This window comes from Lolium rigidum, chromosome 6 (assembly GCF_022539505.1).
Source record: "Lolium rigidum isolate FL_2022 chromosome 6, APGP_CSIRO_Lrig_0.1, whole genome shotgun sequence".
NCBI classification, from domain to species: domain Eukaryota; kingdom Viridiplantae; phylum Streptophyta; class Magnoliopsida; order Poales; family Poaceae; genus Lolium; species Lolium rigidum.
Window position 1 is genome coordinate 98223175 of NC_061513.1, and position 72089 is coordinate 98295263.

Consider the following 72089-nt stretch of genomic DNA (forward strand, 5'->3'; position numbering starts at 1 on the left):
TAGATCAGTCGTCAACTGTTGGTCACTCAGTGTGCATAAACTTTTATGATCTGTCAGTATAAGAAATGGTCCTCGTTGTAAATATTGCCTCCATTTCTCTACGGCCATCATAACTGCCATGAATTCCTTCTCATACACTGACAGCTTACGATTTTGCACACCCAAAGCTTTACTCATATATGCTATTGGATGGTTGTCTTGCATCAATACGGCCCCCACGCCGGTGTCGCATGCGTCTGTTTCAATGACAAAAGGCAGATTGAAATCAGGTAATCTTAAAACTGGTGTGCAAGTCATTGCCTTCTTCAGTTCCAGGAATGCTGACTGTGCTGCATCAGACCATACAAAGCCCTTCTTAGTCAACAGTTGTGTCAAGGGTTTAGAAATCAGGCCATAGTTTTTTACGAATTTTCTGTAATAGCCTGTGAGCCCCAAAAAGCCTCTCAACTCTGTTGCAGTAGTTGGAACTGGCCACTTTCGCATCACTTCTGTTTTATCAGGATCTGTGGCAACTCCAGTGTCGGAAATGATATGTCCAAGATAATGTATACTGGTCTGACCAAAATCACATTTGGATAATTTTGCAAAGAACTGGGCTTCCCGCAATTTCTCCAGCACTTGACGTAGGTGTTGCAGATGCTCTGACCAGGACGAACTATAGACAAGGATGTCGTCGAGAAATACAATGACAAATTTGCGAAGGAATGGTGCAAACAAGGCATTCATCACACACTGAAAGGTCGCTGGGGCATTGGACAACCCAAAGGGCATTACCCGGAACTGAAAGTGTCCGTGGTGAGTCTTGAATGCTGTCTTGGCCTCGTCCTCCGGACGCATCCGAATTTGATGATAGCCTGCACGTAAGTCCAACTTGGAGAAAAATTTAGTGCCTGCTAACTCATCCAAAAGCTCATCCACAATGGGCAATGGGAATTTGTTTTTAATGGTCATAGCATTAAGTTTGCGATAATCGACGCAAAACCTCCAGGAACCGTCTTTTTTCTTCACTAACAGCACTGGGGATGCAAAAGGACTCATGCTTGGTGTTACCAGACCAGCTTTGATCATCTCTGGCCACTTGCTTTTCAATCTCGTCCTTTTGAAGTGGAGAGTATCGATAAGGCCGAGCATTAACAGAGCTGAGCTGTGTTGTCTAGAGAAATGGCATGATCGAGGGTCCGTCGAGGTGGTAGAGTTGCTGGGTCAGCGAAGACATCTTCATATGCTGCTAACACCTCTTGTAAATCAGGTGCTAATACTGTTGTGGATGCAGTGGTCTGATCCAGTAAAGCCATAGCCCAGATTTCATTTGCATTCACCATGTCTTGCAAGTCTGTCACAGAAATTTCAGTTAACTCCATTTGAGGTGAAGGAAAGAGACCACGTAGTGTTACTTGTTCACCATTATGGACAAACTGAAGAATGTTTTGGGACCAGTGACAAAGCATGGATCCACACTTGTCCAACCAATCCTTCCCGAGTATAGCATCATATGCTCCAATATCCAATATCCTCATTGTGTCAAAAAACATATGGCCATCATAACACCATTGCAAATTCTGTACCTGAGAATCTGATGACAGCAGCTGCCCATTTGCCACTTTAACTGAAACAGGTGGTGCAGGTGAAATTTTGCACCCAGCATTTTCAGCAAATTTCTTGTTTACAAATGTTGTGGAGCTGCCTGAATCCACCAGTAACAACATTGTTTTGTCACCCACTGTCGCCGTGATTCTGATAGAGTTGATATTATCTCGTGCTCGCCAATGCAGCCAACGAGATGTGACACAAACCCTCCGCAACCGGTGTTTCCTGCAAGAGTTCTAGCGCGAGCACGACTTCATCCGATAAAACTTCACCAAATTCGCCTATTTCGATGGTGAGTAGCTGACCTGACCTTTGCACTCGGTGTTCCTTGGAATATTTATCTCCACACTTGAAGCACCGATTGTTAGCACGACGAAAATCTCGCAATTGTCTTTCTCTATTGAAATCGTCGTTCCCATGCTTCCGAGGCCACTCCCTCGTGGTGCTGCAGCCGTACTTGTTACGGCAACATTGTGTGGAGGATGTTTAGTTGGCGCCACAGGTTTGACACGAGGGCGATGATGTTCAGCTTCCTCTTCTTGAATTCTAGCTAAGGAAGATGCTCGAGCAATACTGGTTGGCGCTTGAAGACGCACTGCTGCTCGAATATCATCACGGAGACCAAACACAAATTGTGAAACGAACCATCGTGTACTGAGGGATTCATCCACAGCTAAGAGGTGATACATGCAATCCTCAAAAGCTTGACGGTACTCAGAAACTGTACCAGTTTGACGCATCTGCATAAGCTTGGTCATCTGACCATCATACTCATCCTGACCAAACTCTTCGAGCAGTGCCGCCATGAACACCGCCCAACCGACTGCGCCATGTCTGCGCTTGTGCGACTGGTACCATAGAGCTGCATTGCCTTCTAGGTACAGTGAAGACATGCTAACCCATTGGCTTGCCGGTATTTTGAACATCTCAAAGTAAGTCAAGCACTGATCAATCCACAACAGCGGGGTCTCTCCACGGAATCTAGGAAAATCATGACGCGGAGCGCGTACACGTACCTCCTCATGATCGGTTGGTGAGTTGGGGGCAGTATGAAATACCGCTGATGCTGCTGATTTTGCCATCCCAGACTCCTTGTGCGGCATCGCTACCCCCGCGGCTGCAGCAGACGACTCAGGTAAGTCCAGTATTGGAATCTCATTCGGTCGCATCTCTAGACGCGGCGGCAGGGGCTGCCGCGCAGGATCAGCGAGTTTGCGCTTGATGCCATCGAGGTCCGCGCCGTAGTCCTCCATCTGCTTGCGAAAACTTTGGATCTCATCCGTGACGGTACCGACTCTCGCGAGTAACACCTCCATAGACTTCGCATCTCTTCCATCTTGTCAAGCACAAACGAGGTCCGTGCCGAAGGGGCGGTTTGCCGTGCCGGTGCCGTTGCTGCTCGCCCGGATCGATCCCAACCCCGCGCAGATTTTGCGCCGCTTCACCGAAGTGAATCAGCACCTTTTGCGGTGGATTGACGGGTCCAATCTCGGGAATCCGAGCGCACACGAGCTAGATCACGGGCTCGCCATTGCATCGAACAGGTGGTGGGCAGAGTGGGTGGTGAATTTTGTTGGAAAAATTTTCTCGGCTCGGATACCAAATTGTAGTGTCCCGATCTCGAAGGGATCGAACACACAGCAAATCAGCAAGCAAAAGGAGATGGGAAGTAGAATCTAGGATGAGGAGACGAACTAGGGGGAACACGTACGAAGGAGATGGGATTAATTTTCGAAGTCTCATACAAGTCTGCCCACACCCGGGTCGATTCGTCTCTATAAAGCACACACCACGCTTACAGCTAGGACCCACGTCCAGCACATGACACCACACCACACCACACGCCAGCTTCTCTCAGCCACTTGTTCCTCTCATTGACGCTTCGGCCCCACCGACGCTCGCCTGGGCTTGATCTGTTGTACCAGGCGACTCGATGTCCGTCGACAGTGTAGGAGGCGTGACAATCTACTGCTAGAGTTTTGGATCCAGCAAAAGTCATACCGGCCCGATCGCAGCCAGAGACCAACAGACAGTCCACATGCCGGCAAAACCATCAAAATCTCAAATTGCAGAAATCGAGTTTAAGTAGCTATGTAGCTCAGATACAATTAAAGCCTAATCTATCTCTCAACGAAACGCCAGCGACTGATCGATCTCGCCTACAACCACGTCCTCCTCGCGCGTCGTCCTGCCGCGAAATGCGACACGTGAAACGGCCAAAAGCTTATCGTCGGTCGTCGCGAGCCGGTGGAGCTCGCTGTCGTCGCCTCGTCGGTGGGGCTAACCTAATCCAGACGGGCGTACGTGTGTGAAGCTAAGAGACCTGCGATCGAAACGCCGAGGTTCATTAGCCGCACGTGCTAGCGATGTTGTTTGCTACGCCTCCCTTTCGCCATGGCTGTCGATTGGCGATTGGCATGACAGTGAGCCGAGCTTCCGGTGCGCCTCCGTTGGCAATGCTACCTGGTTCTTCCTTTTCGCCATTAGTCGAGCTGATAAAAGGAGATTCTAATCGAGTTTGTTTTTGACCTAACGCCGTTCACCTAAAAGAAACAAAAACGAAAGATCGTCTCCAGAATGATTAGGGAGAGTAAGATTCTCCGGTTAACACGCTGGGACACTGGAGGCTTGAGGAATTCGTAGCCCATATGCTGCCCTTCCATCACGGTGCTTGCTACTAAAGAAGTGAAGTTAGTTTTGAATAGAATAGAATGTTCCAAAGCGCAGGCGATTGTTTATACGCCACCATGGTGAATCACACCACGTAACCCGGCCCATGGGGGAAGAACGGTTGACATTCACCGCCACCTGACCGTCACCCCTGACCAGTTTTCTATCGTCTCGCGACAAGACAAGAGATCGAGTTCGAGGCTGCAACGCATAGGTCATCTCGCGCGCACGCACAGCCAGCATAGTCGTCGCAGACTTCAGTGGCGCAAAAATGGGATGCACGTCGTGAGGGGAGGAGACAGGAGCTCCTCCCCAGTTCCAACCGCTCCACTGAACCTTCTCGATCTTTGTTTTGTAACGATTTCTCTCCTGTTCGGTAGGGAACCTTCCTAAACAATATGAAAACGCAGAAGCGACGGTGTTGCTGTTTCCTCGGCGTTCCGACGACTCCGTGTTAGATCAGCGCACAAACGATTACTAATCATTTCCAGATGCGCTAAGCACATGGCTGGATCCCTCGATTCAGACGGCTGATTGCCCGTTTCCCATGCCTAAATCCTAAAGCAGGCATTTATTCTGCACATCCAATTCACACGATCGGTAGCCGGTAACCGATCAGCACCGGCCGTGATCTCTGGTTCAGTACGAGCAGCAATGGCGGTGAAAGCTCCTGCTTATCTTTCCAAGGGGCCACATAAATTTGACTGAGATTTTCCGAGTTAGCTTATGTGTCCTAGTCAGATAGGAAGTAGGGCCATGTGCGCAGGGTGCAGCGCAGTTGGCGATCGATCCTTTGCTGGGGTTTTGGTAGGATTCAGGAAGTGGGCACTTGCTTGCTTGCACATCAGCAACAGCAAGTGGTGGTGTGTGACAACTCCATTAGTGTAGAAGAAGCAAAAGGATAATGGTATTTCTACAGGAGCAACCTTTTCTATTGGTATCTTTTTGTGCAGTATAGTAGTATATATACCTTTAATTTGATCAGATCATGCCAGGATTACATACAGTAGATTAGAGTTCGGGCTCTTCTGGCATGGACCAGCTAGCAATTTGTGCATGCAAGAGAGCTCAGTCTGGTCAAGGCGCACAGTTCATGTCTGTCTGCTAAACCGTGTCGTTATTCTTAATTAACAGTTTTTCGTAAGTGGAGCTTGATACTGTATCCTGGCTCCTGAGCACAGTGTCAAGGCTCCTGGGGTTTAGTAATGCATCCTACGCCTCCTTTCAGGTTCTTTTGGCATTGCTTTCCCTGTCTAAAATCAGAAGAAACAATCCACTTACAGCAGTTCGGCATGCCTGAGCTAACGATTAAGTGGTCAAGTCTACAGTTCATGTCCGTCTGCTAAACCGTGTCCGTATCTTCAGTTTTTTTTTTTTCGCGAGTACGCCAATAGCGTACCATATCTTTATAGAAGGTAGAAGATTGAATACAAGAAGGCTACAACCCGTAGCGCAAACTCCACACCACTGACAAAACAACAAAGACACGAAAGAACCTATCCTAAGCTAAACAACAAAACCGCGTCTCGACCGACGCTAGAAACCACCAAAGAACAACATCTCCAAAAGAGCTCTCCTAGTCGACGCACCATGAAAAGAGAACATGGCGGAACTCGGTCGGCCCCAAGAAGGCAACGTCTTGGAGTTGCCGCCTATGGCGTACATAGCGCTCCCGCAGCCTAGCCTCAGACAGCGGGGAGCACCGGAGGAAAACACCAAGACCATCACGCCATGTCTCCAAACGCGAAACTCCCAACAGAGGAACGGCGTCGAGGACGCCGCCATCGCGCCGATCCGAAGGACCTAGGCTTTCGCCCGGAGACAACAACCGCAGCAGGCGAAGCGCGGGAGACACCGACACACCCGGCCGACGCCTCCAAAGAGGGACACGACACCCGCGGGCGCCGTCGCCGCCGGCCCAACAAGTCGCAGTGTCTTTCGACCGTAATGTCGCTCGACTCCGCACCTCCGAGCTTTGGGGCAATCCTGTCCATGGAGAAACACACCGCCGCCACCGCAGCCTCCTCGACATCAACGTTGCAAAAAGCCGTGGTCTCCACACACTACCGAGAGAGACGCGGCCACTCCACCTCCAACCATGACGAAGAACAGGAGCCTCCAACCTCCTCCGGCAAGGGCCGGGGCCATCCGCACCGGTGGCACCCACTCCGGGTTCCAGCCCGTGGACGACCCAACCTTGAAGGCCCGGATCGGGCCCGTGCGGCCCGCATCGAGCCTCGCCCGTGTCTCCAACCTCCATGCCGGCGTGACCGAGGTGGCCTCCGGTCGCCCGCGACGAGGAGGTGGCCGGCCGATGCGCCGGGAACTCCTTCCCGGACGGCATCCTCCGCGCCGTCACCTCCAAGCCGAGAGCTTCCTCCTCCGCCACCGAGCCGCGCCGGGCCCGGATCGAGCCCGCCCGGATCTCCCACCTCCGCGCCGGCGTGCTCGAGGGTGGCCTCCGCCGCCCGCGACGAGGAGGCAGCCGGCCGATGCGCCCGAACTCCTTCCGAGACGCGCATCCTCCGCGCCGTCGCCTCCAAGCCGGGAGCAACCTCCTCCGCCACCAGAGCCGCGCCGACGCGCCAACCCGCCTCCGACTCCTCGCTGCCTTCCCCGCCGTGGTCCGGAGCTCCTCCGCGCTCTCCGCCGTGTGTCGGCGAGGCCGACCGAGGTCGGGCGCCGCCCTCCGCTCCACCACTCGCGCCGCCCGAGTGGCGTCTCCCTCCGCGCCGTGGGAACCCGCCGGGGCGCGCCGACCCTGCCCGCCGCCTTTGACGGCCGGCGCGGCCGCCACCGCCGGCGCCGGCGGCGGGCGGCGGCGCGGGAGTGAAAAGGGGGCTTTTTAGCTAGGGTTTTGGGGCTCTCCGGAGCCGCTCGCGCGAGAGCGACCCGGGAGAGAATTGGAAGTTAACAGTCAAACATGTCGATTTTAAGTTCAGGACTAAAAGCAAACCAGGGTAATTTTTAGACCTTATCTTCAGTTTTTCTCTAATCATATTCACAACTTGATGCAGTCAAGGCTCCTGCGATTAGTAGAGCCTGCGCGAGTGCGCCTCCTTTCAGGATTCAGGATCTTTTGGGAGTTGGGACTGCTTCCCCACGTACTACATGAAAGCTGAAGCTTTACCTGGCGGCGTTGTCGTACCGAAAGCTGATGTGGTTCATGCTACCGTTGTTTGGCAGGGAAATACCAGTTCGAAAATACTCTTTAAAAAATGGGCGTGACTAAAAATGCTGCCCTCTCTTTCTCCACATCGAATCAATTCATCCCCACCTGCTGTTGTTGCACTCGTATGCACAGTCTCAATTACGTCTCGGGCAAGTATGATGTATTATGCACATCATTGTCAATTCAATATGAGCTTTATTAGTTCAGCTCGCTCTCAAAAATCTCTTCCTAAATCGTTGTAGATATGTCTGCCTGGAACTAAAACTATCCTTATTTATGTTTACTTTCCTATAGCATCAACCATATCTGTATAGTGTTATAGCTTTCGATCATAAAGATGGCCGGCTAGGCCCTTAAGAAAAATAATCTACCATTGAATCAAGGAGTTTGTTGCAGGAGGTGAACGGCTCGGTTATCGGATATGTATCAATGTTCAATTAGAGGTGACCCACGTGTGTGCGTGAGGCATGTAAAGTGGCTGATAAGGCTGTCTTTTTTTATACATTTCACATCACATATAGATAGCAAAAAACATAAGATTATCTGTTAGCGTTATCTCTAACAATGATTAGTTCAGTGTTCATACAGTTAAGGTGTGATTAAAATTAAACATAAATTTTCAGCATGAGAATAGAAACCATGAAGTGGAGAAAAATATTTTATCTTTCTTATTAAGATATATCTCTTAGCTAAGATAAGACTAAGTTTTTTTTCTATCTTTCAACTCGGAATTCATTCCACCTCGCATCACTAAGACAACACTATTGTATATGAGAGCACCATTGTATACACTCTTAGGTTTACTAGGGCCTTTAGGTATACTAGTGCACTAGTTAGCCAAAAAAATCACACATTTAGAAGTGCAGAACAATTCCCCAAAAATCACGGCATAAAGATAATATATAATATTTGCCATGCCACGAAACTTAACTCCAAAATATAATGAAAAACTTTAGAATAATAAAGAAAATTAGATAGTGAATAGTATCCCATTAGTAAGATTTTTCGATTTTCTTTCATGGGTCGTTTATGGAATTTGTATCTGAAAAGTTTTGCTACATGGTGCACACATAGTTTAGCTAGTTATTTCTAGGAAAACTGAAGATATTAAAAATGCTGAATCCGTGAAGCAAATTTGGTGCACATGAGCACCAATGCTCCCGGTTTTTAAAATATTTGAAAATTATATTTTTATTTTTAAAAATATTATAAAATTTATTTCATGAATACATACACATGTTCTGAATACTCTTGCGAAGTTTCGGTACATATTGCGCTGTATTTTACGCTATAGAAAAAAAACAAATTTGTGGTTGTGTACAGGGGCAGAAATTTGTCTTTTTGTATAGCTCAAAATAGAACATATTTTTCTCCAAAATTTCTATGGCACCTTCTGAATGTTTATATGTATGTACGTATTTAATTTCAAAATTTTAGAGTCCAAAAAATATGATTTTCAAAACCCAAAAGCGTTGGCGTGAAATAGTAGGTTAGTAGTGCACCTAAAAATTCTAGTACATGTTGTACGCTTCTGTGTTTTCATAGATTTTTTTAAAAAAATGGGCGAGTCCTAGGTATCTGGATCGAAACGATGCATATAACTTGCGCCTCCTTTGTGGTTTTCTGGGTTATCTTTTTTTTTTCTTCAAGAAAACACAAAGTTTGTGTCTCAGTGTATTGATAGGAAGAATATTGTTACAAGCCTAGAACAAGGTCGAACAACCGACAATTCAATACAAGACATCGACCAACAGCCACAGGACTACAACTAACGCCACCAATTACCCCGGCCTAGATGCCATGTTCAAAACATTGAAGCAGAAGCATACGCGATTCATGACTACCATTATTGTTCGGCAGACTCAAATTACGCCCTATCTTTGTCAACTTTGTTGGGATTTCATCTTTGAAGCAGACAAGTTGCATCAACTCACTGTCACCGCTGTCACCGCTGTGCGCTAGCGCTATGGTGCTGTTGTTGCATTCGTATGCACAGTCTCAGATACGTATCAGACAAGTTTGATTCATATATTGTGGCTTTGTGCACATCATTATCTCCTTAAGGTCACTTCATCCAAAAGATCTCTTTCTGAATCGTGGTAGACCTACGAGATATTTTCTGCGGGATTAGCTTACGGGATGGCGTGGCTGCTTTTAGTTTGTTGTATGTAAATCAGTTAGCCCCGTGATTTTAGGCCCATGATGGATCCACACAACTCCACTTGAGCCCGTAAGAAATTTATGTAAGAAGTTTTAAGTAAGTGTAGCTTTATTGTGGTAAATATGTCTGCATTGAACTAGAAGTTTACAGCCATCCTTATGTATGTTCGGCTTTGTTACATCACCAATCGGTCAACATGTACAGAGAAAAGAAACATGGAGTTCGTTGCAGGATCTGAATCATTTGGTCACCTAATATAGCAGAACTGGTGCGTAAATATATGTCTCCGTTGAACTAGAAGTCTACAACCATCCTTACTTATGTTTTGACTTTGTTACATCACCACACGGTCAACATGTAAGGGAAACAGGGAGTTCGTTGCATGATCTGAATCATTTGACCATCTGATATATAGCAGAACAGTTGCGTAAGCAATGACATGTCGGTCCCCTTAATAGCATCTAGCAGTCCTGGTTATCCCTCTGTTCCTACATCCTACACAATTGCCATTTGTCAGCTAGTAATCGGACTGACATTTCGTACACATAATTAAGGAAGGGGTGCGCATGTGATAATCTGCATGTAGCTCCACTATCTGCCTATTTTGAGGCCTACACGGAAGAAAGATTGCCGTCTCTTCACTCTGCAGTAAACCTGCGAAATATCAAAGATTAACCCTTACTGTTTCAGGTAAAAACATGACCTTAACTTGAAAAGACGCCCTAACTGCACCTGTCAACACCGCTGCGCGCGTCAAGATCGCCTGTATACCACCCAATTCTTATCTGGTCAGCATCTCTCTCACTGTCGCACAAACAGCTCCGACAAGATTATAATACCAAATGCGCTCATTACAGTGACCCGTGAGAGCACATGAATCACATTCTCACCAGAGTTAGGGTAGGAATGTAGTGCGGCTCGAAAATCGCCATCTACTCTGCTGCTAGTGACTCACCGCGCACTGTTCCTTCACTTCTGGTCTGATCTGCTTGGATTTATCCACTGATCGCCATCTTGATCGATCGGGTGTTTATTCAGGGATTCTTTCATTTCCTCCTGCTCCAGCCGAACAAGGAGTTACTAATATGAGAAATGCACTTCGTTTGATAGCTGTAACTGTACCATTTGTCAGAGTAAACTGAACCTTGTTTGGCATATGCACTTTGAGTAGTGCACATTGGAAACAAGTTGCAAATCTATTTATTCTGCCTTTTCCTGTGGCATTCGTGTGGCACCTTTTGTGTATGTAGTGGAATGGGACTGTGTTTTGGTGTGGGAATTTCCCACGTAAGCAGCTTTACGACGATATGATCCTGTGACGATGGCTCCTTAACGAGATTATTTATCGCGCATCTCGATTCCGCTTTGAACACGATCTTTCAATTGATTGTATGGCCCCTCTCTTGGCATCAGAATAACGAGAGTGCACCGGTTTGATAAGACCCCTCCGCTAACAGAATGATGTGGAGGTAGCAAGGATCTCGATCCATTTGTTAGGCAAAGAAAAGCTCTGATTTGGACGTCGATTCGATCCTTCATTTTCCTGAAGGAAAAAACTAACTGAATTGGGTCCAATCCTTGCAATGCGCGAGGCGTGATTGATTATGCATTGCTGGTTCACTGAGCTCATGAAAGACACGCACAATGAATACAGTTTATAGCTTTAGCTCCTTTGTAGATGGTGGAGGGCTTTTGTATGTCAAATCTGGCTGTCCTTTTGGTATTTTACATGATCCGAAATGTGCCATGGGGATCCCTTCTCAGGGTCACTCCTTTTTGTAAGACAATCTTCGACCTCATTTCTTGCGACGAGAAGATGAATACGTCAATACGATACGCCTGAATCATTTGGCCACCATTCACACTTCAGTATTTTATCGATAATTACAAGTCTATCATTGCAAGAGCAGCATTCCGTCGTAGTCTAGGTGGTTAGGATACTCGGCTCTCACCCGAGAGACCCGGGTTCAAGTCCCGGCGACGGAATAAACTTTTTATTTCTCTCACAGCATTTTATGCCGGATGTCAATCTGCTTTTACTCTTTTTTTTTTAGGGTAGTGCTTCAACTACATAAGTAAGGATCTCAAAACCGCTAGCTCGACACTATTGCGAACTTGGGCCAGCCCCAATAACAGATTAGTTTCTTTAAGTCGTGAGTGATCATTGGGCCTGGAACTTTGAGATATCAGGAACTTTGGGCATGTTTGGTAGGTTCCCTGCGTTGTTGCGCACAAAACGGTTCTTAAAGCACCTTTGGGCCGCCCGGGAGGAACGCCCTAATCGGCCGTGTCAAACGAGCCACCCACATCTCGCGTCGAGCTGATGTAAAAGTGAATCTTTCGCTGCATGAGTGGGGACGAGGAGGGAGATGGCGCGAGTTGCGGCGAAAAGCGAAAAGGGGGCGGATAGGATTCTGTCACCTCCTGCCGCGCTCCCTCCTCTATTTCTACCCCTTTTTCACCACCTGGTTCAAATTGTCAACACCCGGATTTTTAAGTTCAGATGCCTATTATGTCATTCATCGCAATCCCAGGATAATGTTGTTGCGAGGCATAATAGTCGAATATCACAGCCGTTATTTATTACAAGCCATAGTGTCATACAATCTTGAATCACATGATTCATATTACACAAATATTTGATCTCACAATCAACAACATACACAAGTTCATACATAGCGGAAGCGTAATAGTAACGGAACTCTCTAGTCCACAGGCCAACATTTGACGTCAGAAAATCCCTAGTTGTCGTAGGCGTCCTGCTGGTCATCCTCGTGATAGTTCTGTTCCTCCTCGTACTCTGGCCATTTGAATAGCCAGGGACAAAGCCGTAAGTACTTCAAGTACTTGCAAACTAATACTATTGTAAAATGCCCATTAAAGAAACTAAGCTCTAACTTAACTTGCATAAGCCAAATTTTAGTTCACAAGCTTGGATCATGTACTAACTAACTTAAGTGGGAACATTAGTGTCATTCCCACATCATTGGTTCAATACCCAAAGAGTCACCAAGTCACCATTCATATTTACTAAAGCTTTCAAAAATCTGATACCGGAAACTGTATGGCCCTTCCAACCGTCCGTAACCGTGGACACGGCTATTCGAATAGATTTACACTCGCAGAGGTTGCACACTTGTGCCACAACATTTGATTTCATCCGTCGGAATAACTCCGAGTCACCGTAACACACGTACGCGGATCATCAACCATAACCTTTCACTTACACATCCTAGTATGAGCACCTCTCCCCATGAGCTTGGCCTCCCAGATGAAAACCAACTCGTTAACCCGGGAACCGCACAGGGCTTGGCCGTACAATTTCACCTCAATTCACATCCTTTCTCAACAACGGAGGCAGCCTCAGCGATAACCCCTATGATGTGTGTTCGTAGGGAACTCATACTAAAATCTATAAACTTCCAGTTAAGCCCTACCCATAATCGGGTATTGTGGGGGTACTCAAAAATTGGAAAGGTATCGCATTCAAACCAATATCAGGTTTTTATCAAAAATCACCATCTTCTCTTGTTCACATTCAACTTCAAACTCTTCAATGGAATGCTTCATCATTCCAAGGTTTCAAAATTCAACCCTTCACATGCTCCCATCTAATATAGTCAAATTTTAGTATTTCAGCACTAGCTCTAATCATGAGGGGTGCTACTTTGCTTTGCTATCTCTATTCATCTAGTAATCTTGTTCTCTATACCAATTTTAGTTCATCCTTGGAAAACACAACAAGTAGAACTTGTATGGTGTACACATAAGATAGGCTGGTATAAAGAAAGGTAAGAATCATGTGCCTTGCTCAAGGAGAGCTTTGCACTTTGCAAGAGTATTATCTTGCCTTGGTAGTTCTCTAGGTTTTCTCCTTCTTCTTCAGGGTAGAATTCTCCTTCCTCTTGATAATCTCCGGTGCTAGCGTCTAAATGTGAATACGAAGTATAATCACCAAACAAGCTCAAAGGATATTCTACACACATTATTACTTCACACAAACTATACTAAGCACACACATAAAATAAGTAAGTGTATTGGTGGGGGACTTAAGGAAAATGATTTCCTCTTATTCATATGTGATAAGTAATGTTCATATAGTGTTTGGGGAATAAATTCCTCTCATTGAATCTTCTTAAGGTTTAATTTCTCCACAGCAATACATGAATCCTATGTTGACCCCAAGTCAACCATTCATCATCATTATTGGAGAAAATGATTTAAATGAGGTAGACCACCTCATACTATTTAAATAACACTACATTTGATTTAAATCTCAAGTAATTCATATAAGAGAGTTGAGACCAGAGGTCCAAACATCACATGAATTCATTTGAGACAAAGATTTAAATGAAGTAAAAATACTTCATAAGATTTACATAATAGTTTTGGACAATATCACTTACTAAACTAGCCATATGGTCCATTAATTAAACTAGGGTATGATCATGCAAAGTGACCACACCATTTTCTTGCAGAAACAATTAGTGTAAGTCAAATGTGAGTTATAGGAGTTGGAATTATCTGCATATCGATTTTGGTTGATTTTTAAGAATTATTTGAATATGTAAAAGTCCCTGTTTTGTTATTTTTATCACATTTATTCTACCAAGAATCTGACCATGGGGCCAGTGGCATTAGTTAGATCTTTTTCTTAGCTTTCCAACAACATAAAGTTCATCAAATTTGGTTTAGCCAAATTCAATCTATTGAATTTCAAAGTTGGAACCAAGTATTGAAATTAAATGGATTTGGATAAATCGAATTTGAATTACCGGGCTACGCGGGAAAGCTAAGTGGGCCGAAACGTTTAAAAACGGCCCAAGGCCAGCCCACCACGCATCCGTGCACGCGCGGGCCGCCCTGACAATGGGCTCCACCCGTCGGCCGACTCATAATAGCCGAAACAAGATGTTTTAAAGTGGATCGTTGGATTAGAATGAGATCGGACCAGCACCGGGCCATCGTCGTCTCCGGCGAGATGGGTTCACCGGCACGGCGGCGGTAGGGGTCGGAGGCTCACCGCGGCTCCAGCTAGGGTTGGGCAGTGTGCTCGACGAGGTTGTAGACGACGGCGAGCAGCCTCGTAGCGCCGGCGTCGTCGGGGCGGCCTCCTTCTCCGGCGATTGCTGCGAGCTTCCGCGGCAGTGAGGCGTCGATTGGCCTTGCTCCGGCGACGATTGGAGTGGCTACCGGTGCTAGACGAAGCGGTGGTGAGAGGTGGTCATGGTGGTGTGCTTGGATCATCAAGGGAGGTCTCCTTTTATAGGGCGGGAGGGGTGCCGTGGGTGCCGCGGCAAGTCGACAAGGGCGCGGCGTCTCCGGTGAGCTAGAGGGCTAAGCGACGACGGGGTCGTGTTCACCACGTCAAGGCGGTACTGCGAGCGTCAACGGCGCGGCAAATGGGGGCGTACGACGGTCGGGCGCGTCCGTGTACTGCCGCGACCGTGGCGGAAGGAAGCTTCCTCTCCGGCGGCGGTAGACGCTAGGGGGTGACGCGAGCGTGTCCGGCGAGCTCCGCGTGGCGAGAGAAGTACTACGGCGCGCGGATATGGGCGGGTACGGCGAGATCTGGCGAGCGCCGCGTGGACGTGTCCGTGCACTGGGTGACGTCGCCATGCCGTTGGCGGCGTACCTGGGGCGTCCTGGGCGCGCGTCGTCCGGGGCTTGTCGGTGTCTCCTCGACCAACGGCGGGTACAGGCGATCTCCTGGGATCATGGGCGACGCGTTGGACACGGTGGCCGTGGCGATGGTGAAGAGAACGAGAGGGAGGCGTGTCGTGGGCGACGTGGCCGGCATGGCCATGGCTAGGCCATGTTTGGGTCGTGTCCAGGGGGTGCCAAGGCATGGGCTTGGTGTAGGAGGGTCTTGTGGTCAATGCTAGGTCAAGTAGTGAGCAAGTGGTGGCCTGGTTTGATCACATTTCAAAAAATGGAGATTGTTACATCTGTTTCAAAGTCTCATCTTGGCATGCTTCTATCTCTTGATCCATGATGAATTTGAGGTGATGATCTTTACAGAAGTGGTTCACCTTGTTGAGTACTTGGATGACATGCCAAGAGTTGAATTGGTTTGGTTTGGAAAAATTGAAATAGAGAGGCTCAAAGTAGGTACCAGACTATAAAAGTCAGAAATGACCATTATCATATGTGGTCATGTTTTCAAATTTGAAATTGGTTTAAAAGCTATAACCTTGATTCTCCAAGTTGTAATTACTCATTAATATCATAACACAACTATTGGTGAAAATCAAATGGGTCTAGGATCAAATTTACAAAAATGATATAAACCATATGTTAGGGTTTTTAGGGTTTTTCTAATATTTGATTTCTTTCTCTTTTTGGTGAATTTGGTTTATGATGATCACTTGATCACTTTAGGGTTTTGGAGCTCATCACATACTCTAAGTAACAAACATCATGGCATAACACTCAAAATGCACAAGTCCTATGCAGGGTACTATATGCAAAGTAAAAGTTTTTGTTGACTCTAAATTTTGGATAATTGAAATTGTTCTTCTTCCTTTATTTGAAATTTGGGATGTTACAAACCCTTCCCCCTTACAAAAGATCTCGTCCCGAGATCTTAAAGAAAACTTAGGTACTAAAGAGATCTCGGGTACTCCTTCTTCATATCTTCCTCTCGCTCCCAAGTGGCTTCATCTTCGGTATGATTGCTCCACCGTATCTTCGGAAACTTGATGCTTCGGGTGCGGGTGGTTCTCGTATGCTTCTTCCAAGATGCGAATCGGCACTTCGCGGTATGTCAGATCTTGGTTGATATCCACCGAACGGTGATCGATGTTCTTGAACACTTCCGTCTTCTCGGGGACTTCTAGGCACTTCCGAAGGAGTGAGATGTGAAAAACGTCGTGCACGACCGACATTTCTTCGTGTAACTCCAATTGATAGGATACTTCGCCTCGGCGACTCGGAACTTTGAAGGGTCCGACATATCGGGGTGCAAGCTTTCCTTTCAGCTGAAATCGCCGCATTCCTTTCGAGGGGATACCTTGAGATAGACAAAATCTCCGATCTCGAAGGTCATCTCTCGGCGTCTCTTGTCGAGCATAACTCTTCCGTCTTGATCGCGCCGTCTTGAGGTACTCTCGGATCTTATGCATCTTCTCTTCGGCTTCACGAAGAACATCAGGTCCAAAGACTTGGCTTTCTCCGACTTCCGACCGCTTCAGGGGGGTACGGCACTTCCTTCCGTACAAAGCTTCAAAGGGGGCCATCTGTAGGCTGGCTTGGTAACTGTTGTTGTAAGAGAATTCTGCGTAAGGCAGGCAATCTTCCCACTTGGATCCGTACTCCAGTACGCATGCTCTCAACATATCCTCTAGAATCTGATTGACTCTCTCGGTTTGTCCATCGGTCTGCGGGTGATAGGCGGTGCTGAAATTCAGACGGGTTCCTAGTCCTTCATGCACTTTCTGCCAGAATCTTGAGGTGAACTGTGATCCTCTATCTGACACTATCGACTTCGGGGTTCCGTGCAGGGCGACTATTCTGGAGATGTACAACTCGGCTAACTTTGGTCCTTGGTAGGTGGTCTTGACGGCGATGAAATGGGCTACTTTGGTCAATCTATCCACCACTACCCATATAGAATCGTTGCCTTTGCTGGATTTGGGCAAACCTGTGATAAAGTCCATCCCTACCGAGTCCCACTTCCATTCCGGAATCTGCAAGGGTTGCAGCAGTCCTGCGGGTCGCTGATGTTCCGCCTTGACTCGCCGACGTATATCACACTTGGCGATGTAGCTTCCGATCTCCTCTTCATTCCATGCCACCAAAATTGTTCCTTCAAATCTTGGTACATCTTGGTACCTCCGGGGTGAATAGAGTATAGGGTGTCATGGGCTTCCTTCAGTAATGACTTGCTTCAGTGTCCGAGTCCGATGGTACGCAGAGACGTCCTTTGTACCAAAGAACTCCGGCTTCATCTACCGTGAATCCCGGTGCTTTTCCCCGCGATTATCCGGGTCTTGATCCCGTCAATGCCGGCATTTCCTCTCGAGCTTCCTTGATCTGACCCATCAAGGTAGGTTGTAGCTCCATGCTGGCTAGGAATCCTTCACTGACTAGCTCCATTCTAAACTGTTCAAACTCCTGGTACAAGCTGGGTTGTTCTTCTGCTATCATTGAGTTCAACTGACACTCAACGCATCCGCTACCACATTGGCCTTGCCAGGGTGATAGTGGATCTCCATATCATAATCCTTAATCAGTTCTAACCATCGTCTTTGCCTCATGTTCAGCTCCTTCTGGGTAAAGATATACTTCAGGCTCTTGTGATCCGAATAGATCTCGCAGCCGATTACCCATGAGGTAATGACGCCACACCTTCGGTGCTAAAACCACAGCTGCGAGCTCGAGGTCATGGGTGGGGTAGTTCTCGCTCATGCTGCTTCGCTTGCCGGGACAAATAAGAGATCACCTTGCCTTCTTGCATAAGCACACATCCGAGACCAATCTTGGATGCATCGCAAGTAAACATCAAAGGGTTTGGTGATGTCCGGCATGATCGAATTGGGGCCGAGGTCGGCCTAAGCTTGAGTTGTTGGAAACTCTCCTCACATTTGTCCGTCCATTCGAACTTTTTATCTTTCTTCGCAATTGGGTCATTGGTCGAGCGATACTTGAAAAGCCTTCTACAAATCTGCGGTAATATCCGGCTAATCCAAGAAAAGCGCGGACCTCGGTCTGGGTGGTTGGGGCTTTCCATTCGGCAACAGTCTTGATCTTGGCGGGATCTACAAGCAATTCCTCCCTGCGTACAAGATATGTCCCAGGAATCCAACTTCTTTTAACCAAAACTCACATTTGCTGAACTTAGCATACAGCTTATGCTCTCTCAGGGTCTCTAGGACAGCTTCTAGGTGTTGCTCATGTTCTTCCTCGGATTTGGAATAGATTAGGATGTCATCGATGAAAACGACAACAAACTTATCCAAAAAGTTCATGAAGATTTTATTCATGAGATTCATGAAATAAGCGGGGGCATTGGTCAATCCAAATGACATGACATTGTACTCATACAATCCATATCTAGTGGTAAAGGCAGTTTTGGGAATGTCCGATGCACGAATCTTCAGCTGGTGATATCCAGTCCTGAGGTCAATCTTTGAGAAAACTATGGCACCGGTCAGCTGGTCAAACAAATCTTCTATCTTTGGCAAGGGGTATTTGTTCTTGATGGTGACATCGTTAAGTTTACGATAGTCCGTACATAAACGACTGGCACCATCCTTCTTATCCACAAACAAAACAGGTGATCTCCAAGGTGACGCACTTGGTCTAATCAGCCCCTTAGCTAACAGTTCATCCAGGCTGCTTCTTCAGCTCCACAAGCTCGCCGGGTTCATGCTCGTAGGCTCTCCGGGCTATAGGTCCGGTTCCGGGAATTAACTCGATGATAAACTCGATATCCCGGTCTGGGGGCATACCGGGTAAACCATCCGGAAACACATCAGGATATCGACAAACGACCCTGATTTGATCCAGAGTTGGCTTGGCTACGCTCTGGTTGCAGGTAAATTTTCTAGGTAGCAGTTCGGAGACATGTTCTACCATGATACCGGTGCTACTGGTCATGGTGATGGCTTTCTTGGCACAGTCAATCATTCCATGATGTTTCGCCATCCAATCCATTCCCAGCACTACTTCCAAACCTTTGGTTCCCAAAATTATCAAATTTGCATAGAACTCTACTTCATGAATTCTGATGGGTACATTTTTACAAAATTTTCTGGCTTTAGTGGTTGATCCGGGATTTGAACTATCATGACATGTTTCAAACCGAGAGGTTGAATTTTACTTGTTGATGCAAAGTCTTCGGTGACAAAAGAATGAGATGCTCCGGAATCAAACAACACTGCGGCAGTACCGAGTTGACAGAAACATACCCGGTACAACATCTGGTGCTTCCTGGGCTTCTTCGGCATTCATGTGGAAGAGACGGCCGTTGCGGTTATTGGGGTTGTTGGGGGCGAACTTCTTTCCAGTGGAAACGCGGCGTTGCTGCTGAGCAGGTGCAGCGGTGTTGCCGGCGAGCTTGGCGAGTCTCTTGGGGCACTCGTTGGAGTAGTGCCCCACCACTCCGCACTCATAGCAGGTGATAGTGGACTTGTCCTTGGTTGCGACCGGAATGGCGTTGCTTCCAGTCCTTGGAGCGGTGTTGGTGTTGTTGTTGTTGTTGTTGTTGTGAGCCTCCTGGCCTGGAGTTTCCTCCACTCCGGTTCTGATAACCGGGGCGCGAGTTCTGCATAGGGGCTTGTTGTTGTTCCTCGGAGTGAAACCTCCGCTTGAGCCGGGGCGATACTTCGGGGCATTGCTAGGCCCACTCGGTGCATCATGCGACGTTTGCGGTTCTCGTTGGCTTGGTTTAGCTTGCCTTCCATCCGGATGGCGGAGTCAACAAGGGCTTCGAGGTCGGTGAAGGGGATGTTGACGAGAACGAGCTCGCATCTCATCATGCGATCCGTTCGAGAATCTCTCCCGCCTTTTCTCGGTGGTGTCGGTCTCATCGGGGCGTACCTTGACAGGGTAAGGAACCCGTCGCGGTATTCTACCACCGTCATGCGACCTTGCTTCAGCTCACGGAACTCATCCCTCATCTTCTTGATAAGACCCGGGGTACATGGTACTTGCCGAACTTGAGCTTGAAGTCCGCCCAAGTCATGAACCGACCTCCATTCATGGCACGTGTGCTAATCCACCAGGCTCGGGCAGGTCCGGCGAGGTAATGAGTGGCAAACAGGACCATCTCGTTGGGTTCCACTCCCGCTACCTCCGCATTGTTTTCCATGGTTTGAAGCCGCTCATCGGCATCGAGGGGTTCCTCCGTCTTGCCGAACACCGGAGGGTTGGTATTCTGAAAGTTCTTGAGCTTGGATCCGGGATGATCATGGTTTCCATGGCCTTGGTTTGCAAGGTTTTGCGAAGTGCGGTGATGTTGGCTTGACGTTCAGCTCTTTCGGTCTCCCCGTCTCGCCACAGGGTTTGCGAGCAGTTGCATCATAGCATCGTTGTTGTTGCGATTGGGAGGGGCCATCTGAATGTACATAAGATTATAAGATAAGAGGGAAATTCTATGGTTTATTTTGAATAAATTCAGAAACTTGTAAAAACTTGAATGCTTTGGATGACACACACAAACATTCATTCATTCATACCACATCACATATTACAATCTAACACTCCAATGGTTTTAAGAACCATTTCACATATTACAATCTAACACTCCAATGGTTTTAAGAACCATTTCACATGCTACGATACAAAGGTCGGGATACAACTCATGCCTACATCAGTGCTCAAGTGCAGCTACCCTCGTCCTCCACATCGATAGGAACGACGTCATCAGGACCCGGCTCCAGAAAAGCGTAGTCCTCCTCCTCAGTGAACTCGTCCTCCTCGAAATCGTCATCGTCACTCAGGAAAGCTCCTCCTCCCTGAATATCGATACCGGCTTCATCTTCTTCCATCTCTTGGATCTGCTCCTCCTGAGCCTTCACCGTGGCCTCAAGTGACGCTATCTGAGCGCGAAGGCGTGTGATGGTGGCATCCTTCTTCGCGCACCTTAGGCGAAGCTTGTTGCGGTCTCTGGACAGCATCTTGATAGCATCTCCATGGGTGGCGAGGGCGATGTGCGTCTGGTTCGCGTACACCCGAGCGTTGTCTAGATCCCGCCGTGTATGATACAACGATAAAGTCTAGGTGCTCGGCGTGGTGTCGCAGCTCCGGGTGGGACCGCGAGTCATGGGTGCTCCCGAGGCATCACGCCTCACTAGGTGAGCGAAGCGGGACGCAAGCGAGCGTACCACATTCCGTCCGCAGAGGCGTGCCAATGCCTCCCGAAGAGCTCTCGCTAGTCCGTCGAGCCAGTTGCTCTCGCGGAATGAGAACAGAATCCTCTCCTGGTTAGGTGACTCCATCGTGCCTCGCACATCTGCAGTAATGATCCACTGGAGTTCTCCACCGGGCTGATCGTTTACCTGAATTCCGTGGAACTCAGGGGGAAGTCGACCAAGGAAAGCAGCGACAGCGGTGAGGTCATGTTCGAACACGAGGCTCCCACCGTTCCCGAGCTGATAGAACTTCGCGTTGATGGGTTCATTGGGCTCCATCTGAAAGCGAAAAGGTTGAGTAAGTTCGAGAGTGAACAAGTGTGGCAAAATTTTAAGTAGATTCAATTAAGAAGAGCACATTATTCATCAAATTTCGAAATAGTCTCAAAGGCAAGAATGCTAGTAAATTTTCATAAATAGTCAATTCATTTGATTTCAAAGTTAGTTTTCATGAACGTCCATTCTAACTAGGGTCTTCTAAGGTCAAACAATGGCTCTGATACCAACTTGTCAACACCCGGATTTTTAAGTCCAGATGCCTATTATGTCATTCATCGCAATCCCAGGATAATGTTGTTGCGAGGCATAATAGTCGAATATCACAGTCATTATTTATTACAAGCCATAGTGTCATACAATCTTGAATCACATGATTCATATTACACAAATAGTTGATCTCACAATCAACAACATACACAAGTTCATACATAGCGGAAGCGTAATAGTAACGGAACTCTCTAGTCCACAGCCAACATTTGACGTCGAAAATCCCTAGTTGTCGTAGGCGTCCCGCCGGTCATCCTCGTGATAGTTCTGTTCCTCCTCGTACTCTGGCCATTTGAATAGCCAGGGACAAAGCCGTAAGTACTTCAAGTACTTGCAAACTAATACTATTGTAAAATGCCCATTAAAGAAACTAAGCTCTAACTTAACTTGCATAAGCCAAATTTTAGTTCACAAGCTTGGATCATGTACTAACTAACTTAAGTGGGAACATTAGTGTCATTCCCACATCATTGGTTCAATACCCAAAGAGTCACCAAGTCACCATTCATATTTACTAAAGCTTTCAAAAATCTGATACCGGAAACTGTATGGCCCTTCCAACCGTCCGTAACCGTGGACACGGCTATTCGAATAGATTTACACTCGCAGAGGTTGCACACTTGTGCCACAACATTTGATTTCATCCGTCGGAATAACTCCGAGTCACCGTAACACGAAGACGCGGATCATCAACCATAACCTTTCACTTACACATCCTAGTATGAGCACCTCTCCCCATGAGCTTGGCCTCCCAAATGAAAACCAACTCGTTAACCCGGGAACCGCACAGGGCTTGGCCGTACAATTTCACCTCAATTCACATCCTTTCTCAACAACGGAGGCAGCCTCAAGATAACCCCTATGATGTGTGTTCGGAGGGAACTCATACTAAAATCTATAAACTTCCAGCTAAGCCCTACCCATAATCAGGTATTGTGGGGGTACTCAAAAATTGGAAAGGTATCGCATTCAAACCAATATCAGGTTTTTATCAAAAATCACCATCTTCTCTTGTTCACATTCAACTTCAAACTCTTCAATGGAATGCTTCATCATTCCAAGGTTTCAAAATTCAACCATTCACATGCTCCCATCTAATATAGTCAAATTTTAGTATTTCAGCACTAGCTCTAATCATGAGGGGTGCTACTTTGCTTTGCTATCTCTATTCATCTAGTAATCTTGTTCTCTATACCAATTTTAGTTCATCCTTGGAAAACACAAAAAGTAGAACTTGTATGGTGTACACATAAGATAGGCTGGTATAAAGAAAGGTAAGAATCATGTGCCTTGCTCAAGGAGAGCTTTGCACTTTGCAAGAGTATTATCTTGCCTTGGTAGTTCTCTAGGTTTTCTCCTTCTTCTTCGGGTAGAATTCTCCTTCCTCTTGATAATCTCCGGTGCTAGCGTCTAAATGTGAATACGAAGTATAATCACCAAACAAGCTCAAAGGCTATTCTACACACATTATTACTTCACACAAACTATACTAAGCACACACATAAAATAAGTAAGTGTATTGGTGGGTGACTTGAGGAAAATGATTTCCTCTTATTCATATGTGATAAGTAATGTTCATATAGTGTTTGGGGAATAAATTCCTCTCATTGAATCTTCTTAAGGTTTAATTTCTCCACAGCAATACATGAATCCTATGTTGACCCAAGTCAACCATTCATCATCATTATTGGAGAAAATGATTTAAATGAGGTAGACCACCTCATACTATTTAAATAACACTACATTTGATTTAAATCTCAAGTAATTCATATAAGAGAGTTGAGACCAGGGGTCCAAACATCACATGAATTCATTTGAGACAAAGATTTAAATGAAGTAAAAATACTTCATAAGATTTACATAATAGTTTTGGACAATATCACTTACTAAACTAGCCATATTGTCCATTAATTAAACTAGGGTATGATCATGCAAAGTGACCACACCATTTTCTTGCAGAAACAATTAGTGTAAGTCAAATGTGAGTTATAGGAGTTGGAATTATCTGCATATCTATTTTGGTTGATTTTTAAGAATTATTTGAATATGTAAAAGTCCCTGTTTTGTTATTTTTATCACATTTATTCTACCAAGAATCTGACCATGGGGCCAGTGGCATTAGTTAGATCTTTTTCTTAGCTTTCCAACAACATAAAGTTCATCAAATTTGGTTTAGCCAAATTCAATCTATTGAATTTCAAAGTTGGAACCAGTATTGAAATTAAATGGATTTGGATAAATCGAATTTGAATTACTGGGCTACGCGGGAAAGCTAAGTGGGCCGAAACGTTTAAAAACGGCCCAAGGCCAGCCCACCACGCATCTGTGCACGCGCGGGCCGCCTGGACAATGGGCTCCACCCGTCAGCGACTCATAATAGCCGAAACGGTATGTTTTAAAGTGGATCGTTGGATTAGAATGAGATCGGACGGCACTGGGCCATCGTCGTCTCCGGCGAGATGGGTTCACTGGCACGGCGGCGGTAGGGGGTCGGAGGCTCACCGCGGCTCCAGCCTAGGGTTGGGCGGTGTGCTCGACGAGGTTGTAGACGACGGCGAAGCAGCCCCGCAGCGGCGGCGTCGTCGGGGCGGCCTCCTTCTCCGGCGATTGCCGCAGGGCTTCCGCGGCGGTGAGGCGTCGATTGGCCTTGCTCCGGCGACGATTGGAGTGGCTACTCGGTGCTAGACGAAGCGGTGGTGAGAGGTGGTCATGGTGGTGTGCTTGGATCATCAAGGGAGGTCTCCTTTTATAGGGCGTGAGGGGTGCCGTGGGTGCTGCGGCAAGTCGACAAGGGCGCGGCGTCTCCGGTGAGCTAGAGGGCTAAGCGACGACGGGGTCGTGTTCACCACGTCAAGGCGGTACTGCGAGCGTCAACGGCGCGGCAAATGGGGGCGTACGACGGTCGGGCGCGTCCGTGTACGGCCGCGACCGTGGCGGAAGGAAGCTTCCTCTCCGGCGGCGGTAGACGCTAGGGGGTGACGCGAGCGTGTCCGGCGAAGCTCCGCGTGGCGAGAGAAGTACTACGGCGCGCGGATATGGTCGGGTACGGCGAGATCTGGCGAGCGCCGCGTGGACGTGTCCGTGCACCGGGTGACGTCGCCATGCCGTTGGCGGCGTACCTGGGGCGTCCTGGGCGCGCGTCGTCCGGGGCTTGTCGGCGTCTCCTCGACCAACGGCGGGTACATGCGATCTCCTGGGATCATGGGCGACGCGTTGGACACGGTGGCCGTGGCGATGGTGAAGAGAACGAGAGGGAGGCGTGTCGTGGGCGACGTGGCCGGCATGGCCATGGCTAGGCCATGTTTGGTCGTGTCCAGGGGGTGCCAAGGCATGGGCTTGGTGTAGGAGGGTCTTGTGGTCAATGCTAGGTCAAGTAGTGAGCAAGTGGTGGCCTGGTTTGATCACATTTCAAAAATGGAGATTGTTACATCTGTTTCAAAGTCTCATCTTGGCATGCTTCTATCTCTTGATCCATGATGAATTTGAGGTGATGATCTTTACAGAAGTTGTTCACCTTGTTGAGTACTTGGATGACATGCCAAGAGTTGAATTGGTTTGGTTTGGAAAAATTGAAATAGAGAGGCTCAAAGTAGGTACCGGACTATAAAAGTCGAAATGACCATTATCATATGTGGTCATGTTTTCAAATTTGAAATTGGTTTAAAAGCTATAACCTTGATTCTCCAAGTTGTAATTACTCATTAATATCATAACACAACTATTGGTGAAAATCAAATGGGTCTAGGATCAAATTTACAAAAATGATATAAACCATATGTTAGGGTTTTTAGGGTTTTTCTAATATTTGATTTCTTTCTCTTTTTGGTGAATTTGGTTTATGATGATCACTTGATCACTTTAGGGTTTTGGAGCTCATCACATACTCTAAGTAACAAACATCATGGCATAACACTCAAAATGCACAAGTCCAATGCAGGGTACTATATGCAAAGTAAAAGTTTTTGTTGACTCTAAATTTTGGATAATTGAAATTGTTCTTCTTCCTTTATTTGAAATTTGGGATGTTACAAACCCTTCCCCCTTACAAAAGATCTCGTCCCGAGATCTTAAAGAAAACTTAGGTACTAAAGAGATCTGGGTACTCCTTCTTCATATCTTCCTCTCGCTCCCAAGTGGCTTCATCTTCGGTATGATTGCTCCACTGTATCTTCAGAAACTTGATGCTTCGGGTGCGAGTGGTTCTGTATGCTTCTTCCAAGATGCGAATCGGTACTTCGCGGTAAGTCAGATCTTGGTTGATATCCACCGAACGGTGATCGATGTTCTTGAACACTTCCGTCTTCTCGGGGACTTCTAGGCACTTCCGAAGGAGTGAGATGTGAAAAACGTCGTGCACAGCCGACATTTCTTCAGGTAACTCCAATTGATAGGATACTTCGCCTCGGCGACTCAGAACTTTGAAGGGTCCGACATATCGGGGTGCAAGCTTTCCTTTCAGCTGAAATCGCTGCATTCCTTTCAGGGGGGATACCTTGAGATAGACAAAATCTCCGATTTCGAAGGTCATCTCTCGGCGTCTCTTGTCGGCGTAACTCTTCCGTCTTGATTGCGCCGTCTTGAGGTACTCTCGGATCTTATGCATCTTCTCTTCGGCTTCACGAAGAACATCAGGTCCAAAGACTTGGCTTTCTCCGACTTCCGACCAGCTTCGTGGGGTACGGCACTTCCTTCCGTACAAAGCTTCAAAGGGGGCCATCCGTAGGCTGGCTTGGTAACCGTTGTTGTAAGAGAATTCTCGCGTAAGGCGTGGCAATCTTCCCACTTGGATCCGTACTCCGGTACGCATGCTCTCAACATATCCTCTAGAATCTGATTGACTCTCTCGGTTTGTCCATCGGTGTCACGGGTGATAGGCGGTGCTGAAATTCAGACGGGTTCCTAGTCCTTCATGCACTTTCTGCCAGAATCTTGAGGTGAACTGTGATCCTCTAGGAGTTGTCAGATCTAACTAGGGTTTGATCTTGTTGGTAGGGTTAGTCCTAAATAGGGTGATTTATCATGATCTTGCTAGTGGTTTATGGCCACATTTGACATTCCTTGTTTGTCCCAAATAGGCTAAGTTAGCATAATCTTGAAAGGGTTTGTGATGTCCACATTTGTCATGTATAGTTTGTCTGATTTAGCATGATTTTTCTATGATTTGTATTGTCCATATTAGCCATATCTTTGTTCCCAACTAGATTCATGCTCTCTGTACTACAATCTATGTATGATTCCTTCTGTGATGACTTTAGCCAAGCCCGTATCTGCGTTGGGGACTCCCAGATCCTGTTGCAAGTTCCCGATTCACAGCCCATCTATGAGGCCAAGGTGTCAGTCACCCCTTTGTCGGCCGGTAAGGGGCTCGTGGCTGATCTCGTGGCTTAGGTAGCATGGCGGCGAGGACGACCGTCACAGAGAGGGGCAAGGCCAAGAACCGCACTGACGCGGAGAAGGCACTGAAGGCCGCACAGAAGAGGACCGGGACCATGAAATGGCTCCTCTTCATGTCCAACTTTATCTTAGAGAAGATGTGCGACGTTGATCAAAACCAGAGTGACAACTGACAGAGGATTCAAGGAAGTCCATATGACTGATGTGGCCAAGGCCCTATTTGAACAGTGCAGTGTAGACGTTAGCTCCACTCAGGTGTACAACCACCTGAGGAAGTGGCGGCAGAGGTGGCTCATCATTAGCAGGCTCCACGATCTAAGCTGAGCTCAGTGGTGCGACAAGAGCCAATGCATCATTCTTGAGGTTGAGCACTACCACAGGGACGTCGCGGTGAGCAAGCTCTGTCCACCGTACCTCACTAACTCTTTTCATCACAAACCTGCACAACTAACATTGTATATTCAAATCGTAGGATCACCCAACGGACGCAGAGTTTCTGAACGTGCCCATTGCGAACTACGATGAGATGCATGCAATATTTTCCTTCGGCCTCGCCACCGGCAAGTTCGCCATGGGATAAAGTGAGCCCTTGGGCACGCCTCCAGCTGCACTTTCAACTGAGTATGATGACACTCGGGAGTCTAACATCGTCATCCTTGATGGGACACCTGAGAAGCCTGCCGACGCGCCTGAAAAGGTGAATGTCGGCAAGGGGAAGAGAGGTGCCTTCGTCGACGACGAGTTGGCGGCCTTCACCAACATGAATGTTGTTGTGAAGGACGTCGTACATGCCATCCGGGACAACAAGCCCACACACATGCTCCCTGACCTGTACCAGGCAGTCATGGACATTATTGGCTTCACCGAGTAGGATCTCATGGCGGCGCTGAGCCACCTCCTCGACCACAAGGCTCAGGGTTCCAACTTTGTGCGCATGAACGAGCACACCGCATCCTCTGTCTGAGGAACTACCTTGGCAAGTACCATTACAACATGTAGTGGTACCGTTGATGGCATGGGTGAGGGGATGCATGCATGGAGGTGATGGAGTTGTCTTATGACTTGATGATGATGAGGATGATGTACATTTTGGTTGTAGCTAGGGATGAAAGACTTCTGATGGCCCCTTCTTGGAAGTATGATGAGGTGGTATATACTAACCCCTCATGTGATGAACTTGCGGTGTGAGGATGACACCCACTTTTGTTGTGGTGGTAGGATGACACCATAGTAGTGTAGGATAAACTCGTGATCCACTTTTGCAATGATCATGCATGCCCCTGTTAGTTTATCATTTTGTCACATTTATGTTGTTCTCTTATGACTTGGTTTCTAATTATGTTGCTTTGTTATGACTTGTTTCATGCTTGTGATAGATCAACAACCTTACTTGTTCTTCTTTTGCCGTTCTAGTGGTATGTGGTGTTCCGAGGAAGGGTTCCAAGGTATCTACAGCTCATGGAGGATCTACCAAGATCAAGTTAGTGGCTACTCCAAAAACAGCTACAGAGGGTATGAAACATTGGAGGAGACACAACAATAGTATCAGAGCTTCTTGGATGATGAGGCCATCGATCAGCCATTGCTGTCAGCACAACTACCGCCGAAGGTAGTACCGGAAGAAGCACCGAAGGTACGTGAGAGAAGGGTCAAAGATTTCATCATCGTCTTCTTGATCACCGTTATCGTGAGGATCTTGTGCTTCTGAATAGTGTGTGATCGAATGTAACATGCATGATATTCTCACCCAATTTGAAATGCGGTAAGACTAATGGAATTGGCATCTGGGCAACCAAACAACTGAACTATATTTCGGTGCGTTCAAATTGAGCTGCAAGCAGGCAACCAAACAATGGGAATTATCTTCCCTCTCCGATACAGAAAATAGCTTCACGAGAAACCAAATAACATGCCTTTTATAGCACGTGGCCCGTATGCAACGTGGCACTCCCTTCTCTGTGGCGCAGTCTTCTCCAAATCGAGCCTAGGCAACCAAACATGCTCTTTGAGAAACCAAACATGCTCTTTGAGACGAAGTGGCGTATGGAAGCATATTGTAAGTTTTGTGTGTCCACTAGCTTCCCTTCGAACGGGCGGAGGCGCCTGTCGTGCTTTATTTATTTATTATTGTTATTTTTATAAAACTGGAGCTTATATAATACTTTAACTCATTTCTGAAGAGCTATTTCTTTAAACAAAAAAAAGACCTGAGGAGCATTATTTAGACCATCGATTAGGTTTGTTAAAGTAGTAGCATCAGTTATAAATGTGTCTTGTCTTGTCACACTTGTGAAGAACTCCGCAAACCTCAAGGGAAGGGCGGAGTCATCGATATGTTGAGAGCATCCAGAACAAGTGATCACAATAACAAGATTTCTCATCTATTTTGCAAGGAAGAAAGTGACACATTTTAGCCCTGGGAGTTTGGAAGAAGCTCCTGTCTGGTGATATTTACTACTGCATGAGTTAATTGTTTAGTCGGTGCTAAGATTCCAAATACCAAGCTCCAGATATAAGATATGAATTTTGCAAAAGCTCTCATGACATCATGGAACAAACATAAGCAGGAATCATGGAAGATAACCAAATGCACACGCACAGACTAAAATGCAAACAATATTAATTAGAAGGTCTCGCAACTCCATGCTTGCTTTAAAAATGAAGACAGAATATATGAATCATGAGATAAGAACTACTAATTGGAGCAAGTTCAGCGTGCTTTCAACCTTCTTGCCTGTTGACAAATGTCTGCGGATATTACATTATGGGAGTTCGGAAATTAAGCGATCCAAATCCACTTCATACCTGACCAGTTCATGCTACATAGAGGATCAATCTCTGCTCAAACATACAAAGTGGAAGAACCTACACCCAACAAGCCATTCTGCATTTGAGCCACCACAACTCTCGATACCTGCTGGGCAGGCAACATCATCAGTCAAACAAAAATGTACTATTCAAAATGTGTCAAAAGCTCAAAAGGTTGAACCATATTAGACAAAACCAACATCTTAAACAGAAAATAACAATAGCCAGTAGGTATTATAGTGTAGTGGCACACCTTCAACTTCTACTCTACAACATCACTGGGCATATTAGGGGCACATGTAGTAAGATAGCAACTTTCTTACACATAAACATCTGATTTCTAGCTCATGGCCATAAGCACGCTTCTTAGAAATGTACGAGTTAGTTAGTCACTGCTAAATCAAATTTATGCAGTAGAATCCTCAAGCAAGAGATCATGCATCATCTTATAAATTGCCTTTGTTATGAAATGACCGTAACTTTTTTTTACCTTGGACAGCAGCAAGCAACACTTTCACTATTATTTCTAATGTAATATGGCAGCAAAAATAAAAAATGGCTGGTGATAAAAACAGATTTTATGGTGAAGTAGTCATATCACTCTCATCCTATGCTCCATAGGAAGTACAAAATATCCATGATAGCAAAATTGCGAAAATTAGACTACACACAGAGCATATATATTCATAAAGTTATGGACCAGCAAATTATGGCTGCCCGACTTCATATATATACAAGTTTGGCGCACAAAGAGCAACATCCTGAGAAAATGTTTAACCAGCCATCCTAAAACATGAATCATCTCTGAGTAATAAAGGGTTAGTACTTCATTTGCCAGTACTTAGCATGTCAACATTCTCATCTCTGAGCAGACACAGACTTATGCACAAATAGGGAATGGGGAAGGGTCCTACTCATCAGTCCATGGAAGGGCTAGAGAGAGAAGTGCCAACATGACCAGAAGGAACTTAAGGAGTACTAAGCAAGAAGTAGAACCAAACCAATAAGACGGGTGAAAGGGAGGGCAAAGAAAAGAGCTAATCCAGAGTATCTTACCTGCTCAATCAGTAGATCAAGTAGCATATCTAACTGGACAATCATCTTACATATTGAGCAAAAGATCAGCCTCATCAAGTCCACCACCAACACATGCTCCTACAAGCATAAGAAGTCAAACAATATGTCATGTGGCCATGTGGGGCACAGTATATGGCTGGCGCAGCAAGGATAAGATGAAGGAGCTCAAGGTTTGATCCTCAAGTTAGCACCCCTAATTTCTAAAACACATATATTAGTTTTCAGAGTAGTGTTTGCCCTATCCTTATGATGCATTTGCCCTACGTTGTAACCCTATCAATAAACAAGAAAAAGGGATATTAGGCTCCGAATCCGAAGCACACAACACAATTTTCCAACGAAAGACATCAACTAGGTAACTTTTCAATAAATACAGAGTGCAATTCGTAAAAGATAAGTCAGATTTGATGCAACAATAGTAATAAATAAACATAACAGACCTACTGCCAAATTTACTGAATATTTACAAACCAACATATACTCATCGATATCTTAAAAATAAAAAAACTTGCACCCCCATACTATTAGCTGGTGAGAACAGAGAAGTTATCTGCAGCTATTCTGTAGCTCATTACACGCAATATTTGGAAAAAAAATGCATACTAACAAATCCTAACGACATAAGTGATCAAGATTTAAAATATCTTTAAATAAATTTAGTATGGAAAGATGAAATTGAACTAAAAATTTACTATCGTTCCTTGTAAAAATGGACTAGCCACATGCAGGACAGTCCTAAAATTGATAAAAACAACTTTCGTAAATTTCAAACCAAGTGATTATTATGGATTTAAGCCTATTAGCAATATCAGCAGAAAACAGTACAGAACAGAGCGGAAGACATATAACTAGGCTTAATCTTCCAAAGGGTTAAGGCCAGTTTTCATGTAGTCAACTTTCAACTGTTGTGTATCTCATCTTGATAAAAAAATGTCACTGCACATATGCACTAACACTACCATTAGACCATTTTTCCCTATGTCAATAGGCAGGCAATAATGAAATTAGTTCAATTATTCTACATAGATTTGCCAATCTTGTATATATTTTCTATTGTATAATCCTAAAATACAATGATAACAACAGTTACTAGCTCTGACGTAACCACAAAAAATGAGAGAAATAAAGCTAATAGTAGGCCAACTGCAGCCCACCGCCTAGCTACAGAACATAAAGAAAATTAGATAGCACTAACATATTTTTTCTAGATCATAATCACTTAATCATTACATTAAAAGCCACCATACAGAGATCAGAACAGAACACTGCAAAATATCATCACTACAAGCTGAAGAGGTCATGAAGAAGCAAAAGAAACAAATGATATGACATTACTTGAAATTGCACGCATAACACAAAATGATGAGAACACAATTTCATCACCCAATTATCGAACAATAACTTGGTTATGTTGTACAAGAAATATAAGTTGTGTTATTTACCTGCATTGTAGACACTTTCAAATGGATGACAAGAAATGTTGGTTTTAAAAAGCTTCTTGAACTTCAATGACTCAAAATGGATCATGAAGAGGCTGATCCCTGTCCACAGAAACAGCACATTATTCTCCTCCGCAATCCCTTGTACGATTAAATCCCCTTTTTCCTAGGATTTAAGGCAAAGTACCATGTTCAATTCAATAGTTCTTGCAAGACCCCATGAAGCAACGCCATCACAGTCGGTCTTCCTCTTCCATAACTGGGCGCTGTAGTCCTTTGACAGTACGAGGCAACCCAACCCACCACTCTCGGCCCTCATCACATTCAAGCATTTTCCCTTGCCGCACATATCCACCGGCACCCGTATCACAGCTAGGCTCTGGTTCACCAAATCAAATTCTAGAATTCCAACTAAATTCCCAGAAAGCCTCCAGTAAAGGGAATCTCCAGCCATCACAGCGTCATGCGTATAAACCGTGGTGGGAATGCGGCTCCCATTAGCCTGGTATGGAAGCGGTGTGAAGATGAGATTTCCCCACATGCTTGTCTTTGACGAGTAAACGCGAGCGAGCGCTTGTTGTTTGTCGTCTGCCCCTGCCAAAACCACCTGGAAGTGTTGGCCCTCTCCAACAGAGCAAAGCACCGCCCCACTGGCCAGGCCCACGGTTTTCTTTGCATGGAACGCCGCGGGAATGGCAATGCGGTGCTTGTCGCCGGTGATGGGGGTCCCACAATAGGTGTTGGATAATTAGGCACAATTTCCATGATTAATTCCAGAATATAAAGCATGACGAAAGTAACTACTAACATGTGAAACTCGAACATACTAGATGCAGTGATCAACATGAACAGTAGCAGAGCAAATGGTACAACATCCATCGCTAAACAGATCGAGATATGTCGCACGTACCGATCTGGTGGAGGTGGCGGTGGAGGTGTAGCAGACGATGTCACAGCAGTAACGTTGTTGATGACAACGTTGTTGACGACGGGGACGATGGGTCGAAGTAGACGGCGTTGAAGACGACGGTAGGCAGCACCGCCCGACTTAGACGGAAGGCGACCCGTGATGAAGAGATTGAGCAGTCGCGCAGAGCGCTTCCCAAAAACCTAATTCGCCCTCTCCCGTACAGGATCGCAAGGACGAGTGGTTCCGGAGACCTGCTCTCCCGTTCGCCGATGCACGTCGGCGCGCGGGATGGAGTAGACTACGATGGCGGCGCAAGCAGAGAGAGGTGGAAACCCTAACTCGTGTATTCAGTATGGTTCTGCGGTAGCCGGGCAAGAGATTATATAGGCTCGGGAAACCCTAGGCAACGTGGACCACGCCCACGTCGCACGAACGTTTCGAGTCGGTTACAGATAGCCCACGATCCGGGAGCGACCCGAACCGACTAACTGTGACGCGTCCGTCTAGGACTCTGTTCGTTTTCCTGAGGTGCAAAAAGTAAGGAAAGTCTCGGCTCGAGGCTCAATCCACTCAACACGAGCGCGGCGCACGTCACGAGGAGGAGGAGCGCGCGTGTAGCACTCCTATTCTCACTCACTTACTAGTGGTGGAACAACCCACCTTATAAGGTGGTCTAACTTCCTCCCAACTTTCCATGTGGGACTAAACTTCCCACCTCTTGCCACTCCCTAGTAAGCTGCCACCAACTTGGGCTCAAACTCACAAGGCTGCCACTAAGTGGGCTTTGAGATTTATAGGGAAAATCTGAAATCTATTATGGGCCACTAAGTGTAGGCCCAATATTTCAACAATAGGACCTGGTGGAACTTCAAAAGGAAGATGAGGAAGAGACCATGGCGACATCCAAGGGACCTGGAGAGGTCGAAGTCGTCGTCACGCTGCAAGTAGAAGCGCCCGGGAGGAATACAATTGGGGGCCTCCAGAGTAGGTTGGAAGGACCGATCGTAATATCTGTCGAAGAAACCGAGGAGAGGCGGACTGCGGCGGTGATGGAGGCGGAAGCGACGGAAGAAGCCAGGGTTGGAGACAAGGCGGCGCCAGCGCTTGCATACGGCGGATGCTCGCGGGAGGGAGGAGGGCTGCGGAGGAAGGCGGAGGAGGATCTCGTAGAGAAGGTCGTCGTCTTCCATTGGCGTCACCGCCGGCGAGCGGGCGTGGCGGCGGCGGCGGCTGCTGCTGCTCATCTTGATGTAGACCTTGCTCCTTTATTTTTTATGGCTCGTGTGGCGACTTTTTTTTTTTTTTTGAGAATTCGACCGCTCTTTATTGATTAATCCCAATGTTTAAAGGAATACAAAAACCTTCAGGGGGTTGTAATAACCAGACCTGACGACCGATTTCACGATCAGTATAACTACGAGCAAGTCGATGAGCTTCTCCGTTGGATGCTCTACTTTCATGCCTGAACGATGCCATCTCGATCAAGGCCGCCATTTCCTTTATTTCTTGGATGATCATACTATATTCCCCAGAGTATGGCCGCTGCATATTACAGATCACCTCCAAGCAGTCTGATGCTACGCATACCTTGTTCAGATTCAAGTCTTGGACAAGTGCGAGCGCCTCGCGACAGGCCAGTGCCTCCAAGATTGCAGGACTGCCAATATCGCTAATGGCTAGAGCCGAGGCTCCCAGGAACACTCCACTATCACTTCTACACACGGCTGAGACGGAACCTCCATTCCCGGTCTTTGAAGTAGCCGCGTCCACATTTACCTTGGCATATCCCCTTGGAGGAGGCAACCATTTTGGTACACCTCCAGATGGTATCCTCGGCTGTGCTCCCGCTGTAGATGACGGTGCTATGGCGAGATCATCTAGGAAACGCCGCACAAACATGAACGTGGATAGTGGACTCTGATGCTCACCATCATGAATTAATCTCCTTCTTGCGTACCATATTGCCCACATCGTTACTGCCATCTCCACAAAGTCCTCTTGCTTGAGTGAATTCATCATGGTGAAGAGCCACTGTTTGGCTGATGGTTCAGTAGTTTGCGACTGGGGACCGTGAAGTGGAGTGATACTGCCTGGGCTCTTCCTGGGCTCTTCGGTTCGGTTGGATGGTTCGTGTGCCCAGCCCATGGCTCAATTTCTTTTGGGAGTGAAGTAGGAGAATCTTTTGTATTATCCCCTCAAAAAAATTCTCTGTATTACAGCGCACGTGTATGTACACTTTCTCATACAGCTAGCACAGTGGCGCGAGGGGGACATTTTAGTTTTTTAAAGTGATCGAGAACTGATTTTGTTATTTATGAATATTCACATTTTGAATTCAGCGGTAGGAAATAATGCGTCTTTAATGGAAAATTTCGGTATGATCTTTGCTAAAAATAAGACGAATCAATATTAATTAACATTTCGGCAAAACATTAGCAAATCATATCAATACACACCACGTAATCATCAACACCAGTATCTATCAATCATCAACACAACAACATAATCGCACCAGCATTTTATCGAGCAGGTTAAGGGCGCACATTTCATACCGGGAGGTGCTGGGGTGCCGCGGGGGCGGTTGGCCGTCGAGCGCAGGCAAGGTCGAATGCGGAGTGGGCGGCATCTCAATAGCTGGGCGCGATCGGCGGCGAGGTCGAGCGTGCGGCGCGGTGGAGAGATTGGGGAAACTGTGTGTCGACGTGGGGAAACTACCTCGACGCATCGATTGAAATTTGCTTAAGGTAAAATAATAGCAGTGTGTCTGACAGACCTACGCTACCACTATTTGGCGTCCCACTATATTGTGATCCAAATTCATATACTAAAGGGAGGCTAACTTCTGACGAGCGGAGCGAGACCTGTCGCCGGGTAGGCTTGGACCGAGGACTAGAAAATTGTACCGTAAAAGACCTTATTACAAAACAAGTACAATCCCAACATGGAACATAACAATTCATCGGCGTAACTCCTCGGCGAAGGTCCGCCTCGGCAGAGACACGTGGGCCATCGGTGTAGAAGCGACCCTCGGCGTAGCCCTGTACGTATAGGCCCTCGGTGCAGGCCACGCCGTCCCGTCCGTTAACTTCAAATTTTTTGATTTTTTTCAATTTTTTTAATGTGTCATATGCATCATTTTAATTCTAAGTACACTTAATTTTAGGTTAAATTACCCCTCATAGTCGAACTTTTCACCCGGGTCACCCATCTTCCACCCCTAGCATGCTTAACATCTTGGTTCCTTCTAGTTGAGCTTCCATCTTCTTCACAAAACATTGTTTATAATACTACCATATCAATCCTATTAACCATTAGACCGTGATATCACAACTCTTTATTATTTGAATTTTAAAAATTATTTAAACAAACAACAATGGTTAAGTAATAATTATCTCTACGCAAGATGCAATTATTTTTTAAAAATATAAATATAAAATTCCGAATTTCTGGTAAAAACTAAAATCTTCACGCTTTTATTTTTCCATTTGGAATTTTGAGAATTTGGGTAAATCATGGTGAATTCGGATGTAATTTCTTCCCACGATCATTTTGATATATTATACATTTTTCCCTACCTCGTATGCAAAAGTTAATGCCATTTTACGTTTTTATAAACTTTTTTTGCAAAAAAAATTGAAATTCAAATTTGCTAATTTTTCCTAATAATAGGTTGTGTAACATACATGAATCTCGAAAGATTTTATTTTTGAATTTTTTTTATCGTTTTCTGTCATTGAGTTGAAACTTAAAAAGTCGATCCAAGTGCGTGGAGGGAAAAGAAGTTCAACCTCTACGCGTTGAGACACAGAAGGCGTAACCTTGACGCCGTTACGGCCTAACTTTGATTGGCTGCATGCATAGGCCTACGCCGACAACCCGCGATGTGCTGAGGATGGCCGTCGACGTATCGTTTCCTACACCGAAGGCCCTTTTGGCGGGCTGGTCTGATGGCCCATACGTCGACGGTGGCCGTTGACGTAGCGCGCCATTCCAGTAGTGCTTATATTGTGACCTCAAACATATCATGCTTCGTGAATCGCGACATATGTTCTCACTAGACTCCTTTCATGGCTGCTATTGGGTTCATATGATGCAGGAGCTGTGCTGTTGTTTGTAATGGCATTTTCCTTTTCTTTGCTTTTACAGACAACCCCCGAAAGATCTCTTGGAGAGAAAAAAAAAATGAAAAAACCGAGACAACATCTGAGAAATGGGCCTTGCACTACTAGGAAAAGGCTTATTGCCGGCGCACCAAAATGGGCTATTGCCGGCGCACCAAGAGCCCGCCGGTGCGAACGCGCCGGTGATAATAGCTTATTGCCGGCGCACCAGTCGGTGCGCCGGCGGTATCTCGCGTTATCCCCGGCGCACCTGTCTAGTTCGCCGACGGTAAGTTATACAAGAAAACAAAAAAAATTCAAATCTAGATCCAGATCTAGATCTAGATCTAGATCTAGATCTAGCTAGTCAACCGTGGTTGTCGTCTATGCGCCAGTGTAGGAGGTGCATGAGGTGCATGAGGATGCTGGAAGCTCCCAAGATTGGCGGGCCGGTGTAGGAGGAGGAGGAGTAGGCCGGAGGAGGAGGAGTAGGCCGGAGGTGGAGGAGCCCGGAGGAGGTGGAGGATGCCGAAGGATGCCGGAGGTGGTGGAGGTGGCCGACGGTGATGGGGGAGGCCGGAGATGTTGGAGGAGGCCGGAGGACGTCGAGGAGGCTGGAGGTGGTGGAGGAGGTCGGAGGACGTCGTGGCCGTCGGTGGAGGAGGAGGATGAGTAGGTCGCCGGAGTAGCTCGCCGCCGCGAAGCTCGGTATAGAGAAGGAGGAGCGAGGAGATGGAGGAGGAGGAGGAGGAGGAGGAGGAGGAGGAGGAGGAGGAAAAGAGAAGGGGAAAGTGAGCACCGCGGGTTGGGTTGTGCCTATATAGCACTCCTTACCGCCGGCGCACCAAGTAGGGTGGTGCGCCGGGGCTATTTTTTTCTTTTTTTTCACCCAAATCTTAAATGCTGAAAAAGTCCTGTTTCTGTTTTGAAATTGACGAATCCATTTTTTCTCCAAACGGCCGTAGGCGGTTGAATTCGAGTAGGAAATTTCGAGTAGATCGATTTTGATATAAAAAAGTTTTTCATCGGAGGTCGTATGCAACCGAAATCCCGTTTTACCGAAAGATGATGCCATTTTGCATAATACATCGAAATTCAAATTTTCAAATTTTCCCTAAAACTAGATCACATATTACATGGGCATTTCAAAGGATTTTATTTTTTGAATTTTCTATCATTTTCTATTATTTTTCGAAAACTGAAAAGGCGATTCCCGGGGGGGGTGGAGAGAAAAATCTAGGCAACTTACCCCCGGCGCACCTCTATGGTGGTGCGCTGGTGGTAAATTGTCTACCACCGGCGCACCACCATAGAGGTGCGCCGGGGGTAAGGTGCCCGAGAATTTTTGGGGCGGCCGGATCTCTTCGAATTTTATCCCCGGCGCACTAATTTTTTTTGTGCGCCGGCAGTATAGCTCCATCGCCGGCGCGGCGGAAAAGGGGTGCGCCGGCAACACTTTCCACCGGCGCACGTGCAAGGTGGTGCGCCGGCACATATTGCCTCCACCTATAGGCGTTTTCCTAGTAGTGTTGTGGGCGGAAACAAATGCAGAAAACGTTCACGTTGTCGCACACTTTAATAGTTACGTAGTATGTTAATTGGTGTTGGTGGGCTAAAAACAGAGAGAATCCAGTGGCACATGAAGTCCATCTCGCGAGCTGCCGCGCCCTATATATCTCAGCTACAGAAACCAAAAGCTACTACTCCTAGTCTCCTACTACAATGCATGCTCCAGCCGCAACACAGACGAACAAAAGCAAAGAATTCATCAGTCTTAAAACGAGTCAGCTGACAGGAGAAAAACAAATGTTAAACCAGAGTGCCTAGACGTGGACTGGAGACTGGCGGAATAGCCGTATAATGTAGTATGGTCACCACCGGTAAAACGGCGCCGGCGCCGGCACCTCCATCCAGCTTTTCTCCCTAGCAAGCAAGTAGGTAGAACTTGTGGCATTCTTACTCGATGATGAAGCCTCTGCCTCGCTCTCCCTCCCCGTACGTAGACTGCAGCATGGCGATGGTGCTGCAGAAGCGAGATCGGGATTAAGCATGCCTCGGGTCGGGCATGGCCCATGCATGCATGGTTGCCAGCAGTCTGCAGAATCGATCAGCAAGCACTCGCGGCGGCGCCGGCAACTGAAGTACTGAACTGCCAGTGACGCAGGTCTTGGGAGAAGCCGCTGCGTTCCAATGAATGATGTCCCAAGAAAGCTGGGATCGATGATCGACAGAGTCGCTGGACGAGAGACTCGGTCGGACGGACTGCGTGGCCCGCGCGCGCTAGGAGACTTGGGGTGTGTTTGGTGGCCTGAGTCAACTCAGAAAATCTGTACTCATCCCACTTCTACCACCTGAGATAGTGTTTGTTAGGTCGGGTCGTCGCACAGAGCTTAGCCCACCTCATACAAATATAGGCTCTCAGCCTGGCCGGGTTGTGAAGCTCAAATCGAGCTTCACAACCCAGCTTGGCCGAGTTCGTCCCGCAACTCTCTCCCGTGGCCCGCAACGCACCCCCCAGACCCCAGCCCGACTTGTCATTTCCCCCCCAAATCCCTCCCGCACCCGCTCCCTCCGCTGCGCCTCTCCTCTGGCCGCCGGCCGCCTCTGCCCCACCATGGTTGTCGGGCGCCGCCGTCCCTCCCCATGGCCGTCGGCTGGCTGCGACCCCCGCATGGCCGCCTCTCCCCTGGCGCGCGGCCTCTCCCTGGTCGCCCTTTGCCCCGTGCGGGCCAACGCCTCTCCCTGGACGCCCCTTTCCCCGAGCGGGCTGCTGCCTCTCCTCGGATGCTCGCCGGCGACCGACGGCCGGGAACCGGACATCCTCGACGAGGCCGACCGCCCACCATCGTGCAGTGCCTCCAATGGTCGCCGCCCCTCCCCACTTCGCCGCCGGTAGAGAAGCCCCAATGGCAATGGACCTGATTGCTTTTCTCTTTCTATGTTTGAGGGCCTTTTGCCAAAAAAACAGGACTAATTTGTAAAACTTCTATGATACATGCTCACCTCAGCAGGAATGGCACCAAACAACATCTCATATGAGCATAGCTCAACACATCCGTGGGTGCCAAACATGTGATGTATCTCAACTCAACTTAGCTAGGATCAACATGTATGATAAGAGAGATACATTCTGAGTTGCCCCGGGCTACCAAACACACCCTTGGTCTTTGGACTGCGTCCATTCTCGTGCTGCTACGTGTCCCTATGTACATGCGGTTCAGACAGACGCACCGTCACCGGCCGGCGATTATGTTCCATCCTCGCCCCTTGCCGGATAGATATACTGCTGCCCGAGCTAGCACCATGTACTTCTTGTTTTCATTTCCTTGATGATAGGCTCATTAGAGCTGCGTTACTGATAAATAACTTCAGAAAATTGAACACGAAATCCGTCGTAGTCTAGGTGGTTAGGATACTCGGCTCTCACCCGAGAGACCCGGGTTCAAGTCCCGGCGACGGAATCCATTTTTTTGTTCTTTGTTTCGTCGTGCTTTTAGTTTCGTTTTCTGCCTGATGCTCTGCGTCCGCTGCTCCGGTCACCTCGTCCGATCCGTTTCCTCCATGCGGACGCCTCCCTCTCCCGCCGCCGGCATCTCGGCACGGGCGATGTTGGCTTCCGGTGGACGCGCACGTGACCATGACCGACTGTTCCGGCCCGGCACACACGACCGGCAAAATCCATGCCGCTGGCCAAACCACGTCGTGCAGATGCACGAGGTTACCGAAATCAAGCGAGCCGATCGTACTCAAGTGCCAAGCCCGCCGCTCTTGCTGCCGTTGCGGGCGATTTACACAAAAATAACCCAAAAGTGGAAGAAAAGCACAGACTAACCCTCCGGCGAAACTATTTCACCAATCTAACCCTTTTGTGTGGCGCTCCTACCACGGGCGCCACACATGCCCATGTGGCTCCCCTGCTGCCGGCGCTACACACCCAGCCGACGTGCCCCCCTCGACGCTGAGCTGGTGCGCCCGTCCGACGTGGCGGCATGTGTGGCGCCCTCCCAACGGCGCCACACATGCACTTGTAACCCCCAAAACATACCGTGAGACGGTTCCTCGCGGGACTTAGCCGTTTTGCGAGGCTCGATGTGTGGCGCCGATGACACGGGCGCCACACTAGCATGTGTGGCGCCGATGCCACGGCGCCACACATAGAGGCTCGCGAAAGCGGCTAAGGACTTATCGTCCGAGCCCCGGATGTTTTCGACCCAATGGTTCATATAAGTTGGCATGTGTGGCGCCGATGCCACGGGCGCCACACTAGCACTTGTGGCGCCGGTGGGAAGGGCGCCACACATGGACTTGTGTTGAAAACATGAAAAATCCTACCAAACTCCAACGATTACGAGTACAACATTGGACACAAGAAGTAGCAATTTCATGACATACACATATAACACTTCATAGGTCACATTGTAGCACGTAGATTCAAACAACAAGTAGCATTACGGACCATGGTTCGAAATGACATAGGGTTCACAAATCGATACTTATGAATATAGAGTTCACAACAACACGTAGCACATCCTAGTAGCGTCCTCGACGTGCCGTCCTCGTGGGGCTGCTTCCGGACGGCCATCCTCTTCGTCCGCTGCCTTGGCTGCTCCTGCTGCTTGCTTGCTCCTGTCTGCTCCTCCTCCTCCTCCTCCTCCTCCTCCTCCTCCTCCTCCTCCTCCTCGAAGAGAACGGCTCGTCGTTCCTCATCCTCGACATAGGCCGATCTCCGCGGCGGCCCGTCATCCTCCTCGGTGACAACCTTCTTTCCTCGGTTGACATAATCTTCCGGAGTGTACTCGGTTTGGAGCCTTGCCCCTTGGCTTCAACTGGTAAGGCGACCGTTGCTTGGAGGTACGCTTCGGAAGTACGCCTTGACTCGAGATTAGGTCGTCCTCGGGAGGAATCTGCACAAACATGAACACATGAGATTACAAAAGTTGAAATTAGTAAGAACATGTTTCACGAGCAACAAAATAGTCCATACATGTTCTTCAGAAGAGGAGGATGTAGGGATTTCGCCTTCGCGGCAACCTAGCAAGTTCGCTAACCGCCGCATCTTTCGTGCAGTGTTCTGCGTCATGGAACTCACGGTTACAAAGCCACCAGAACATAATAGTGTACATCATCACCTGCCGGTAGAGGTATGCAAGTGCCGCTGTTCCCCAACTCCACCGGTCGTCCAACACCGTAAGCGCCTTCAGCCAACACCAATGGGCCAGCTTACCCCCACTGTCAGGAAAGAGAGTCCCGGAAATCATGTACCATAAGTACACGCGGGCGTACGTCCTCCGAGTGTCCTCGTCGGCCTCTATGGGGCATTCCGCAAAGTTAGTTCCGATCCAAGAGAAAGACGCGCCGGCGGGAACTCTCCCCTTTGGATTTTACGGCGGCGGAGGAGCCCCGCCAATAAGCCCCCGCATCTGCCGGCGCCACCCATCGAAGGCCGTGTTCATACACGAGTGGCTCGCCACCGAATAGGTAGTGCAAGGATCATGGAAACATCCTGCAGAGTAGGGGCCATCTCGCCGGCCCTCAAGTGGAAGGTGTGAGTCTCCGGCCTCCACCGGTCGACAAGGGCGGTGAGTGCCGAGGGGTTCATGTGTGGCCCCCACGGCTTACAAGGGATATGAACGGCATAAGACCGGTAGGCCGGATGAACTCCGTGTACCTCTCGTCATAAGGTATATCCGGTGTGCCATGGTAACGAATCTTCAAAGGGTGAAGATCCGTTCCCCTCTCCGTCATATGAACGGCCCGGTGCTCCTCGTCGTACTCTTCATCCGGAAGAGAAAGAAGAAAGAGAGGGTCGAGGCTGGGGCGCGGCGCGCGGCGCCACACTTAAGTGGATGTGTGGCGCCCGTGGCATCGGCGCCACACATGCTAGTGTGGCGCCCGTGTCATCGGCGCCACACATCGAGCCTCGCAAAACGGCTAAGTCCCAGAGGAACTGTCTCACAGTATGTTTTGGGGGATTACAAGTGCATGTGTGGCGCCGTTGGGAGGGGCGCCACACATGCTGCCACGTCGGACGGGCGCACCAGCTCAGCGTCGGGGGGGCCACGTCGGCTGGGTGTGTGGCGCCGGCAGCAGGGGAGCCACATGGGCATGTGTGGCGCCCGTGGGAGGGGCGCCACACAAAAGTGTTAGATTGGTGAAATAGTTTCGCCAGAGGGTCAGTCTGTGCTTTTCTTCCACTTTTGGGTTATTTTTGTGTAAATCCCGCCGTTGCGGCCCGGCGCCGACATCTCACGAGGGGACCGCCCAGGACGGGGCTACTTCATAGGTATCCGACGAGGAAACCGGCCGGACCCACCTCACGAGGCGAGGACGGACAGTCCTTGTTGGAAGCATTCAACACTGGCGTACGTACTACGGTGTACGGTGTACCTGCGCGCGCGTACATCGTGTGCGCACACAAATGGAACAGGTGGTACGCCATACCAAGAACGAGTAGCTCAAATCTGCACTCGGAGCATATTGACGGTTTAAATGATGCACAGAAATAACCACGAGTGCATGAGATTCTGTATGCTACATACTGGACTGTCCCTGTGTGATGAACCGCATCGGTAGGCCATTCTTTTCGCTCAACGAACAGCGGTATACTCCTAGGCTGGTCATAGTGCATAGTAACTTCAACTAGTAACATGCGTATGACACTAGTTTATGTTACTACCCTCGTAGTGCATAGTAACATCAAGTTAGTACTCCATTAATTGGCTTGTAGACTCATTGTGTCTTGAAATGTGTGATGTTACAGTAAGAGCAAGTACAATAGAGTCCAGTCAGCTGACTATAAGACATTAAATAATATATTTTAGATGAGTTGGAGGAGAGAGAAGAGGAGAGAGAAGGGAGGTGGTGCTACTATCGCAATAGCCAGCTCTTGCACGTGCTCCTAGGCACCTTGTGAGAGTGAAATGTGGACCATATATTAGTAAAGTACTACATTCTTATAGCCAACTATTGTACATGTTAGCTATATGATGACTAAAAATGATATGACATCTTGTTAATAGTCAACAGTTGGCTATACTATTGGAATTGCTCTAACTAGCTATGTTATTCTATCCCCCTCTCTCTTTATTAACTCAGTGCCACATAAGCAATTTTGCTGAGTTGGCTCCTAAGTTACTACTGAAGTTACTTGCACTATGAGTAGTCGTATAGAATAGAAGTAGCTTTGTACTAGTACCTCCGCTTCAAAAAGCAAGGTGTGTATTTTTAGTCAAACAGTCAAAGCATATTAAGTTTGTCTAAAACTTTATACTAAAATAACACTATTTGAAATAGTGAATGAATACCCTACGAAAATACAACTTGTATTGGACCTATTTATATAGATCTGGTATTCCACATGCTCCTACTTTTTTTCTCTGTACGTAGCTAAACTTAAACAATATTAACTTTTGACTTAATTTATACGCATTGTTTCGTGAAATGGAGGTACTACGGTGTACCATGATATGTGAGAGCATCTCCGGTGGCCTATAGTAAATGGACGCAAATTGACCATTTGCGTTTGCACGGTCAAAATTTGGGTCTGAGCCTAGTAATCCGACATAAACTGACCGGGCTATCCGCTGAGACGTATTCCTGGTCCAAATTTGGGCCACGAACGCCCGCGCGGCCATAGCGTGATCAGCTCGCGTGACCTATCTTGCCCCGCCAGCCAGGGACAATGACCAACATACCAAAATCGTGCCCCTCCTCTTCTTTCCAGCCCTAGGGCGACACCGCCACCCCGCCGCCACCCCGCTGCCACCTGCTACGCCTAGCCGTAGTATCCAAGTTCTGTTCGGGCCACGACTCGCCGAAGTAGACGCTCGGTGTCGGGGCAGGGGAGAGCCCTTGCCCGCATTGCTTGCATTCTTGTTGGCCGGCCATAAGGTCGGAGCCTCCACCGGCCGAGACCTATTCGATAAAGTTCGTAGTATGATACCGACGAACTGTCCAACCATTTGTGTTAACTATGCTGGCCATCTATCCATTGTTTTTGCTCTGCAGATGGACCTCATGCAGTCACTCAAGATGCTCCGCAGGGAAGTGGTGGACACCTCGTCTCATCTCATTTTATTAATTTATTATAAACGATGCTCTTTTATTTTTCATGCATGGCAATGCAGGTAAACTTTATTATTTGTATTGATGTAATAAATTTTATTAAACATCACACTGAAACATTTATTGTTTACATATCTATGTGCCAATTTGGTGAGAATAGGGTGAGAAAAAAAATGTAAAAATGCCCATGGCGGGGGAAAATGTGTCGGGCCGCTGGGCTACGCGACACAAACGGTCAACTGTGGCCGGGCAAGCAATTTGCTATCCATGACCGATTCCAAACGAATGTAGATGTACAGAGATGCCCTGAAGTCTGAGATTTCAATCGCGTCATCTTTTCCTGAACAATATCCAGCCCTTGCCGTAAACAAACTGGTGCCGGGTGAACTGACTGCCCAAAAGCACGAATGAATGACTGATGCTATACCTAACCCCATACGTACGAATCTAGGCTGCAGTAGGCTGGACACCACCGGCGTGCCTACACTGGTGCTCACTTTCTCGGCAGGACGGCCGCAGGTCCACTGCCCCCTGTCTGCTGGACGGCCTCCCACCCGGCTCTGCCCAATCATCTTCCATTATTCGTGTTTCCTCGTCGGTCGCCTCGCACTAGCCACCTGATCGTTTTATATTGGGACGTGAATCGCAAGTCGTGAGATAAGTTCTACTAGGAGTGGCGTACGGTTGACTCAGATGTCGCATCTGTTTAAGGAGTACGACAGCACTGGTCGACAGATACAGTTGGTTCCGCGACATTTTGACGCCTCGTGCCATTCTGGATATGGGCAACGCGTCACTTCTGCGAAGTGGGCAGTTCGGACGTGATGAACAACACCTACGCAGAGAGAGGCACGGGAGAAAGTTTAAGCAGAGAAGCCGGCGTACAAAAGGACGAACGCAAGGAGCATGCAGCGATCGACATTCTTCTTTGAGGTCCACATACAAACAAAAAACGGTTTTGCTATGTCTCAGTCACTTTTCTTTGAACTACAATTGCACTTTTCTAAGTTGACTGAGACTTAAGAAAATCTCAGTTAACTAAGACATAGACACACCCAACAAAAAAAAAGGGAAGATTGCAGCGCTCACCAACGAAATCTCCGGCAACCACCCAGCTGAATCGTCGTGTGAACAAACTCGTCATATAATAGGTCTGATGTGCGTATATACCTGAGAAAAAAATATTTGGGTGCAATGCAACGTCAGCCTGCAGGGATAATCAATCAGTCCTAGCAGTAGACAGCTGCAAGCCTGCAATGCTGCGGAAAGCTGGACTGCAAAGCTAGTTGCGCTGTAGATGTCACGCTCCTGGGACACCGATCGTGGGCGTGGCCCCACTCTCTCAGTATGCGGGTGGCACGCACGCATCATTTCATTTTACTCCCTCGATGGCAGGCTCCACTCTTGTCAGGTTGCAACACACCTTTCCCGTAGGTAGAGAGAGACTGGCTCGTCGGTCAGACATTTTTTTATGCTCAGGTGTATTTTTTTAGTGGGATCTGAGATTGCTGACCACATTTTCACGTGATCGAATTGCTTAGTCGGTGGTCAAAGTGCACATCGTAAAAAAATGCCAATGTTACAGCTCATCATCTGCGATTATTTTTTCCCTGATTGTCAAACACGAAAATGCAGGCGATTTGCACAAAAATAACCCAAAACTGAAAGAAAAGCACAGACTGACCCTCCGGCGAAACTATTTCACGGATCTAACCCTTTTGTGTGGCGCCCCTCTCATGGGCGCCACACATGCCCATGTGGCGCCCTGGCGCTGGCGCCACAGACCCATCCGACGTGGCCAGTCGACGCTAAGCTGGTGACCCCGATCCGACGTGGCAGCACGTGTGGCGCCTTTCCCGCCGGCGCCACACTTTGAAAGTGTGGCGCCCCTGGCAAGGGCGCCACACATCCACTTAAGTTTCGGCCGCGCGCCCAGCCCAGCTCGACCCTTCTTCTTTCTTTCTTCCCTTCGCTCCAAGAACAGGCGGCCGGCTCTCTCTCTCTCCCTCTCCCCCCACCAAATCCACCACCAAACCTTCAGATCTGTGCGTGGAGATCGTTCCCAACTCGTTCCTTGAGGTAATCTCCTCCGTTCCCCCTCTTTTCATCCATTGATTTTGTGTATTTGCTCCAATCTATATGTGAAACCCTAGATGTGGATTTGATTGATTTGAGGGTGGAGATGGATTTGGTTGGATGTTAGGGTTGTTGAAGTAGGAGAAATGGTAGTGTGCTAGTTTGTATGGGTAGATTATGTTGATTATGGTAACTAATGAACACATGTGTGTATGTGTTGTTCCCATTATGCTAGGGGATGGAAAGAATTGTTCATGTTCATCATGTGGAGAAGGATGCTTTCTTGAAGGGAAACATAGAGCCGGACCCGGAAGAGGTTGACTTGGTGTTTGACGTTAGCCCTAGCTTTGAGGAGGTGGTAGCACAAGTTAGGGTTGAGTTGAATTGGAATGAGCCAAATGATGGTGTTGAGCTAGAGGGAAGGCATAATGTGGGATTTGGAATGCACACCCGTTGGAAGATAATGCGTATCAACTCCGAGCAACGTTGGTCCATTTACAAGGAGACGGTGGCCGGGTCACAAGATAAGGCTTTGGAGTTGTTTGCAACCAAGACGGTTGATGCTCGTATCGAGCTTGACCTTAACCGGCCCTCCTCCACCGTTCGAGAGAGGACTCCTCCACCCATGAGCCAAGAAGAGGCCACCCAATCTCCCATTGTCCAATCTCCCATTGCCCAACAACCTCCGTTGGATAATGAGTATGACGAGCATGACGATGGTGATGATGGTTTCGAGATGAATGGCAACAATATCGGTGATTTGGATAAATATTGGACGCAAGAGGAGATGGACCACTCCATTCCTTATTCCCGATGCTATGCGTCGGACTCGGATGATGATGGACCCGAAGAGGAGGTTGACGAGGATGGCTTCACGGCTAAGGAAGCCGAAAGAGCCGAGATCTTCAAGAAGGTAACCGGACGGGATATCCGGGCACCATTGTTCCGTGATGTTAGTCTTGCGGATGGAGCCGTGGTTGATGGTGGCAAAATTTACTTCTTGGAGCTAGGCCACTATCCAAGAGAGATGTGGATGGTAGGACGGCTATGATCTCTAAAGGGCTAACGTTTGATACCTTCTTGGAATTGAAGATATGGTTGAAGGAGTTCTCCATTAAGCATCATCGCCCTTACCTCGTTGTTCACTCGGACTTGAAGAAGCGGTACACGCTAAAATGTGTGAATAAAAGGTGCCCATGGGTTGTCCGTGCACGACCTTTCAAAAAGGGCCCTCTTGGCACATAACAAGTTGTGTAGCCACTCACATGTGCCGGGGGCCGAAGCTTGATGGCAAGGATGCGCAGCCGGACCACCGTCAACTCACATCCGAGTTCATTGCATACAAGCTCTCGGCGGAGATCTCATCACTTCCTATAATGAGCATTAGGTCCGTGCAAGATACGGTTAAATCCCGGTTTGCCTACAACGTCAAGTACGGGAAGGCATGGAAGGCCAAACAAGCCGCATTCAAGATGTTGTACGGTGATTGAGAGGAAGCATACAACCGTGTCCCTAGGTTGTTGTTAGCGATGGCCGCAACTAACCCGGGCATGGTGCATGTGGTGGAGCCTTCCGCAACCAAAATGACATTGCATGATGGTAAAAGAGTGAGGGTATTTCACCGTGCATTTTGGTCATTCGAGCACTGCACGAGCTGCCAACTTGAGCAAATTGCGAGGGAGAGGGCCAATAGGATGCACCTAGAGGAGGTGGCTAGGGAGGCTGAACGCATCAAGGAGGAGAGAGCTCAAGCGGAAGCTGCAAAGACGGAGGAGCGCCACCACTTCTTCGATTCGGTCGTTCAGTTGGCTCGTGACTTAAGGGAGAAGGAAGAATTGGCTGAAGAATCTAAGAAGAAGAAGGCAAGGGGGGAGGGAGCCTTTGCCACGCGGTGATGTCCCTTTGGCTATGTTCTTGTTGTCGAACCTTTATGTTGTGTGAACCTTGATCTTCTCGAACCTTCGTGTCGTTGAACCTTATTGTAATTGAAACCTTGATGTCGTCGAACCTTATTTGTCATTTGAACCATTATGCTTGTGTCAATGTGTCGTACATATTCGGTGCAATGTTCTTGTTGTCAAAACTGTTGGAATATGGTAGGATTTTTCATGGTTTTAACACAAGTCAATGTGTGGCGCCCTTCCCACTGGCGCCACACATGCTAGTGTGGCGCCCGTGGCATCGGCGCCACACATGCCAACTTATATGAACTATTGGGTCGAAAACATCCAGGGGCTCCGGACGATAAGTCCTTAGCCGTTTTGGCGAGGCTCTTTGTGTGGCGCCCGCGGCATCGGCGCCACACATGCTTGTGTGGCGCCCGTGGCATCGGCGCCACACAAAGGGCCTCGCCAAAACGGCTAAGTCCCAGACGATTTGTCTTACAATATGTTTTGGGCAATTACATATCGATGTGTGGCGCCCGCGGCTTCGGCGCCACACATTGCAGTGTGGCGCCAATGGGAAGGGCGCCACACATTGAGCCTCGCCAAAACGGCTAAGTCCCAGACGATTTGTCTTACAGTATGTGTTGGGCAATTACATATCGATGTGTGGCGCCGATGGGAGGGGCGCCACACATTGCAGTGTGGCGCCAGTGGGAAGGGCGCCACACATTGACTTGTGTTAAAACATGAAAAATCCTACTATATTCCAACAAAAATGCCATCATGTCAAAAGCTATGTCATACACACATCATATCAACAGCCATTTCGTACACACATCATAGACATAACATCATCATACCTAACATCGTAGCACATAGTTTCATACAATTTAAGATAGAATTCAAACAACACGAAGCAACGAAGATAGAGTTGGCAACACTATAAGTTCTAACTATCGGTGTCCGAGCCGGATTCGCCGGTGTGGTAGTGCACGCGGCAGGCGGTGTCGTCGAACACCTTGACGATCATCTCGCCGTCCCCTTCGTACAGGAAGGTGAGCTGGCAGCCGGGCTCGAGGTGGAGGTCACGGGCGAACTTGTCCCACCCCGTGTGCAGGTACATCTTGCCCTGCCCGTCGAACAGGACCTCCACGGACCAGCGGCGAGAGTTGCATCTAGCCTCCCGTAGCCGCAAGTGCGCGGGCTCGACGCCGTCGACGAACTCGGCGAACTTGTCTGGTAGCCGCTTGATGCCGAGTGGGTCGTCGTCGATGCGGAGGAGGAACTCGAAGCAGCGTTCCTCATGCGAAGACGAGGAGGATGCAGGTGACGGTGACCGTGGGGCCCTTGCTGCTCCACCGCGGCGGCCCCTTCCCCGGCCCCGGGGGCGCCCAGGACCACGGCCTCGACCGCCTCGCCGGCCACCAGGACCGGCCATCCTACGTGTTTACATGTTTGAACCATATTATGACCCATTCCACTAACAAATATGAGTTACTCCATCACAAATACTAGACATACATGTGGGTTCATACACATACATACACATACATACATAGAGTTCATACACATACATGTGAAATTTCATATGTAGGTTTCTACAAATCTATGGTTCAAACACATGCATACATGAGGCTACCATCTCCAACACAAACAATACAATATAGAGTGCACAAAAGAAAAAAAACATGTCTAGGGTTCATGTCCAAATCTAGCCCGATCTATGAAATTAGTGGATGAATGGAGAAGATTCGAAGGAGATTACCTTGAGAAATGGATGGGGAACGATCTCCACGGACAGATCTGCTGATTTGGTGGTGGAATTGGTGGGGGAGAGGGAGGAGAGAGAGAACCGGGCGCCACAGGGGAGAGAAGAGGAGAAGAGGAAGAAAGAAAGAAGAAGGGTTGGGCTGGGCTGGGCGCGCGGCCGAAACTTAAGTGGATGTGTGGCGCCCTTGCTAGGGGCGCCAAAGTGTGGCGCCTCGCCACACGTGCTGCCACGTCGGATCGGGGTCACTAGCTCAGCGTCGACTGGCCACGTCGGATGGGTCTGTGGCGCCAGCGTCAGGGGCGCCACATGGGCATGTGTGGCGCCCATGAGAGGGGCGCCACACAAAAGGGTTAGATCCGTGAAATAGTTTCGCCGAAGGGTCAGTCTGTGCTTTTCTTTCAGTTTTGGGTTATTTTTGTGCAAATCGCCCGAAAATGCATCTTACAATGACGTGTCGTGTCGGGTTGTTCGTAAACCCCTTTCTTGGCTCCACTGAGTTAAAAAATTATTCGTTTGGTTTTTCGCGATTTATGCTTGTATAACTTTAAAGAAGCGTCGGGATCAGGAGGAACGTCCAAATCCAGTGTTTTCACTTGAACCGGCTCTCGAGAGCGAAAAGAGGAGCAACGTACGCAGTGCGCAAGTGCGATGATGGCGGTAGGCGATAAATTGGCTCAACGATTCGGCACAAGATGTAGCCTCATCGTCTCTTTACTGAGTCACCCCCAGTGAAGAACAAATCCATCTCACTTTTCCTCTCGGGCCACCACGGCAACGGTGATTTATACCTACAACAACAGCTACTTCAACTCCGAATATCTTCGACACCAGTTATTCCAACTTCACATATCCAGCTACGCCGACTTGACATCTCTCCAGCATCGGCTCAATCAACCAACTATTGTACTAAGGTGCATGCTACACCCTTATATTCAACAACATTGTTGAAGATCTTACACTTGTCTCCCACCGGTGCATTGAGGACGTCAAGCTCTGGGAAAATTAAAACCCGCTTGTAATGCTCTATAAACCTTGCCCGGATGATTTATAAAGTTGTTCAGGTAGCCTAGGTAAAAGATAAAAGGTAAAATGCATCTTCTAACACGTCAACCCACCCCAGATCATATTTTAGAGCGAAGGAACCCCGTACAGCCCCCGTAGACACGCCCAACTCCCACACGTCGATACGAGAAGAAGAAGGCAGGAGCCCGAGCACGAGGGCGCGGAGTCATTCCCAAGCTAGTCCCCATCTCCCCGATCTCCAGGCCACTATACACGACCAATACCCCAAAAAAGCCCCGAAACAAAAAGGAGAAAATCGAACTCAGAGTTAAAGGCGCTCCTCCTCCTCCGTTTTCCCAACTCCCCAATTGTCTTGTCACCCGGCCTCGCCTCACAGTTTTCGCACTCTTCCACGCAGATCAAATCTCAGCAGCAGCACCAGTAGCAGGAGTAGCTACCACTCCAATACTATAATCCGATCGGATCACCAGTTCCCTAACCACCCATAGCGCTGCTGAATCGCGCTCCACTTCACTCCGCTCTCTCCCTCCCCGTACCACTGCAGCGCCACCGACATCGCCGCCGGCGAGCTAGAGCAGCACGAGGAGTGGCGGCGCTGGACCACCGACGCCGCGGCGGGAGATGAAGGCCAAGAGCCTCCCCTTCATCGCCTTCGAGCACAAGCGGTTCGTGACTCCTCTTTCTGCTCCCGCTCCTGCTGCCGCGGAGGCTGCTCCGGAGTTTACGATGTTTCTGCTAGCTGCGCGAGACTTCCGGACGCGTGTTGTTTGCTCGGCCTTTTTCTTCGTTTGCTGTTATGCCCGGGGATCTCGATTCGTTGCGAGACATCGGGGCCGAATTCGGGCAATGCGGCCGCTAGATCTCCGCATTTCCAGACGGGACGAGCTAATTTGATATATTTATTATCTGAAAAAAATTGCTTGAATTGTGTATGCTTGCCTGTCCAAGGATCTGGGTTCGCGCACGCACAGCACACGGTAGACGGTACCCTGCGCTGCTGCAGTTAGAGCTACACCTGGCATTTTAGCATTGTGGCCAAGTCCAGTTAATTGATGCAACTAGTATCTGGGATTGCTAGTATATTAATTATGCCAAACTTTATTTGTGCGCACATGACGCGATTTAGTAGCAAAATCAAGTGCCTGATACATCGTCGATCAGATAAACATGGTTTGGTTCGGTCAGGTGCTTTTTGGCACAAAATTACTTTATTGCTGAAGCGCCCGCTAGTTCGCCTTTCAGTGGCGTAGCCCCTTTTCTGTTTCTGATGCCTTTGGGGATTGGAGCAGGGACGCCTATGGTTTCGCTGTGCGGCCACAGCACTTGCAACGCTACAGAGAGTATGCCAACATCTACAAGGTACAAGAGCTACACTCCTAGCAATGCCTCCATTTTCTGCACCATGCCGTATGGTCTCACTGAGTTGCATATGTTGTGGCACCCGATTTGCAGGAGGAGGAAGAGGAGCGGTCTGATAGATGGAAGAACTTTATTGAGAGGCAGGCCGAGGACGACGAATCATCTGGAGAAGATGCTAAGATTGTGCCGTCCATCGAGGACGAAGGAGCTACGGGAGATGCCGGCACGCCCGACCTGTCCGACGAGAAGACACCCAAACAGCAGAGGCCACATAAGATCCAAATATGGTCTGAGATCAGGCCCTCATTGGGCCACATCGGGGAAATGATGAGCTTGCGTATCAAGAAGAAGAAGCAATCTTCCGCTGGCGAAGAGGCCGCAACGGATGGGCTCCACCCTGTAAACGCTGAAGACGGCAAGCCCTCGGAGGACTCGGACGATGAGTTCTACGATGTAGAGAAGGTTGATCCTGGCCAAGAAGGGACTGCTGCTGACAGTTCCAATGCTGATTCAGGCATTAATAAAGCTGCGAGTCAAGAAGGGTATTTTCCTTGGAAAGAAGAATTGGAGTGCTTAGTCCGTGGTGGGCTGCCAATGGCTCTGAGAGGAGAGGTAAGAATTGCTTCTCTATTAAATGACATTTTTGTTATCTTAAACTGATGGCATGTTTGCTATGTGAGAACAGCTATGGCAAGCTTTTGTTGGTATTGGAGCTCGCCGAGTGAAAGGGTACTATGAGAGCCTCCTTGCGGTGGATGGTGGAAGCGGAGACAGCAAAGATTCCGATCCTCCAACTATGGAGTCTGGTGACGAAAAACCGAAAGCATCTCAAACACCTTCTTCTGAAAAGTGGAGAGGGCAAATAGAGAAGGTAGATAGCGAAAAAAAAAATCATTACTTTGTTTCAATATTTTCTTATATTCATAAATTTTGTATATCTAAGAATATTGTGCTAAACCGTCATCTGTTGCATTGGCCCTTTTAGGATTTGCCTAGAACATTTCCAGGCCATCCAGCTCTAGATGAGGATGGCAGAAATGCTTTGAGACGATTGCTCACAGCTTATGCTAGACATAATCCATCAGTTGGTTACTGCCAGGTACATCTTTCCCTTAATGTTGATTTGTTTTCATGGCACTGCCAGGTACATCTTTCCTTCTTGGGAGGCCTTGCACACAGAATACTGTGTTGCACCTTCAAAATTTAACTTAAGTTGAATATTAATATTTTAAAAAACAAGACCATTGCCCAATACCCCAATACATCCTTTCAAGCTCCTAAAAGTGAAGTTAATGATAGTCCTAGCGTGCTATACTTTCCTTTGAGGAGGTTATTTTTTTGTTGACTCTAGCTAAAAGCAGTTGATGAATTTATGGAGGTTCTGTTCAGTAATCGATTTTATATGGATGTTGACAGATATAAGCTTCAGATAACACTGAAATGTGTCCTTCAAAGTTGCTTCTATTGTTGATATATTTTACGTAGTTTTCATGTACAGCAGCTGTCAATGAATGGTCATAGGGCAGTATATGGGTCATTAATTCTTTTCCAAAGTGTGGCGTACGTACTTGAAGATTCTGTTTATTACCCACTTGAAGATTTTTTTTCATATGTTGTAGTAGCATGTAACCTAGCATTTTGTGCTTCTCTATTTAGAAGGATAAAGGTGAACAGTCATTTATCTAGCAAATTGTTTCAGATGCAGAAAAATAAAGTTTCATCAGATTGTTAGTGTGTGGAGTTATTTCAGTTAGTGTAAGCTGCGTATTTGTTCTCAAATTTTGACACATTATTCTTTATCAATATTTTGAGAAAACGTAAAAAGCTTTGTCTCAATGCATTGGTAGAAGAGAAAGTTATGTGCAAGCCTGAGACCGGGCCAAGGCCCCACTTTACAAAGCAACTAGCTGAAGAGCTAGACACTTGTAGGGAGAACCACGTTAAGAGATGTCGGCCCTCTCTCGGTCCTGATCGTGTTGAGTAGGCTGGCAGTTTCGCCTGAGCTTTAACAATGCTGTTGTGCTTTTATTTCTCTGTCCTCTCTTTGTCTTCTCAAATTCTGAATATCTTCGAAAAATTATGTAAATGGGCTAGGGGCCAATAATACAGTAAAAGCCAAATAGAGCACGATAGGACACAAGATGTTCTTTTAGCTCATTCCTGTCTTTTTCATGCGGACTAGAAATAAACAAATTTGCTCATAAGAAGATACATAGTTATTTCTAATATCTACATGTGAGTTTTTTTTTTGAAATCGAAAAGTGAACTATCTTTAATACTCTAAACCCACTTTTTATTTTTTGGAAAATAATGGGATCACATAAGCTTGGGTGCTATAAACCTATGTCCGCAAACATTTTTCAAGTTTGTAAAATGTGAAAAAAAATTGGACAAAGAAAATAACCTCTTTGGTATTCCACCATTATGATTCTGCTGTGCATACTGCACAGCATCATTGTTTTCGAACATCCCAATTTGCATGTTCGAAGATTCCCTCTGCTAAGATAGAAATGTGATTAATGCAGGCAATGAACTTCTTTGCTGGTTTGTTACTTCTGTTGATGTCCGAGGAGAACGCATTTTGGTAGGTTTTGCAGCACAGTATCAATTGCCTACATTCGTTAAAATCACTTTAGTTGATTCCATAGTAGAAGAGTTGAACTAAATAATGCAATGAATGTGTTATGGGTCCACAGGGCATTGACAGGCATTATGGATGACTATTTTGAGGGTTATTTCTCTGAAGAAATGATCGAGTCTCAGGTATTCTTCATTTTATTGTCATTTTCATAATTTTATGCATGTTGATTGTTGATTACTTGGAGCTCCAAGCTGATATGTTTGTTATTAAAAGATCTGCGTTTTGGTTATGTCTTAGGTGGATCAGCTTGTTTTAGAGGAGTTGGTCAGAGAGAAATTCCCCAAGCTAGGTTTGTGACTCAGAATCACATGATTCTATCAGGCATGTTTAACACCTAAAGTTTGACAGGGATTGCAATTTTCCTGCGCAGTAAATCACCTGGACTACCTTGGTGTACAAGTTGCATGGGTTGCTGGACCATGGTTCCTATCTATATACATGAACATGCTTCCCTGGGAAACTGGTCAGTCTAGTGACAGTTATTTGAAATAGCATACTATTGTTTGTGAAATACATTTTCACAATCCTATCTTTGCTTATTTATTTTATAAGGCAACAACAATTTTAGGATAAATTGCTAAAGCCAGGACTCGAGTCGAGCTCGAGACCCTGGGCTCTGATACCAGTGTTTTTCTCTAAATCAAAAAAATTATGGTAGCTTACAATTTAAATATCGTATGGCATCTTTGTGTGGAAAATGTATGATATTTCCTTTTACTAATAAAAGGGGAGATTAGCAATATGACGGGAGGTGATGCTAAAGCAAGTGCAAGTGAAGTGAGTAGCAGAAAAATTCAATTACTTATTGTCAGGATTGCAAGACACTAAATGAAAATGATTTCCTGTTAGTGTTCCCTCTCTCTCTCTCTTCTCAGAAAATGAAGGACTAAGAACTACAGAGGAGAACACTCGATAGTTTTAGGCAACAGATGCTTTCTTCTTTTATTAGCTTTTGTAGCAACGGATGCTACACTACTCAGCAACAGAGCTTACAGCTTAGCAACCCATGCTTGCCCCAGCATCCTATGGTAGTAGGGCCTATTTATACTTGTACATGACCCTTTAGATTGTTGCCATGTGTCATAATCCAAACCCTACACCATACTTCTAGAATACTATACAGACTCCAGATACATCATACTACTCCTAAATATCTTACTCTAGAACATTCCTAATTCTAGAGTTCTTCCTACATATCCTGGATACTTCATGACTAAGCTAGCTCCTTCTACTAGCCAACTACAGCATGCCTATCTATTCAGTAGACAACCTATGTGCACTGTTCACTCACACAGGAAGCACACAACCTATGTGTGCTATCCACACTACAGCCTGCACACAACCTATGTGGGCAGGTCAACACCATGACTTACATTCAGGAAAACATTTCCTTGTCATAGCATAAAATATTTAATTCACTCACTAGGTTTTTGCTGTCAAAGCTAAACGCAGGCACGGTAATAATGGCAAAAAAACATGCATGACCTTTTCGGATTTATAGCAAATGGTGGTCGCAGAATCATATGCACAGCTAAACAACGCTTGTCCTTTTCTTAACTTCTTTGACAAGGGCTTTTCTATGTAAGTCACAAATGCTTGGAGTAATATTCTCACTATATTAGTGCTATTTGAACATTTCAGTTCTTCGTGTGTGGGATGTGCTTCTCTTTGATGGAAATCGTGTGATGCTCTTCCGGACTGCCCTTGCACTTATGGAGTTGTATGGTACTGGAGTCACTCTTTCACCTTTTTTTCATGCAGAAAAAGCCATATAACTTAATATGATGTCTAGATACATTATAGTTCATCTCAGGTAACTTCATGGAGACTTAACACTACTGTTTATTGCAGGTCCTGCACTCGTGACAACAAAAGATGCTGGGGATGCCGTAACTCTCTTACAGTCTTTAGCTGGTTCCACTTTTGACAGCAGCCAGCTTGTTTTAACAGCTTGCATGGGATATCAAGCTGTAGATGAAGCAAGGCTGCATGATCTGAGAAACAAACACCGGCCATCTGTTTTGTCTTCAATGGAAAACAGAGCAAAAGGTCTTCGTGAATGGAGGAACACAAGTGGTCTTGCATCAAAGCTATACAATTTCAACCGTGATGCTGAACCATTGGTGTCAATATCAACAGAACAGTTAAATGACTCGACAGATGGGGATGCTAACCAAGAAACCAGTTCTGGAAATATTAATGATATGTATCATGGCCTGACTGTCAACACTGATATTGATTTGTTGCCCGATCCCAAAGATCAGGTATCATTCTCGATACACTAATTAACTCTCTTTCATCTCCAAATTGCAAAATAATATTTTCAAAAGTACCTGACTGAAAAAATGCAGATAAGTAAAAAATAACATGTACTCCCTCCGTCCATTAATAGATGTCCAAAGATTCATATAAATTTGGATGTATCTATGAACTAAAGAGTGTCTAGATACATTCAAATTTAGACAAACTTTTGACATCTAAAAATAGACGGAGGTAGTATAAATATCCTCGCTAACTTGGTTGTCCAGTCAATTTACAAACTACTCAAACTCACAAAGTGAGTAAACACACTCTGTGAATTTGTATAATTTGTTAGTAAGTCTTGGGAGTTTTTTGTGTTTTCAGTTGGAGCTGTTAGTGAGCATATGTTTTGTTGTATTATTTCAGGTTATCTGGCTGAAGGTTGAGCTATGCCGACTGCTAGAGGAAAGAAGATCAGCTGTTCTGAGGTCAATTGTTTTGAAATACCAAAGATTGTCACTAGTTTGAGCGATTAAGTTTTCATATCTACGCACTTATAAATATAGATATATGAACCTTTGTAAAATTTAAGTAATCAAATGGCCTGCTGTCAGTAGGGAGCTGCTTCCGTCCTGTTTACTGAATGGAACATATTATCCTGTAGCTGGTCAACCCTGGTCTATTTCATGACAAACCCAGCCAGAGCTTGGCTGGTGGTTTATTGTGAAAAATATAGTTTAACTTGTATGTCAATTATGACTATCCATTTGGGCTAAATTGAACTAAATTCAAAATATCTGCCCAAAATTTAGTTCACTTACAGAATTAGCCCTGAGCCTACTGTAATTATTTTAGCTGTGCTTTAGCATTCTGATGTTCCCTTCTTTTAGCTCCTGACCAATATTAATACTGCAAAAGCTAATATAAGTAAACTACTCCATCTGATCCATGATAAGTGTCAGGGTTTTAGTTCAAAGGGATCGGAGGGAGTATTAGTTTTATCTGCCCTGGTGAATATTTTCCTACTATTAGAGGTGTTATTTGTGTATTGTTGAGCAAAAGTTGGTTCTTTATAGAATATGTTCTTCTCATTGTTCAGAGTGCGTTATGTAAGGGAATTGTTTCTTCTCAGTTCTCAAAGTCCTCTTCTAATAATTTTCTTTGCATCTATATACAGGGCTGATGAATTAGAGACAGCACTAATGGAGATGGTTAAGCAAGATAACAGACGTGAATTAAGTGCAAAGGTAAACAATGGAATATTTATGGTGGCTATCTTTCTTATAGTGTCGCTCATCATTATTCAGCTGTGTTTTGTTCCCTTTATTGCTGAAATCTAACTGTTATTGATCTTGTATACTGGGCCTGAAATTTGATAGTACCTCCTATTTAATAACCAGTTTATCCACTCGAAAATGCTATATATATGATCACTACTTAACCCTAGTAGTTGGATATTTCACGTTTTGAGACTTGAAACACCATAGTTCTTAATATTTGTGTTTTCATTTCTTAGGTAGAGCAGTTAGAACAAGAATTATCTGAGCTAAGGCAATCTCTATCAGACAAGCAGGAACAGGAACAAGCAATGCTTCAGGTGCAGTTGCCACTTATGTATTCTTCTCACTGAATCTTGTTGTTACAACTGTATATACAGTTAACCATAAATTTAATTCTTTGTAGGTCCTGATGCGTGTAGAGCAAGAACAGAAGGTTACAGAGGATGCACGCATCTTTGCTGAGCAAGATGCTGCTGCTCAGAAATATGCTTCACATATCCTTCAGGTTAGTTCAGTTGGTCAAGTATCCGTGATCGTATTTTTATCTGATAATCTCGCTGAAACGACAAGCCAAGGAAAGATTACTAGCTAATTCAGCTTGAGCAATTAATTCTTGGCTCACCAAATTTGTCGATAGACGTAGAATGAAAGTGTTCTTTCTAAACATTTTTATTTTCATATGAAAATCACATTCACATATAAAAAAACCTTTGCCTGTTGATCTGGAGGAGGATAGCATTGTGTTTATAGTTATCTTTGCAGTAAATATTTCCTCGTGGATATTGTTCACAAAGTATGCATTGAAATGTACATGCAATTATCTGTTACCTGGATTGCTTAAAAATAACATTGGTGATGAGTCTTGAATGCCTGATCATCTATATACTATTTGACATCTGGAAACGCCAAAAAAGAAACTCCAATTTCATACTGTTACTGTTGGGTGATGATTATTTGCCATGATTGGTCACTGGGGTGGACATGCAATAAAGCAAATAAGTATCTGCTTGCTCAGTATATGATTTTCTTATTACACATTCAACTCTGTATGCAGGAAAAGTATGATGAAGCGATGGCTTCACTCGCACAAATGGAGAACAGAGCAGTCATGGCTGAAACAATGTTGGAGGCAACACTTCAATATCAATCTAGTCAGCAAAAAGCACAACTACCTTCCCCTTCCCCTTCTCCAAGGTATCATTGTCTTGTTTGATGGTATTAGACCAGATTATTACACACAGTGGCAAGGAAACAATACTGAAATATTAATCTTTTTATTACTGCACTATATCCAGTGACCCATGAATTATGCCATGAGACTGGTAGTGTGCTATTGCATAACTCACAAGCGAGGCACGAAAATTTACAGCCGTTTGTTGTTACACTACTCCAGAGCTAACCTGATGTCATGCCTTGCCCTTTCTCTTCTAGGACACCAACACGAGATGCATCTCCTGGCCTAGTGAGCCAAGATTCATCACAGGAGTTTCAGCCTAGAAAAATAAGTTTGCTTGCCCCATTTTCTCTCAGTTGGCGTGACAGGAACAAGGTACTTTCTTTGGCAAGTGAACTGTAGGGCCAATAGAAGAGTCCACAATACATTTAATAGTAATACTAGGCGAATAGATTCTTTCCCCGGACTCTAAGAAAATAATAAGATAATGTTGTTCTTCTGTAAGCATTTTCTCTTTTGGAATTTTTGTCATGCCCACACAACTGATGATTTAACCCTTAAGTGTCGTTTAAGAATGTTATAAACCATGGGAAGCTTCCTTTTTAACCTAGATCTTAGGGGTCGAAGGGAAGGTATAGTACTACTTTTTATACCTCGAATCTAATTGTCCCCACAATTTTGCAAATAAAATATATTTATGGATAATTCGTGTAAACGCACATCTGGTTCATTTTGAAGGAGTCAACAACTGCAGACTTTATGTTTTCGCCATGAGCTTCCAACTGACTGCAAAAGCAGCAAAACATTTTCTATGTTGTTTCCCTAGAATGTGAGCAAACAATGTGATACATTTAAGGTCTTGCGATTGATGAGTTTTTTCTTATAGTAAATGGCCAAATGCGGCTCTTTGCTACTTGCCACCGAGTAGACATTCATCTCAGTCTTTTAGGTTTATAGGGATGCTGACAGTGAAGAACCATGATAATCTTAGTTCCATTGCCTAAAATCAAATGTAATTTTGGATGCTTAAACTGTTTATATTCTGTCATACATCCTGAATAGGGCTGATAAATGTGATTGAAGGGAGCACATGCAATATGTAAGATGCATTTTGTTATAAATAATAGCCTTGCCTTCTTTGTGTTCTTATCTCCGGATTGTCATGTTCACTACCAATTTACGAGGTTTCTAGTTTCTGGGGTACTCTTGTTTAGTTTTATTTGTATGCTTTAGTCCATTTTTCATATGTTCGATTTGCTTTATACGATCAATATGGATCGTTCTCCCTTTATTATATGATGTTATTGGTGCCATGGATTCTTTACAGGGCAAGCAGAACAATGCTGACGAGTTAACAAATGGCAAACAAAATAACAACACTGCGCAAAGTGTTGAGCCACCAAAGATGGATGATGGAAATCAGGGGGGCACACCAAAAGAGGGTGAACAACGAGTAGAGACACCCATCGGAGATGAACCCCAATTAGAGATGGCCAAGATGGATGGTGATCTGCCAACCGTACAAACGACTACAAATAAAATAAACGGGCAGGAAGAACACTTACAAGAAATAAGACTAGATTGATCCTTTGGCCAACACCTTTGGTACTCAATAGTGCCTTGTGATTTTGAAGGAAAGCTGAAGTCACAACATTCGGCTGCAATTTTTTAAATCATATGCTGCTGTATTTATTTTTCTCCTTTTCTCTCCTGTTGCTTTGTTGTCCTTTCTTTTTTTACCACTTCCTTTAGGTTCATAGATTCAAAACTTCTCAGCAATAACTTGCAAGAGGTAATATGGTATGGTTTCCCTGCTCATTATCAAGATGGGCAGTAAGTTATTGATAGATACATGGAAAATGAACGACATGAATGAACAGTGCGATTGTTTGTAAAACACGGTTTCTACTAGAATGTCCAAAGGAATTATTTTCTCGAACAGGCAGCGTCTTCTGCATTGGAAAAAGAATGGCACAAAAGCTACACAACCACCATGGTGACAGGGATCTGAAGGAATATGCTCTGCTTAAATTATGATGTCTTCAGAGTATATGCGGTGCAGCGATAGCTTGGTGCTGCACTGGCAGGCAGACGCCCTCGACATTCGTCAATGGTGGCTTGAAACTCTCTTCCTGTAGCGGCGGACTTCTCCAATAAGGTTCAGACTTCTCAAAAAGGTTCCTCCCTTCTCGGTCCTTCCCTCACATCACTGGGTTGTGGGGCGCATCAATGGTCTTTGAGAGTCGGCGCTCGGTTTCAACAATGGCGACGTCTTGGATGGCCTATACCCACAAAAAGGGTTTGTCTTCCAAGAAATGTGATTCTCCGCGACTCAACGCATGTGAGCTAACCTTGCCTTTAATTTTTTTTTGTTAAATATAACTATATTAACCAATATCCAAATTACACTCCTCCACCAACAGAGGTTCAACAGCATCTGGAACAGAACCCAGCCAAAACCCCACAGTATTACAAGTTCTAGCAAGTTTGTCTTAATCCTTCTCTAATCAATAGTGTTTCGATTCAAGATAAGGTCTACATGAAAAAGATGCGATTCTACGTCACAAATCCACTCTTGCAACCGGTTCCTACTTTTGTAAGAATTTTGAATGCCTATTTCTTGTTTATCTTTGGAGTTTTTTGAACAAATTTTGTCAAATTCGTCGCATATAGTCCGACCGTTTGAAATTTACACCTATACAGGTACACCAAATTACATAAGTAAAAAAAAAAACCATGGTATTATCCAAACACGCCCCAATAGTTTAAGCGCAGGCCACCGATAACACTCACCTCACCGGTTACCAGGCCTGTACTACTCGTTTACTTCTCGAATCCATCCATTTCTGGCATGTGATACATGCTCGCTCTCTTCCTCAACACCATCTGCCACTACCTCGTGGTAGGATGCGTGCCTGCGTGCACGCCAAAAGAAGACGTACTACCAGCCACGTGACACGGTCGAGGGCAATAATCTGGAGCTCTGCATCTCTCGACACTTCGACAGGTTTTCGCCACTAGCAACAAACCCTGACTGGATACGTTGCCCCTGGTCCTTCCTAACGGCACAATTTGCATTAGTTAACTCAAAAGCATGGCCATTTAGCATTAACAACAGATTTAGTCCGAGAATGACGCGCTATAGAATCTAGTACTATATGCACCTGGCACTATAGGCTCTAATTGGCACGAGATTACTGTTTCCTAATCACCTAAGCTGCACGAGATTAACAGCTCCATAACTTGGCTGGTTGGTCATCGGTCAGTTTCATGGATGCTTTCCCAACATGAATATGTGTGATTGTAAAGCCCAGAGTGAGAAGTGACTCTGCTCCCACTCACATCGAAAGCAAATAATAACCCACGCGAGTCCAAATAAAGCGAACTTATTCCCGGGACCCAGGCAGATCTATGGGTTAAATAAAGAAGAACGCGCAATCTAGTACCAAAACGTGCCTAAAAACTTGAGCTATAAATCAGCTCAGCCTTTGCACACTCCCTCCCCAAACCAGCTAGTTCTCTCTTCTCAGCAACACAAACGCCACTAGTAGCTCACGAGCTCAAGCCTCAGCCGAAGCAGATCACCAATGGAGTACACGTACCCCTGCAACCACAGCTGCAACAAGGAGAAGAGGCCCCCGCTCAAGAGAGGACAGCTCAAGATGCAGATTGCCAGGACGCTGGGAAGCCTCGTGGTGCCGGGCGGCGCCAAGAACAGCTTCAGCTTCAGAAGGTGACCACTTGACAAGCCAGGCCAAGCATCAACCTCGGCCAATCTAGCTAGAGGTGGCGTGTGGGGCTTGATATGTATAGAGATCGTTTGCAAGTTGAAGAAGAGTTGTTTTAGTTAGCGGCATGTTGGTTTGTCGAGTTTTCTCCTTCCCCCCTCTCTGCTCGCTTCAAGGTTCTTGTTCTGGAATTTTGCAGCTCAGATCTTGCTTCCTCGGGAATTACATTGTCCACGGAGTGAAGAACGGAGACTGGAGGTTCATGCATGTTCAATGTAATGTAGTAATGAGAATTACAGTTTGGGATCTAATTCTGATTGATGTCGTCTCTCCTATTTATAATACTTCGATATATATATGTCGAAAAAATATATGCGTTGGTCCATGCAGAGAATTGTATTATGAACCTCAGATAGTTTGCATTACAGAGAGTGAGGTTACATACATAGGACGCATAGCATGCGATCCGATACTTCAGGCCACTACCAGCACTAGCCTATCGATAGGGGTTACAATGGTAAAACATGACTGAGTACAAATGTGTGTTTAACAGCCCCCCGCAGTCGGAACGACGCTGGCGGCGACGTTTAGACTGAATCGAAAATCCTCAAACACACTTATAGGCAGGCCATTTGTGAAGATATCAGCGAACTGGGAACTGGTAGGCACATGAAGGACCCGAGCTTCCCCAAGAGCCACTTTGTCCCGAACAAAATGAAGATCTATCTCAACATGTTTGATCCGTTGGTGTTGAACAAGATTGCTGGACATATACATTGCACTGATGTTGTCCACGGAGTGAAGAGCGGAGACTGGAGGTTCATGCATGTTCAATGTAACGTAGTAATGAGAATTACAGTTTGGGATCTAATTCTAATTGCTGTCGTCTCTCCTATTTATAATACTCCGATATATATGCGTCGGTCCATGCACAGGTTGAGTGCCCAACTTTGAATTAACAAAGTCACCAACGGCGAGAACGATACAAAATGCTGAACCCAGCTTACAGAACGACACCACACACCCACACGAACTACCGAAGAAGCTACAACCGGAAGCGTGATCAACGATCTCAGCCAAAGCGCCTACGGGACTCGGAGAAGAGCTGGAGTCTACAGTGTCGGGCCGGAGCTCACCCGAGAGCGAGCCATTTTCACGCGCGCCTCAACAAAACTCCTCCGTCGCAGAGACGCCACCGGAAGCCGACCACCACCGGGGGCCAACCCTCGTTGCTCACAAACCGAACAGCAGCGCCAAGGAAGCTCGACAAGGGAAGGGCACGAAGCAAGCTTTGCCGAGGATCGCTTGACGAAGAGCCAACACCAAGAGGCACCGCACCTCCGCCGCACAACCAACGGAGAGCCACACGCCATGAACTCCAAGGCAATATCTTCAAGAAGAGCACGGCGCCAAAGCGTCGCTACCGCCCGATCCAGAGATCTTGGGTTTTCACCCGGAGGTCGTGGATGAACCGAGCGCCGCCACACCGACGCCTTCAACAAGGGAACGACGTTCACGGCCGTCGCCGTCGTGGCCCAACGGGCAAGGGTTTCCCCCGGCAATAGCACTCTGCCCATCACACAGGGAAGCGGTCGCCGCCGTAGTAACATCCGCCCCGCTGTCACAGCATGTGGCTCGCCGGAACCACGCCGTCCACACGGCCGAGGCTCCCAACCAGCACCCGAGTCTCTGGCTCGCCCGCCAACCAGCAGAACTCCCACCGTCCGGGGCCGCCGCCCCGGCTTCCCACCTCAGCAGACTGACAACCTAGGGGATAACAAAGGACAACGACGAGTGGCCACCGACCGCCAACTAAGGCGCAGGCCGGCCACCGCAACCAGCACCACCGAAGCAAGACGCGAGGAGATCCAAACCGAACCTGCGGAAGTGGCCACCTTCAGCCCCCATGGCTGTCGACGCCAGCAAATCTGGGATGGAGACGGCTCGAAGGGGACCAGGCCCCTGCCTTGGTCCGCACCCGAGGAGTCCTAGGGAGCCGCCACCACCGCACCAGGCGGCCTCCAAGTCGAGCCCGAGCAGGCGCTGCGCCGCTGCGTGCCGTGCAACCCGCCGCGCCGGTCTTCACCCGCGCCGCCGTCGCCTCCACCAGATCGACAGGGCAGAGGCCGCGCCGCCCGCCGTCGAGGTCGCTCCGGGGAGGGAACAACACCACAAGCACGCCAAGGGGAGCGGCGTCTCCACGCCGACGCCGGAGCTCCGCGCCGCCACGCCCGACGCCCAGCGCGGCGCCCTCACCGGCAGCGGACGGCCCGCGCCGCCACCACCGCGCGAGGGTGAGGGAGGCCCCGCCGGCGCTGGCGCCGCGCGGGCTTTGCCTGGCGACGCCCTCTGGCGGCGGCGAGACGGAGGGGGAGGGGAGGGGGGTCGGGAAGGGGCGCCGCCACGGGCTCCCGGCCGCTCGCGGGAGCGGCACAAGAGCGCTAGGGTTTCACTAATGCTGCCTCCATGAAAACTTTCTCAAAACAGGTTTTCGCCCTGCTTCATAAATAAAGTAACCACAACCATACAATGTTCGAGATCAAGTCATAAAGAGAGAGAAAAAAAAGAGTCCTTGGGAGAAACATGCCCAAATTACAACGATAAAGGGGAGCTCCGACGTTGGGTGGATGAAGCTCAGCGACTGGACAAAGCGGGAAGATGGCGCACCGCCTCTAGGAAGTCTTGTAGCATGTGCGCGAAGACTTCACCACTCTTATCTGTTATAAAAGCGACAAGCAAATAACGAAGAACGAAACAAGAATACACGCAGGGGACACAAGATTTAACGTGGAAAACCCCTTTCAACACAGAAGGGGAAAAAGCACGGGCGCCAGCCAGCAAAACTTCACTATATTGGGGAGTGTTTACAAACGCCGTGGGTTATCTTATAATCTGATGAACCCTAGCCGGCGGCTTACAAGATGTATATATATGCGGTGCCAACAATCCGTACCGTACCGCGGGAGGCTGCCGTCCCCCGCACCCCCTTCGCAGGCGTCCCTGCAGGGCACGACGTATGGGCTAACTTCAGACTCTGCTACGCTTCGGCACAAGCCTACCGGCGACGGGCCTCGCTCCGCTCGTGAGAAGTTAGCCTCCCTTTAGTATATGAATTTGGATCACAATACAACATTATTAATAACGCCAGGTTAGCTCTGACAGACGAGCGGCGATAGCGGCGTGTCGGGAGCTCGCTCTGATGGCGGTAGTGATCGTTAGGTGGTCCAAGTATCTCGATGTAGTTTTTATTGTGGTTAGGATGTTTTGTATTTCGTGTGAACTTCTATAATAAATGTAAAACTTTCTAAAAGATACCGTGGCTGGATATGTTGTTTCCCACAACTTTCGTTTTGTGTAACTGCTGCTATCAGTATTAGTGGTACTACTATATTATTTCCTTTAGATTCTTCGGATCTGCCTAACGGCACAATTTGCATTAGTTAACTCAAAAGCATGGCCACTTAGCAGTAGCAATAGATTCAGTCTGAGAATGATGCGCTCAGAATCTAGTTTTTAGTAAGCACCCGGCCCTATAGGTGGCAAGAGATCATTATTTTCCTAATCACCTAAGAGCAATTCCAATAGTACAGCCGGCTGTTGGCTATAAGTAAGTTGCCATGTCAGCTATAGCTAACTTGTAGCTAATATGTACAATAGTTGACTATAAAAATGTAGTACTTTATTAATATATGGCCTACCTTTCACTCTCACAACTTACCTAGGAGCATGTCATTAGTAGAGCTGGCTCTTGCATCAGAGCCCACTTACCTTCTCTCTCCCCTTCTCTCTCCTCCAACTAGATAAAAATATATTATTCTATTCCTTATAGTCAGCTGAGTATGATTTATTGTACTTGCTCTAAGTTGCACGAGATTAACTGCTCCCTAACCTGGGTTGTTGGTTGTTGGTCCGTTCATGGATGCTTCCAACATGAGCCCCTACCTTGATGAAATCATGAGTGCGATCGCGAGAACCGAGTGAGAAGTGACTCTGCTCCCACTCACACCAAACCATCAAAGGCAAATAATAACCCACACGAGTCCAAATAAAGCGAACTTATTCCAGCGCCGCCGGCAGATACATGGATTAATATAAATAAAGAAGAACGCGCAATCTAGTTACCAAAACGTGCCTAAAAACTTGAGCTATAAATCAGCTCAGCCTTGCACACTCCCTCCCCAAACCAGCTAGTTCTCTCTTCTCAACAACACAAACCAATACAGGAAACACACGAGCTCAAGCCTGAATCACCGGAGAGAAGGATCGAGAAAGATCAAGGAAGGAGATCATCAATGGAATACGGGTGCCCCTGCAACAATAGCGGGAACAACAAGGAGAAGAGGCCTCCGCTCAAGAGAGGACAGCTCAAGCTGCAGATAGCCAGGACTCTGGGCAGCCTCGTGGAAGCCTGGCGGCGCCAAGAACAGCTTCAGCTTCAGAAGGTGACCACTTAACCAGTCCGGCCGAGCAGCAACATCTCGACCAATCTAGCTAGAAGTGTGGTGCTTGATATCACTACGGGAGAGCTCTAGTATGCCGACGGCCGCCAGCCGTCGGCACAGTAAGGAAGGCCGTCGGCACAGGCTGTGCCGACGGTGACCGTCGGCGTAGCTTCGTCGGCATAGTTCCGGTCGGGGACTGTCCGATCACCGTCGGCACAGACTGGCCGTCGGCACAGATTGTTATGCCGACGGTATAACCATCGGCATAGTATTTCAAAATTTTCAATTTTTTTTTTGAAAAAAGATTAAAAATATTTTTTTGAAAAAATATATTTTTTATTTTTTTCAATTTCCTTCTTATTCTTTTTTACTTGCTAATCTTTCACAATCACACTTACACTTAGTACGTCTAATCTTAGGTCAAATTGCACTTGTATTCAAACTTCCCAGTTGGTCACCCATCCTCACACTACTCCCCGCCCTAAAGACGCTTAACTTCTTTGTTCTCTTCGGATGAGCTTCCATGAAAGAAATGACGCCCTTGTTGTTAATACTACCATATCAATCATATTAACCCTTTACCCTTTGACCGTGCTGCCACATCTCTATATTTTTGAATTCTAAATAATTACTTAAGTAAACAACAATGAATATATATAAATAATAATAATATAGAATTTGAAAAACAATTAAATGATTTAATTTTTGTCTTTTTATTTAATATGGAATAATTAATATCGATAGAATACGAATTTGGCAAATAATATGTCTAAATTGATCGAAAAATAAGAGGAATACAAATATGACATCCATATCATATTTTGAACCTACAATTTAATTTACCCAAAAATCATGAGCAATAGATCAAGTACCTCTAGTTTAAATCCAGTTGACTTTATCGAAAATGAGATGGGAAACGGCCTCGGCATGGCATAGTTTGCCGAAATGAGGTCATATTTGGCACGTGTGTGGGTCCTAGGATGGGAAGCAAGACCCCGGACGCGGATTTCTAATCCGACCCATGGGCGACCATATTTTCATTTTTAGCGTGCCCAAGCGGTTTTTATTTGTGAAGCAGCTACATGGGGCGCATTTTAGTATGACGTGAAACCTCCGTGCGATGATAGTAGACCACCTACGCACCACCTATCACATGGCATGTACACGCGTTAGCTATTTGAGAACCCATGGAGCTTCCGGCGGTGTCCCGCCGATTCCGCTTGAAACCGACCGGATTTGAACTAGGGCTCAACTATCCGTCACTCCGTAAATTCCGAAAAAAATGTTTTTAGTTCTACGATGCATCATTATATGTGCTAATTTTTGTCCGTTTAGTTTGTTCGCGAATGGGTGCACCCGCACGCCCGTACAGCCGATACCGCATGTCCCGGGGGCCGTTTTGGCCGTATGGCAATTTGAACGAAGTCAAAAATCTCACGGAGCCGCGTGGCGTCATTTTATATGTCATAGTAACTATTCCGTTTGTCAAAACTGGGATGTGGCAATTATTTTGGAAAACCATTCACGAAAAGAGCTATCACGTCCGGGGTTCTATGGATTTCAGGGGAAATGAGGTGGGAAACGGCCTCGACATGGCATAATTTTCCGAAACGAGGTCATGTTTGGCACGTGTGTGGGCCCTAGGATGGTAAGCAATACCCTAGACGCGGATTTCTAATCCGACCCACGAGCGACCATTTTTTCATTTTTGGCGTGTGTGAAAGCCATGAAACCTCGAACATTATAGCTCATTTATAAGAAAATTTATTTAGGTATTTGAAATATTCCATTTTTGATATTTTTCTATGATAGATCTTGTTTTTCTCGCAAAATTTGATATATTATACTTATTTTTCTCAGTTAGAATGATTTAGTTATGCTTTTTTGAAGACTGCCGTTGAGAAATAGGAAAAGCTATGCCGACGGTTTAACCGTCGGCACAGCTTCCGTAGTGGAAAAAAAAGAAAAAAAAAGTTGTGCCGACGGCCGATCGGTCCCGTGCCGACGGCCGCAGCTGTGCCGACGGTGACCGTCGGCACCTTCCAGCCTGTACCGACGGCCAATTTAACGCCGACGGTCATCCTCGTCGCCGCGCTCCGGAGGCTACTGTGCCGACGGCCCCGACATTTGGCCGTCGGCACATCGCCTGGCCGTCGGCGTACTGAAATTCTCCCGTAGTGTATGTATAGGGAATCGTGTGCAAGTTGAAGAAGAGTTTTTCCGGTTAGGTGCTTTGTTGGTTCGTAGCTCTGTGGTGTGGATTTCCTGCATAGATCTCGCTTCCTCGGCAATTACATTGTCCACGAGTGAAGAAAAGGAGACTGGAGCCTCGTGCATATTCACTGTGATGGCCGTAATGAGAACTTCAGTTTGTTTTGATTCTGATTGATGCGTCTCTACTATACTTTCATTCGATTTGTCTAGTTCTGAAGTCTCTGGACCAAATACGCTGGAATGAGGAGATCACGGTTTCACCCATATTACTTAGCCTTTTGGTTGAGAGGTACAGTCTTAGGTCACGCATCTTATGAATTAGGGGCCGGGCAACTGATAATATTGCTGACCGATAAGTGCATCCCAAACTTCAGGGTACAATATTTTGGCTGCATTTCAAGGATGCTATTGGGGCCGTAGGTGTAGGTGGAACACACCCTAAGTAGAATGAGGTTCAACAGATGAACACGA

General features: G+C 46.8%; 1 protein-coding gene, 2 non-coding genes and 1 pseudogene across 3 annotated transcripts; 3 read left to right on the plus strand and 1 right to left on the minus strand.

Annotated features, from left to right (window-relative positions):
* The first annotated feature begins 11503 nt into the window (after window positions 1-11503).
* Window positions 11504-11576, plus strand: TRNAE-CUC. The gene has a single exon. It is a non-coding gene; the product is annotated as a tRNA-Glu (tRNA).
* Window positions 11577-31295: 19719 nt separating this feature from the next.
* Window positions 31296-34863, minus strand: LOC124663013 (annotated as a pseudogene).
* A 6244-nt stretch (window positions 34864-41107) lies between these two features.
* Window positions 41108-41180, plus strand: TRNAE-CUC. The gene has a single exon. It is a non-coding gene; the product is annotated as a tRNA-Glu (tRNA).
* Window positions 41181-53113: 11933 nt separating this feature from the next.
* On the plus strand, window positions 53114-63081 carry LOC124662066 (TBC1 domain family member 8B-like). Its single transcript, XM_047199955.1, has 18 exons — window positions 53114-53204; window positions 53829-53898; window positions 53992-54510; window positions 54584-54769; window positions 54884-54997; window positions 56424-56482; window positions 56595-56661; window positions 56777-56828; window positions 56910-57002; window positions 58181-58264; window positions 58391-58803; window positions 59207-59268; window positions 59958-60027; window positions 60297-60377; window positions 60464-60565; window positions 61115-61254; window positions 61492-61609; window positions 62562-63081. Exons 1-18 carry the CDS (start codon window positions 53161-53163, stop codon window positions 62817-62819), a joined length of 2532 nt encoding a protein of 843 aa, XP_047055911.1. The 5' UTR covers window positions 53114-53160; the 3' UTR covers window positions 62820-63081.
* The last annotated feature ends 9008 nt before the right edge of the window (window positions 63082-72089 follow it).

Excerpts from the sequence above, each read along its gene's own strand:
- LOC124662066 (XM_047199955.1), top strand. The coding sequence starts at position 53,161 with ATGAAGGCCAAGAGCCTCCCCTTCATCGCCTTCGAGCACAAGCG. Across the intron at positions 56,829-56,909 it reads AGAGAAATTCCCCAAGCTAG|TAAATCACCTGGACTACCTT; the intron begins GTTTGTGACTCA and ends TTTCCTGCGCAG. Across the intron at positions 60,566-61,114 it reads ATGCTTCACATATCCTTCAG|GAAAAGTATGATGAAGCGAT; the intron begins GTTAGTTCAGTT and ends CTCTGTATGCAG.